The 72,089-nt window shown below is 33.5% G+C and overlaps 1 protein-coding gene and 2 long non-coding RNA genes across 3 annotated transcripts; 2 read left to right on the top strand and 1 right to left on the bottom strand.

The window, feature by feature from the left end:
* Positions 1-21,487: 21,487 nt before the first annotated feature.
* Positions 21,488-34,840, top strand: LOC131153996 (uncharacterized). The gene is made up of 4 exons (XR_009136298.1): positions 21,488-21,636; positions 33,315-33,764; positions 33,903-34,068; positions 34,258-34,840. It is a non-coding gene; the product is annotated as an uncharacterized LOC131153996 (long non-coding RNA).
* On the bottom strand, positions 32,819-36,251 carry LOC131153994 (tetraketide alpha-pyrone reductase 2). Its single transcript, XM_058106447.1, has 6 exons — positions 35,913-36,251; positions 34,410-34,582; positions 33,969-34,157; positions 33,674-33,836; positions 33,297-33,486; positions 32,819-33,158 (listed from the first exon to the last, which is right to left on the bottom strand). The coding sequence occupies exons 1-6, from the start codon at positions 36,016-36,018 to the stop codon at positions 33,017-33,019; spliced, it is 963 nt and encodes a 320-aa protein (XP_057962430.1). The 5' UTR covers positions 36,019-36,251; the 3' UTR covers positions 32,819-33,016.
* LOC131153995 (uncharacterized) lies at positions 35,234-47,510 on the top strand. Its single transcript, XR_009136297.1, has 2 exons — positions 35,234-35,970; positions 47,215-47,510. It is a non-coding gene; the product is annotated as an uncharacterized LOC131153995 (long non-coding RNA).
* Positions 47,511-72,089: the final 24,579 nt, after the last annotated feature.

The following is a 72,089-nucleotide window of genomic DNA, read 5'->3' as shown; positions in this document are numbered from 1 at the left end:
AACATTGCTTATTTTCATGTTTTTGGTTGCAAATGCTTTGTATTAGATGATAAAGATGATTTAGGTAAATTTGATGCAAAAGCCGATGAAGGTATATTCTTAGGGTATTCATTAAAGAGCAAAGCTTTTAGAATATACAATAAAAGAACTCTTACAATCTTGGAATCAATTCATGTAACATTTGATGAAGAAAATTCATTCAATAAACCAATAAAAGTTGAAGAAGTTCAAACTACTCAAAAACCAAAAGACATAGACATAGTAGAAGCAGAAGAAGAAGAAAATGAAGAAAAATCAAATAAAGATGCTATTGAAAATACTGAATTACCAAAAGAATGGAAATATGTAAGAAATCATCTGAAAGATCAAATAATAGGAGAACCATCACGTGGTATAACTACAAGATCCTCTTTGAAAAATCTATGCAATCACTATGCTTTCTTATCTCAAGATGAACCAAAGAATGTTGAAGAAGCTCTAAGTGATGACTCATGGATAATTGTTATGCAAGAAGAATTAAATCAATTTGAAAGAAGTAAAGTATGGAAATTAGTTCCCAAACCGGATAACCATTCAATCATTAGAACTAAATGGGTATTTAGAAATAAAAAGGATGAAAATGGAATAGTGGTAAGAAATAAAGCTAGACTTGTAGCTAAAGGATACAACCAAGAAAAAGGAATAGATTATGATGAAACATTTGCTCCCGTAACTAGAATGGAAGCAATTAGAATGCTTTTAGCTTACGCATCTCCTAAGGAATTTAAGTTGTATCAAATGGATGTAAAAAGTGCAATTTTAAATGATTTTATAAATAAAGAGGTATATGTAGCACAACCATCGGCTTTGAAGACATACAAAAACCTAAATATGTGTACAAGTTAACTAAGGCTTTATATGGTTTGAAACAAGCCCCTAGGGCTTGATATGAAAGACTTAGTAGATTCTTACTAGAAAAGGGGTTTTCTACAGGAAAGGTTGATAGTACTCTGTTTATCAAAACTAAGAAAAATTACAAGCTCATAATCCAAACTTATGTAGATAATATTATTTTTGGTGCAACTAATGATAATCTATGTAAAGAATTTTCCAAATGTATGCAAGAGGAATTTGAAATGAACATGATGGGAGAATTGAACTACTTCCTATGATTACAAATCAAACAAGCAAAGAATGGAATTTTTATAAGTCAATCCAAATATATAAAAGATATGCTTAAGAAATTTGATATGGAAAGTAGTAAGCCCATAGGTACCCCCATGAGTACTTTCATAAGCCTCGACAAAGATGAAAAAGGGAAACCGATAGATATGAAATACTATAGAGGTATGATAGGAAGTTTTCTATACCTAACAGCTAGTAGGTCAGATATAATGTTTAGGGTATGCATGTGTGTACGATTTCAATCATCACCTAAAGAATCAAATCAAATAGTCATTAAAAGAATCCTAAGGTACTTGATAGGTACAATTGATTTAGGACTTTGGTATCCTAAGGATACTGAATTCGAAATGATTAGTTATTCGGATGCCGATTATGTAGGGTATAAGATTGATAGAAAAATTACAAGTGGGACTTGTCATTTTCTAGGACTATCCCTAGTATCTTGATTTTCTAAGAAACAAAACTCCGTAACTTTATCTACAGCTGAAGCTGAGTATGTAGCAAGTAGGAGTTGTTGTGCACAAACCTTGTATATGAAACAACAATTAAAGGACTATAATCTAGAATATTCCACCATATCAATTAAGTGTGATAACACAAGTGCAATAAACATCTCTAAAATCCAATATCATACTCAAGAACTAAACACATTGACATAAAACACCACTTTCTAAGAGATCACATTCAAAAAGAAGATATCCTACTTGAATTTATAAATACAAATGACCAATGGGCGGATATCTTCACAAAACCTCTTTCCGAAGAAAGATTTATATCCATTAGAAGAGAACTTGGGTTGTTGCATAGTAGGGAAGTAATTTAGGAAGGTTCATATTAAGTATAAAGAGAAATTTAAAAAATTAAGGACTTCAGGCGATTGAGCTTGGAAGTTCAGGTGCCTACACAGGGTATTTTTTAGGCTCAGGGGCCTAAGCCATCAAACCTCAGGCGACTGAGGTGCTACTACCTACTGAAATTCAATTTCAGAAAATCTTCAGGCGACTAAGCTTAAACTTCAGTCATCTGAACTCACGAGATCTATATATTTTAAGTGCAAAAACCTTAACTTCGGGCTACCGAACCCTGCTTCATCACTCACCCGAAGTTCTAACTCTTGGTCTTCCTTAATTCCTTACTCAAAATCCCTCAAATCAAAGCTCCAAAATCCTTCTCCTACATCTTTTCCCTTGGATTCTAGGGTTTCTTTTGGCTAATTTCTTCCATCCTCCAAAAATCAAAGATGCCTCGCACCAAGACTACAGCAAATCGAGGATCTTCTTTCAGAATGGATGATAACAACATCGAATAATGGCTTGTCACCCCTCAATCGAAGCTTCGATATCATTCTCATCTCCGTTCTACGGACCCAATATTTGGTAAGGTGATTGACACCACCTTTTTCGATTCTGAATTACCTGAAATCCTACCTATGTTTAGGAATATTGGTTGGAAAAATTTTGTCATTATCAAGCCAAAGGAATGTTTCCCAACTTAGTTAAAATTTTTTATGCAAACATGATCCATGGTGAAAATGTCCTAACCACTGAGGTTAGAGGAAAGAGAATTGTTTTGACTCCACAAATTTTGGCTCCCATTTTGCATATCACCCCGGGTGAATTTGATTGTCCAGCCTTTGCTCAAACTTGGATTCTAGATCAAGGCTTCACACCCGAAGAATTTTTGCCACTGATTATGGTAAACGAACCCGTTTATTTTGGTGATCATCCACCTATGTATAAGCAGCTGAATCTCCAGGTCCAAATACTTCACAAAATCATCTCCAACAACATCCTACCAAAGGTTGGCTCATATGATCATCTTTCCCATGTCGATTGCTTTGTGTTATGGTGTTTACTAAAGGGGAAGAAACTTGATCTCTCTAGCCTAATTTTGAAATAGATGTGGGTCAAATTGGAAGCTACTCGTGTAACTTTTCCGTATGGTGGTGTATTGAACCTTATCTTTGCTCAACTTAATGTTACCACACCTACTGAATTGTTCATCAAACGTACAAGATATGAACTTTTCACCTCCACAGCCCTCAAGCAAATGGGCTATGAAAAGCATGATCAGGGTTGGTTTTTAAAAAGAGGATGACCTTAAAGGGCAGCAGTTGTACCTCCTCCTCCAGCACAGGATCAAGGACCTCCTATTGAGCCTTCTTGGTTTATTCCTTTTCATCATGAATTCTCTACTTTCAGCAGAGATATGCGATTAGGTCTTCAAACCCTTCAGGAAAATGTTTCTTCACTTGATCAGCGTCTCACTCGTATCGAGCAAAATCAGGCTAGCTCATCTCATGGTGTTGATCCTATGGATACTAGTTTTGCCCCTCGGAGTAATGCTTCATCTGATGAAGAATTTGAGGAAGGCAGTGAGGAAGGCGATGAAGAGGAAGCCAAAGATGATGATGCTGATGATGATGCTTGATTTGTTTTGTGTTGTATTTCTTATCTATGTATTGGCTTTTTCTTATGTTGCTTTGTTTGTTTTTGTTTTAGTTTGGCTTGTACTCCATTACTTATGACTTTGTGAAATATGCCTATGCTCTTTATGTGTTAAGACTCTTTGTGCCTATGCCCCTCATTTCTTTTTGATTGATGTCAAAGGGGGAGAGACATTGAGCAAACATAAGAAAGCTAACATGAGAAGAGAATATCTTAGAGAGTAACCATGAAAAATGAGAACATAGCAAAAATGTAAAACAGATACTCTTGACATAAGATAAAGCATGGGGAATTTAATACAAAAATAAGAACATAAAAAGAATAAGACTATATGCATATATGTTGACATGAGCCATAATGCAATATACTTGATTGTGACTTGTTTTTTGAACTTACTCATATTTGAAATCATCATTTTTCATATTTGTTAAAAAGGCATGCTTATTGTAAAGGGGGGCCTTATCAAGGTTCTCTCATCTTTGCTACTTATTTGTCATCATCAAAAAGGGGGAGATTGTTGGCCTAACATGACTTTCGAATATTTTTTTTGTTGATAACAAATAAAGGTTGATTTAACACATTGTGTTTGATGATATTTCAGGAAAGCTTGGATGACAAAGTTTAAAAGATCAAAAGAAAGGTAAGTTCAAGACCACATGTATCATAAAGTCATACTCCACCAACAATGTGATCAGAGAAAGCTCAAATGGACCAAAATGTTCAAAGCATGTGAAAACTTAAAGATGACTCAAGCTCAAGTCTAAGAGGATTCAAAGAAAAGACACATATGAAGACTACAAGATTAGAGTGTTTAAGGCTTTAAGATGAATTATGTAAGTACTTCATGCTAAATATCATGTTGAAATGTTTTGAAGCTTTTTAGGGGTTGTCATGGGCTTAAAGAACTTATTTTAAAACCTCGAAAAATGTTCTTTTAAAGTAACAAAGCAAGATGTTTAAGTGTTTTTGAAAACTAAATTGAAAAATAGAAATTTTTACTGTTCAGATGACTGAAGATTAAACTTCAAGCGCCTGAAAATTTTCCTGAAGTAATTCTGAAGAGGCAGCATAGCCTCAGGCGTCTAACCTTGGTAACCTTAGGTGCTTGACCTTGTTTCAGTGCAAAAATAACACAATTTTCTGAAACCTCAGGCGACTGACCCTGAGACCTTAAGCGCCTAAACACTGTTAACGGTTATATTTTTTAAAAGTTTTAAAATTCAAATTTATATTTCTTGTGCCCCAAATTTCGTATAAACTTGGGAAGTACTCCAAGTAACTTGAGCAACATGAATTAAACCTTTTTAAGCCTATAAATACATGATTTCTCTAATCAAATTCACACCAAGCATTGAAAATCTGCTCTTAAGCCAAAGTTGATCTTGCTCTCTCAAAGCTCTCTTGCTTACTCTTTCATACTGAGAATTGCTGAGTTATTCTGAGTTTCTGATCAATCTTCTATAAGCTCTAACATCTGATTTAATGTGTTGACCTTATAGGTCACGCCCGATTTTGATTATGACAAATACTCATTGTATCTAATGGGTGTTTGAGGTTTTGTGCTGGAACTAAGATTGTTAAGATCAAGATGGGCATAAAGCAAGTCAAGCCTAAAGACCAATTTATATTCAGTGTTGTAATATGTATTTCATTTACATAATTGGTCTGTAATAGTTAATTAGGGTCTTTGGTTTGTAATAAGCTCACACACATCCCATGCATGATAATACGTAAGCTCAAACCAACCATAATGCAAAATGACCTTAGAATGACCTTAGGGTCGGTCGACCGACACAGGACTTTTTCGGTGCCTTTATTTTGGACCCCAAGTGACCTTAGGACACACACCATTGCACCTATGATTGTTAGGCACTTGAATAGGGTTTGTATGTTTCAAGACTGGACCAAAATGCACACATTGTGCACTTTCGGTCGACCGGTCAAGGCAGTTCATTTTGCCATAGTTGATTGAAATAGGCCTGAGTCAATAGTTGATCAAGGTCCTGGTCGACCGAACCAGAGTAGTTCAAATCCCCTAGTCAACCGAAACCCCCTGAGGTCAACAAATTGACCATCTGGTTGACCGAACAAAAAATATACACCAACTACCTAGTCGACCGAGGGTCCTCGGGAGAAATTCTAACGGTCTGATCGACTGAACCAAGTAGTTCAAAATGGCCCGGTCGAACGAACCTCGGAGAAATGGGAAATCACCCACTTACGGTCGGTCGAGCCTTCAGTTCAAAAACCCCCTGGTCGATCGAACCATATGAACCCTGGTCGACCGAAACTATTCTGGTCGACCGGACCTCTCGGGTTACCTTGATTTTTACCACGGTTAAACATTTTTTAAACAGTGTTAAAATATTTGAAATGTCATTAAACTTTCCTAATAATACCCAATAGGTCCCTAACGGTAATATCTCTTCCCATGTCTATATATATGAGATCATTTGTGAAAATTAGAGACGGATTAGCTACTTTGATTAAGAGAAATTCTTTGAAATTTTCAAATCTTATAACACTCATATCTAAGCCCCAACCACTCATACTTACCTTCTCTTATTACTCAAAATCTCTGTAAGTTGATTGAGTGCTTAATTAGAAAGGTTTGCTCTCCCATTCTAATTAGATTGATTTGATTTTTACAAGAACTAAACCTAAGTGTTCTTAGGGGACTTTGTTAATAAGTCTCTCCTAAGAAGACTTATATAAAACTTCTGAGTATTGCATAGTCATTGCAATATCTTGAGAAGTTTGTATTTGTTTTCAAATTGTAAAAAATTTTTAAACATTTTCAAATATCTATTGTGCTTTCATCTTAAAGAATATTTGAAGAGATATTTGTTTATGTGATAGTGATCTTTGTTGCAATATTCACTCACTCATATATTATTTGTTGAATACAAAGATCACACATCTTTTACAAACCAAGCATATACATCATTTGATACTTACATGCTTGAGACATTCTGCTGATTGAAATACTTGAGACTCAACATCTTTGTGTGAACTTATTTGCTGAATATCTTGTGATACAAAGATTGCTTGATTGATACTCTCACACTTATTTACACTGATAGTAAATATATGTATTTTAGTATAATGTATTGTAATATTTTAATAAATGATATTATATTTCTTCATATTACAATCACGTTGTTATTATTGCTAGTAAATATGTCGTGTGCCGTGAATGTGATATATGTGAACACTATTGTGTAAATATTTTTATAATTTCTCATAAATTAAATTTATTGAAAAATAAATTCATAATAAATTTTCATAATTTAGTTTACAAATATTAAGTATAAATATTCAAAATACAAACATTGATATTATATATGACACCAAGTAAATAAATATAGGAAACTAATGATACAAATATTCTAATTAAAATTATGAGAACTATTTAATTTTAATACTTGCAAAACATTATGGATAAAAGGTTAATAGGTTGTTTTTTTTTTTTCATTATTTTAATTTTATAAAAATCTTAATATGTGACTTCTTTGCATGAAATTATTAATGACTTTATTACAATTTCTAAATTGTGATTTGCTACCTCAAATATGAATTATTCTTATTTTTTGTTTACTTAATGATCAATTAACGAGTTTTTAAAATTTTAAATATTTTAATTTTTTTGAAGGGTACTTCTAGGTTTATAGTTTAATTTTTAAAAATTATATTTTTAGAAATTATATTTTTTATATATCAAAATGATGTTAGACACTTCACATTAATAATTTTCAAAGACTTTAAAGGAATTTACTTATTTTATTTATGTCATTATTAGTTTCAAACTTTAACACATGTAAAATAAATCTTATGAAATAATAATGAAAATCAAAAAGGAAATATGGAAACCTAGCTTTGATACCAGTTGAGCTTTACGCATATTTTGATGCCACAGTGAAGTTCATCAAATTTTTCATGACTATGTTTAGAGAATAATTATTCTATTGTTTTCTTCCATGTCTACAAAGACTTCTTGAAGTTTTTTTTTTTTTTTTCATTTATTTGAAACTTTTTTAGTTTCACATCCTACTCAGATTGTAAATAGGTATTTTGGAGCTCATTCATAATCTAAAACTCGAGATTGTAAATAAGTAATCTTCTGTTATTTGAGTTGTTTTTATGGGTGGAACTCTTTGATAAATTGAGAAATTTTACATATCTAAAATAGATTTTTATAAATGTAATTTAATTTAATTTATTTGATTAAACAACTTAAATTAGTTCAATCAATCTTAAGTAGCTAATCCATTTTAAAATTTGATTTTCCTAACTGAATTTTATTGTGTGTGCGTGTGTGTACAGGTGCAAGCATGAAGAATTGAAGATCTTTCCCTTACATTAATTTTCCTTTTCTGTCAATTTTTTTTTTTCATTTTCAATCTGCATTATTTATTTATTTTTCCTGTATTTCCTTTTTTTGTATTTGTATTTCATGAAATAAAAATTCAATTTTGTTTTTTTTTGTCATATAAGGCCTCGGACAATTTGGGGTGTCTACAGTTTGCATTTTAATATCTTTAATGAAAGGAAGTTTAGGTGCAACGGTAAGGTTATTGTCATATGACTTGGATATCTCGATTCGAGACGTGAAAACGGCATTTTGCGAAAATTCAAGGTAAGTTTGCGTACTTACCTTACGTACTATAGACCCATTGTGGTCTGCCGCTCCCCCAACCATTTCCCCAAACCCCGCATATGCGGGAGCTCTGTGTATTGGGCTATCCTCTTTATTTTTTTAATATCTTCAACAGGTTAATAAAAAGGTATAATTTTGTGTGATATATTTTATCCAAATCTGCACATATGCCTCTCAACTACAAAGTGACATTATATTTAGTAGTAAGCATTTTTCGTTTTGGATATAAATACATGTGAAATTGAACAAAATTTAATATAATTTTGTGCTATATTTTGTCTAAAGTCATACAAATTTCAATTCAAAATTTCTTCCAAACACTGGATAAAAATTTGACTAAATTTTCCTCGAACTTCAAATTTTCATAGCTTCATCTTTGAAATTTTAATTTTAGATTTGATACGACCTGTCCAATGGGACTTGAATTAGCCTGCCCATGAAATTTTAATCACCAACTATTATAATTTAAAAATTAAATTATTACAATTTAAAATAGAGGGAGTGAAGTGCAATTAAATCAAAGTTTGGGGATTTATAGTGTAATTTACCTAAAGAAAAATCTGTGCTTTTAATTAATTAATTAATTCCACGGCTAACTGCATAGGCTTGGCTGTGATTTATTTTTTTATAAAGAAAAAAAGGACCAGTGTTCGTTGGTTGGACCATTGTCAGCTGGTATTTTTTTTAAGTGTGACGATGGTGACTTTCTCTATAAGAACAACATGTTATCTTTAATAGGAAGCATGTACTTAGCCCAAAAAATTTGGCCTAGTTTCCTTAAACAAAACAAATATCGTGTCTATTTCATAGGTCCAAGACCTTGTACAATGACCAAAATTTATAATAAATTCTTTTGGTTTTATCCGATCTAACTTTTTCTATGCTTCTTACTAGTGTTATTAAACTCGAGATTGGATCTGAAAATATGATGGTTTGGTGTAAAGTTTTCGTGAATCCATATATATATATATATATATATATATATATATATATATATATATAAAGATAAATTGCATAATGAATTATTAAAGTTTCTTCGATTTTAACTTATTAAAATTTGAGGAGTTATTTGGTATCATAATCAAAAATTATAAAAACGAAAATTAAAAATTAGACAGAGAAACTAAAAATTAGAAATCAGCAACCAGTTCGACTAATGTTTATAAAGCTAAAATAAATAAAAAACTAATTGAAAAAAATACTCATTTTTGTCTTTGAATCTAATAATATTATAAAAGTAGAATTAAAAAATAAAAATTATAAAAATATGATTAAAATAATAAAATTACTTATAATACACACAAAAAATTACTATAATAAAGTAAAATTTACTATAATTATTTTATTTAATTGTTCCACTTTCAAAATTTACATTACAATGAAATTTTATTAGACATGACAATTGAAAAATAGTAAAAGTATTTTGTAAATGTCTTTATTATTATCTTTTAAAATTTATGTATATTTTTCTTTTAATTATATTTAAATTTATATGATCATTTAATTTTGATTTTAATTTAAAAGATTTTAATTTAGTAGAAAACTGACAATAGAAATAACCCCATTTTTATAATCTATTTTTTCATTGTGGATAAACAAAAACAAAAATAGGATACAATGACGATACCAAATAGGCCCTTAGGCATTTGAGGGTAATCAGGAGTGCAACAACTATTCACCCGGAAAAAAAAAAATCCTATTTATATTGTCTATTATTTTATTCATATTGTCTGTAACATTAATTGACGTCATTTTTGAGAATCTTTATATTTACATTCAAAAACAAAAATTATTGTAACCCTAGCATTAACTCGATCAATTTGATAGTTTGAACAACCCGATTTATAAGGTCAATTTTTAATTTCTAAACAAAAACTAATTATGCTTATATTCTTCTATAATTCAATCTCCCCAATTTTAATACTTTAAAATTTTAACTTCTCCTTCTTCCAACACCAATAATTGAGTAATTGTGCTCACCTAGGGGCAGGCAGAGAAGGTTGGAAAGCTATTGTTCTTATAGTACTCCACGATCTTAGAAGCCATTGGTGGATACTGATCCCTTCTCCAATTTGAACTGTTGTTATTAGTGACATTGCCTACTTTTTTCAAACTACCAGCTTCAATTAGAACATGCCATTGATTTTATATAGTAGTTTATTGATGTGTTGGTTAAACCACTACCATCTTTCAAAGGGCTTTGTTTTCAAAGTGGTTTGTATTTTTTAAGTGTGACGAATGGATATTTAATGAGAAGTAGTGTTGATTATCCTTTTTCCAACCCCAAAACGTTAGGTCTATTTTTCTAAAAGAGAGAAGTAGGTTTATGTCTATTTATTAAATTTATGACTTATACCAATGAGGAACCCTACATGGTGAAGACAGCATGGTGTGAAAATAAGAAGATGGGCTTCAGGATAAAACCGTCGACGAAACTATCGACGGTTACAGTGAATATATCGACGGTTTGCTCTCTGTCTGAAATTATCGCAACAACTATCGACGGTTATCTCGGAATATTTGACGGCTTGCTCTCTGTCTAAAACCATCGCAACAACCGTCGATGGTTATCTTGGTTTTTATCGTCGATTTTGTTTTTATTTGAAACTGTTGACGGTGTCTGAAACAGTCAACAGTTTGCCCTGTAACCGTTGACGGTTTCCATTATATTTAGTTAGTTATCTATTTTTCAGTATTAATTTCTTGTTAGTTAGTAGTTAGTTGGTTTGTCATTTACAATTTGGATCAGTTTCTTTTGGAGGAAGTAATCCTTCTTGACGAAGAATTTCAAGGGCTCTTTCATAGAACCATAGGGGTTTAGGTTTAGGATCCGGATGTCGAATTCCTATCCATGAGCTATTTCGATCATTAGGCCTTCTGTGAGAGGAAAATGGTTTATATATATATAGATAGATAGATATAAGGTCTGTTGATATACATGTATGTATGCAAGAAATAATACTAGTTTGAGATCCATTTTTTCTCTCCGAGATTCTGTTTCTCCTTTTTTTGTTTCTTGCAGTATACTTCTTCCGTCATTATGATACTATTTAATAGTTTGGTAGTTCGGTTGAGGACATTGTAAGGACATTTCATTTATTTATTTAAAAATAGAAAGACAAATTTATAAGAAATATTTTAATTTGATTGCATTTGATCATCCTACATTTAAGAGTACATAATATGAATCTTAAATTTGGATTTGCATGAATTTTGATAAATATAATATAAAATTATATTAATTTTTTCTAAAATCACAAAAATCAAAATTCAAGTCCCAAAATGTATACTTTAAAACATTATAGTATATATCTGAAAGTTAGAAACATAAATTTGAACTTGACATGTTTTTTCTAAAATGCACGCTTTTTTTTTTTAATTCTTAAATTTAAAATACATGTGTTGCTACCAAAAATGTAGATCTGACCTCCGACGAGCTTTTCGGTCCCGATCACCTGAAAAAGACGAAAACAAACGTGGCTTGGAGGACTCGGGGTGTACTCCGGGGGATCTCTCTGATGCCTAAGTAAAGAGAGTGTTTTAGAGAGGTTGTAAGCAACATTGAAATAAGGTTAGAATGAGATACCTTAACCTCTCCATAGTACTCGTTTTATACTGACCAGGTTTGACCCTAGTAGATCTGTTATTTATAGCGGTTGGCGTGGATCATTTTGATCATTATAGTGCGAGCGTGGATCACTCCGGTCAATATATGGTTGGCGTTAATGGCTCTGGTCGAGCTATTGACTTGGTAGGTGATTTTCCCCATTAATGTTGGGCACATGCCTTCTCTTTTAGGGTAAGTGATATATTTGTGGTATATCAGTTGCCCCCTTTTAGTTTCAAAATTTTGAACCATGTTCCCAAAGTTCGAAAGTTGCTCTTGTCGGGTTTTTGTGGAGCCTAGTTGTGTGTTGATTCGGGTGATGACCTAATCCAAAGTAATGATGTGTGGTTTCTTAAGGGGAGATTTCTTACTTAGGCTTAGTCCATGGAGCAAACGAGTCTCTTGGGGGTCCGAAGGCAATGCCCCTAGGAAAATTTTTTTTAGTGACTGTCTTCTTATGCACGGCTTGTCGAGTCGAACTCTAGAATGTTGGCTAATCCGAACTGAAGTTGGGGCTAGCACGGCCTTGCCAAGCCCATCTTGCTATGCTCCTGGCTTTGCCGAGCCAAGGTTGAGGTGAGCATGGCTTTTCTGAGCCAATCTTGTTGCGCTCTTGGTTTTGCCGAACCGAACTCAAGGGAGGTCGACTGGGGGCCTTTTTACCGAACTGTCCCTCATGGGTAATTCTTGTCGAGCTGCTCTTCTGAGGACATTCTTGCTAAGCTACTCTTCTGGGGGCATTCTTGCTGAGTTGTCCCTGGTGGGGAATTCTTCCGAGCTACCGAGCTGCTCTTCTGATGGTATTTTTGCCGAGTTGCCAAGCTGCTTTTCTAGTGGCATTTTTTTCGAGCTGTCCCTCATGGGAAATTCTTCTGAGCTGTCAAGCTGCTATTCTAGTGGCATTTTTTTCGAGCTGTCCCTCATGGGGAATTCTTTCGAGCTGCCAAGCTGCTCTTTTGGTGGCATTTTTGCCAAGCTGCTTTTCTAGTGGCATTTTTTCCAAGTTGTCCCTCATGGGGGATTCTTTCGAGCTGCCAAGTTGCTCTTCCAGTGGCATTTTTGCCGAGCTGCCGAGCTGCTCTTTTAGTGGCATTTTTTTCGAGTTGTTCCTTGTGGGGAATTCTTCCGAGCTACTGAGCTGCTCTTCTGGTGGCATTTTTTTCGAGCTATCCCTCGTGAGGAATTCTTCCGAGCTGCTGAATTGCACTACTGGTGGCATTTTTGTTTAGCTGCCCTTAGTGGGGCATTCTTGCCGAACAACTCTTTTGACCTCACGAGTGTTGCTCGTCAGTTGGGCCGATTTTGCCTAATGAGCTATGCTCATTTGTTGGCAACCTTCTGGCCTCAGGAGCGTTGTTTGTCAGTTAAGCCAATTTTTCCTAATGAGTTGTGCTCATTTGTTGAGTAATCTTCTGGCCTCACGAGCGCTGCTCGTCAGTTGGACCAATTTTGTCTAATGAGTTATGCTCATTTGTTGGGAAGTCTTCTGGCCTCACGAGTATTGTTCGTCAGTTTGGCCGATTTTTCCTAATGAGTTATGCTCATTTGTTGGGCAGTCTTCTGGCCTCACGAGCGTTCTTCTTCAATTGAACCGATTTTGCCTAATAATCTGTGCTCAGTTGTTGGGCAGTCTTCTGGCCTCACAAGTGTTGCTTGTTAGTTGGGCCAATTTTCTTTTACCTAATGAGATGTGCTCATTTGTTGGGCAATCTTCTGGTCTTACGAGCGTTGCTCGTCGGTTGGGCCGATTTTTCCTAATGAGTTGTACTCATTTGTTGGGTAGTCTTCTGACCTTACGAGCGTTGCTCGTCAGTTGGGTCAATTTTCTTTTACCTAATGAGTTGTACTCATTTGTTAAGCAATCTTTTGACCTCACAAGCGTTGCTCGTCAGTTGGATCTTTTTTGGTTGTAAGGAAGGCTCCACACTAACTAGTACTAAGAGTGTCATTTGTCCACGGGCCTTCGTTCATGACCTTCCTCCAATTGATCAGATTATTAAATTTGAATAAAAAATTAATAAAATGACAACATGGTACAAAAAATTGGGAAGTTTTTCCCTACACTCAAACCAACTTCAAGAAAATGACTTTTTTATTTAGTATTTGGGGTCTAAAAATAATTGTGTTTGAATTTAGGGGAATCTCACGTAAATGCTATTCCTTTTGTCTTACAATTTATTAAGTTTCAAAAAACATATTTAAAAAAGCAAGTACTTAAAGTCCCATTAGTCAATGAATGAATCCCTATCCCAAACTAGAAAAAGATAAATTAAAAGGAACACATTATTTATTTATTATTTAATAATCAAAGTAAAAGCAAGATCGTGGCATAACAAGATCAATCGTACTTTGATCAATATACATTTTTACCATTTGATAAAAAAAAAGATCAATCTTACATCTATTTGAAGCTTCAGCCATAAGATTTTTCCTAATGAGTCAAAAATTAATATCTTTGGTTCATTTTGAAATGTCTACATTTGTTTTTCAGATAAAATTCAAAAATATTTTTGTACTTTTAGGAAGGAGATCAAATAAATGAATACTTTGATAAAGATGATGGTGGAGAGTTTTTGTTTGAAGAGTAAAATATTATATGAAAAAACTCCATGAAAAATAGTATCTCATGAGAGAATATGGTATGCTGAAGAAATTGACAAAGTAAAATAGATGATCTATAAAACAGATGATCTCTCAAATTTTATATCTTTATATAGTTAGAGAGCTTACTCTTTTTAGTTAATGGATAGATTTGAGCAAGCGCTATTAATTAAGGTAGGAAAAAATATATAATTGTATTGAATTTGATCTAAGGAGGGTATAATTGGAATTAGCTACCCTTATAAATCAAAAGCTAAATACCAAAGCTACAACTAAGTAAATTTAAGTGACGATCAATTCTCAAATGGTTTAACCAAAAAATGATGAGACACACTCTGATTCAATTATAATCATCAAATTACCTCAAGATTTTTTATATTAAAAAAATAATAATACGTAAAAATGCTATAATGACATATCAATTAATGAGAATAAATCGTGAGTAGGAACATTTATAATAAGCAGTAGCCATTAAAAAGTTTAAGACTTTCTATGACGTTTAACCCAAAAATAATTATGGGAGACCTTTACAAGTGTCACAAATAGGGGTAAGCATAATTTAGTTAAAATTGAATTATCCGAATTAACCGAGTAAATTTATTCGGTTTGGTTCGATTTTCATTTTTTCTAAATTTTAGTTTTCGATTTTTAGTTCGGTTTTTGAGTTCGGTTAATTTGGTTAACTAAATAATATAAATTAATAATAAATAAATATATATATTATATATTAAAATATTTTATATAGTATACATATACTAAAATTTTATTTATTTATTTTATATTTTTTATATATTAAAATTTTATATATATTACACATATTTATTATATATATATATATATATATATATATATATAAAACTATTAAATCGATTAAAATTGGTTAATCGATTTAACCGAAATTCGGTTTGGTTGGCCTTGAGTTCGGTTATATATAGAATTTCAATTGGTTTGGTTAATGAGATTTTTTAACTAAAATTTTTCCAGTCAATTCGGTTAAACGAATACTCATGACCCGTAGTCACAAATAATTAGGGTAAGTTGCAAATTATATGAATAATCTTTTGACCCATCCCTATGAGTAATTTTCCAATGGCAAACAATTTTCTTAAATGGTTAATTCTCCAAATATCTAAACTTATCAAATATCAACTTTTCCTTTATTTTTTATTTTAAAATTTGAGTGTTTATGACTCATCATACGTGGACCTACCAACATGATAAAGCTGGATATTCATAAATCCTCCCCGGCCAAAGAAAAATCAAACCTGTACAATTGTAGGTGGCTGGAGGGTTTGCAGGCATGAGTATAAATGGGTAAATTAATTTGCCATTTTTAAGTTATGCTTCAATCAATATTGATTTAATATTCTCATTTTCATTTTAATTAATTGCATGTTATGCTTAGTTAGAGGAGATTAGGTTGTCGGCGTGTGACTTTGAGGTCACAGGTTCGAGGTATGGAAACAATCTCTTGTAAAAATATAAGGTAAGACTACGTATTATAAACTCACTGTGATTTTTTTTTTTTTTATTACGCACCGGGTATCCACGTGTCCGTTTTACGGTCCACGTGACTAATCCAGCGCTCCTTGAAGTTAACCCCACAACTCCAAAGGGAGGGTAAATTCAAGAATCAAGGGGTAGAAACGATCCCGAGAAGGGTTTGAATACTTGACCTCGTAAAAGGCACCGCCACAGTCCGCACTACTACTTGAACCACACCCTAGGGGTTAAACCCACTGTGACTTGCCTCTTCGCCAATACGCGAGAGATTTATACCTCGGTCTTCCTCACATGTGATGCTTAGTTCACACTTTACATGTTTGATTTCACACAATCAAATGATATTGTAGTTTTTTATAATTTTAAAAATTATAGGAGAATTTAGTGATCTTAGCAAACATCATGGTGTGTAAGAGTGTTTGATTATTTTTCGGTTAAATAAAAAAGAAAATTTATATAATTTTTCCTTATTCTTTAGCAAAATATATTAGACCTTTATCGTAAAGTGGTAAAAATAGCACGATAGAATAGAGTGAAGTAATAAGTGTCAAAGGAAGGTTTATAATTGAAGATTCTATATTTATTTGGACCATCCACGAATATAGAAAAATTATAAAGAATTTAAAGTCATTTTCACTTGTGGAAAATAATTTTATTTTTTATTTTTTATTTTTAAAATAATTATAAAAATATAATCTTATTTTTAAAATTTTCAAATTTATATAGAAAAGTTTAAAACAAGTTTAATTATTTTAAAATTTTCTATATAGATATTGAAAACGTCATTTTTATAATTATTTAGAATTTTGGAAAAAAAAATTTATTTACAACTAGACATGTCCTAATATTTTCTAGATATTCTTACATCACTGCACATCATATTAGGAACATCTAAAACCTGCATAGTGGCAGACAATACTTTTATTTTTCATTTCCCATTTTTCATAAAATTACAAAAATGCCACTTTAAAAAATTTTTTTTTTTCAAATTTATATGAAAAAGTTAAAGCATATATATACATTGGTAGACACCTCATTTTGTCTAGGACTTATATAACATAATTGTGTAAATATTTATTAATTCAATAAAATGAGAAAATACAGAAGAAATTTGAATACAAGGAAAATGAAAAAAAAAATTGAATACATTAAAAATAAAAATAAAAATAAACAAGAAAAGAGAAAACCCGCTTTGCTAACATCTTTAAACTTACAAGCACAAAAGGAAAAAAAAAAAATTAGATATGCGGGATTGCACAGTTAACATGTGGGTAAAGTTAGAGTTTAATGTAGAGTCAACTGAGTTGTTCAGCTTAAATTTGATGGATTGGTTAAATTCTGATAAATCAAATCAGAATTGCTAGAATGGTTCTACCAGACTTATAAATAGTGAACTTCAGAAGGGTAACAGACACACGAACAAACAGAAAAAGAGAGGAATGACTCGTTAAAAATTTTTTTTGGAAAGAATTGGATACTAATGTTAGAAAAAAAAAAAACTAAGAGATTGAGATTTAAAAGAGGCTAGAGGGTTGACATTAGAGGTCTCCAAAGTTGAGGATTTCAATTGAGGAACAGGCAGGGCCGGCTTTTCACAATATGGGGACCTAGACGAATGATTTAATCAGGGACCCTTAATATTTTCTATTTCTTTCTTCATTTTTCATATCCGGATTCATATTTTCTCGTTGACATAATTAAATTTCAAAATTAACACTAACTATAAATTGACAAATTATGTAAACAAATAAAAATAAATTTAATAAATCTATAGAAATAATAGATTGAAACAATATAACCTGATTACTATTATTATTGCAAATCAATCAACGAGTAAGACTTTAGAGATATCGGATTCTTATCGGATACAACGCTCTAGTCTCAAAATTTCCAAAATGTAAGAAAAAATAGAAAAAAAAATTTAAAATAAAAATAATAGAAAAATAATGCACAAATATTGAAATCAAAATTAGGATTGATGAAAATTACAGAGAATCGGAGGCCCGAAGATGATGAACACAAGAGTCAGAGCAAAAATCATAGAGAGACTAAGAGATGAGAGTGAGAGAGTGAGAGATGAAAAGATTTTTTAGAGAGACTAAGAGAAAGAGATGAGAGTAATAGATAGTAAGAAAAATAATAAAGTTGTTAGTTGGGAAATCAATGAAATTTGAATAAAAATTAAATTAAATTAAATTTATTTTACATTTTAAAATACAATTTCATCTATTTGTTAGTTGGGAAGTCGAAGAGAGCATAATAAATAATGTAAATATTATTTAATTAAAAAAAATTAGAGCCCCAAAAATATATTATTATATTAAAAAAAAATTGGGGGGCCCGAAAATTTTTAGAGCCCTAGGCGAGTACTTCAACCACGAAGAGCCGGCCCTGGGAATAGGTGTACGAGTTGAGGCAAAATGTGGGGAAAACATATAAGAAAAGACATAGGCAGCAATAGAAAGAATAAAAGAAAAGAAGAAGGCATTGAATAGGTGTGTTGTGATTTATTAAATATATGATTTATTTTTCTTAAAATTGACAAAGTTCATGATTGGGTAATTTTGAAAAAATTTTGAGATGTAAGAGTTTAATTTTATAAGTTTATTAAACATTAAAGAACCAAAAAATTCTTCAAAAATCCCTCAAATAGGTCCGAAAATTTGACCCAGATTTGGAAAGGCGAGACCCAAAAACTCGAATACCCATATCCAGATCCAAGTCTAAAAGCCCAGATCCAAATATCCTGGATCCGTCCAAGGGATCTAGATCCAAGTCAAAAGACCCAAGACTCAGGACCTAGGTTAACCTTGACCTAAATCCATTGACTTGTTGACCCAAATCCATTAGACTTAGCCCTTCTCAAATTGAGCACCATTGGCTTCAGCCCAATTGGTCGAGCCTCATCTAATTAGGTCCAAGCCCATTAGCCCAATAGTCTAATAGAGTTAAATACAACCCAATTTAATTACCCAAACATTAAAGGACCACCTTACCTGAAGCCCAATTAATAAACTCAAGCCCATTCTAGTTGTGCCAAATACCTACTCATACAACCCAAGGCCCAAAGTTCAATTCGGAGCTAGGTCAACTACCCCAATCTGACTTAGCCTAAACCCTAACCCAATCTCAAGCCTGAAGTCACTTCTAACTTGGGTTAACCAAAAACCTAACCTTTTCTATTTGGATTCCAAGAAAATCCACAAGAATATTTAGCCAAATTTTCAAAACAAATCTTAGAAAAATGTTAAGGTAAAAACAAAGAAACTTATTAGCAAAAATTTGGATGGGAAAATTTTGGTAGAGAATTCAACACTCTGCCTTTATAGATTCGTTCTCCAATCTACAAAATAAAATGGCAAGATTAGAAAGAAGAACAAAATGCAAAGAGAAATAAATTGAAAAAAAGAAAATGAAAAGTAGAGATTGAGTGAGAGAGATCGAAGATAGAGAGAAGAAGAGAGAAAGAGTTGTCAGAAATCGAAAGAAAGAGATTAAGAGAGAGCGATCGGAAACAAGGAATAGAGAAGAAGATAGAGAGAGTTGTGAGAAGTCGAAAGAACGCAGAGAGAGAGAGAGAGAGAGAGAGAGAGAGAGAGAGAGAGAGATAGAGAGAGAGAGAGAGAGAGTATTCATAAAAAAATATTAATAATTAGTGGGACACGGATCACATATGGACTGTGACATATGGTATACCAGGACCATGCGTTCAAGGAGTTACGTGACACAATCTTGGTCGTCCAAGTTGTTTTTTCTTTGAACGCTCGGATTGCTTTCACGTTAGCAATCTGCGTCAAAAGTTTCGGGCTTTTCATGTCCCTCCACGTGGCAAGTGACGTCACGCTGACATCACTTTGCTGTAGTAAATTTTTTAAAAATATAAAATAAAATGAAAAATTATCGCCACTTGTCGCCATCATTGGCTGACACGTGACAATCCTCTTTCTCATTTGGGTCAACTTAGTTCAGACCAGTTGAACCAGTCCAAGCCATCTCGAACTATCAGTTTTGTTTTTAACTTTAAAAATTAATTTTTTAAGTAAATTTTAAAATTTAAAAAATTTAAAAATAGTAAAAAATCATAAATATATATTAAAAAAGAAAAAAAAAATAAAATTTATTTGAATCATTTTGAATCAGATAACAAAAAAATGAAAAAAAAAATACTAAAAATAAATAAAATGGAGAAAATGTCTTTAAAAAATACCATAGAATTGTAGAAAAATGTGGGAAAATTTTCAAAAAAACATTGGAAAACCTGGGAATATTTTAAAGACTCTTTTTGCTCAAATTTGATGAACTTATTTGATTATTATCTATATATATATATATATATATATATATATATTCTATTTTTGTGTGTTTCATTGATTAAACAAAAGGTAAATGGGTATTTCAAACCACACCTATATTAGTTTTGAGGGAAATTTATTTAATAAGATCATCTTTGGAGTTCTTATTAGACATTTCTAAATCACACTTTATTTCACATTTTTTTTTAAAGTTTTAATATTTATTTGATTTATTAAGAAGTTAATTAAAAATCATTAGGTTCAGCTAAGGGATAATTCATAGTTTATTAGATACTGTTCGTAGAACGGGCGTATAGGGGTTGCTAGTATCCTTCCCCTCGTATAACTGAATTTCAAATCCCAATTTTGGTAAATATAGGTTAAGACTATTGGTTCTTTAACTTAAGATTAATTTAAAGACCAATCAAAGAGTAGTTATTAGACGAACTAAACCAAACCTAGGTAAATAATAGGTTAGTGGTGACTCCATTGAATCTTTATTATTATTATTATTTGCCATTCCGGATCCTCCTCTGAGACGTTGCGACAACATTCTTTTCTAGATTTTTATACAAATTATGAAGTGTTTAAAAATAATGTGACATTTCTGTATTATTTGAAAGTTTAAAAACAAAAATAAAAGAGTAAAATCTAAGACCATATTTAGTTGCGAAAATAGTTTTTATTTTTTATTTTAGTTTTCTTAAAATTGTAATAGTAAGCTAATTTTTCATTTTTATAACATTTGCATGAAATAAATGCACACAACAAACAATTTTGACATGATTTAGTTTGGAAATGGTTTTATTTTAAATTTTTTAAATTTATATAAAAAATTGGAAAATATAGGTTGATCATTTTTTTTAAATTTTTAGTTCTTACTTTACAAATGAATACATGAAATTCAAATTTTGGATTTTAATTTGTATTGTTATGCATAAAGTTTCTTCTAAATACATATAAATTTAAATTCGAACCTCAAAATTCATGAATCCAAATATTATCTTATTTAAATTTTAAAAAATTAGAAAATAAGTTATTCTTTTTTGTAATTATTTTGAAATCTAAAAATATATATAATTTTTGCAGATATAAACAAACTCTCGATTCTTCCCTTTTTAATACAAATGTTGGAAAATTAAAAAATAATCTAGAATTTTTATTGACAAAAATAATAATTTTTTTTTTCTTGAACGGATATTTTTTTCCATTATACAGACCACGGGTTTTCACAGCTAACCAGCTTGTGGTTTGTACAGAGCCCTCTGCGCAATCGAGAAATGCTGTGCCGAAACCCCAACCAGTCGCTGCGTTTGTGTTCCATTCTTCTTGCTCCGGCGGCCACCGGGTCGCCGTGCAAACCCGGTAACTCTTCCTCTCCTCCTCCTCCTCCTCCTCCTCCTCTTCTTCTTCTTCTTCTTCTTCTTCCACTTTTGTTATTATATTTATCTGCGTTTTATGGGTTAGCATTTATCGACATTTTTGCTGCTCCATTTTTAATTTCTGGTAGAAATCTTCACACTGCTTCGTAATTTTTCGTTCTTGGCTGAAATTTTCATATTTGATGTTTGATTTTCCTTCATATTGCGGTTGGGAAGGAGGCATGATGCTTTGAGTTGACATTTTGGTATTTCCTGATGTTGGAGACGACAAAGTTTTGACGTTTACAAAGTGGATGGATGCATTGAATTTAACTTTCTTAAGTTCATTACTGAGCTGTTGAACTGTTTGTATCAAGGTCAAATTTGTTTACTGATATAGGGCTGTTCAAGCACCCAATTGAAATTCAATTGCTCTATGATTGGGTGTATATGAGTTTCAGGCATTAAAATTGAATTTGCATGGATTTGGACAAAATGTAGAATAAAATTGTATTGACTTTCTTTCAAATTTACTAAATTCAGCTTCAAAATATTTAATGGATGCTCCCAAACACCACCTTAGAGCCATGAAAATTAGGTGAAATCTAGAGAAAATTTATCCTGGTTCTTGGTTAGTTTTATTGGAATGCATTATTTAGTGCTTATAAATTTTAAATCTTGAAAGTCCAATGAGAACATATTTCATTGAAACATTATCAAGTTTGATTTTGTGGAAAAATGCTGTATTGTAATTTTATTTTCCTTTAGCCAGAAAAAGTGATGCAAATTTATTCATTAAAATGCTATTCACAACAAATGCATCCATTAAATTTCAGTGGGATGATCAACGCGTGCTCATTGCATGCATTTTTAATAATTGAAATCCAGAACCACATTTTTTTGAGCTTTCTGCATATGATTGTCAGTTGCTAAGTTATGAATATGAATGCAATAGGTAAGTATATTGTTTTATTTTAGTTTTTTCCTTGAATAAACAAAGCCATGCGTGTTTCTTTAGGTCAATCGACTGTTGATGACATAGTAAGCATGTAAAAGTTTTTAAGGTAAGAATGCTTTATGTTGTGGATAGAGTACCATTCTTTGTTTTATTGCCTGTGTAGATCTTGCAAACTTCAATTGTTTGGATCAAGCATTTTTTTTTAGGAAATGAAAGGAAAACAAGAAACAATTATATTTTTCATTATATTTTCTTTTTACATTAAATAATACCAAAAAATGAAAAGCTATTCTATGTTAATCATTTATAAAATCGAAAGTGTATCCATCGTTTGCTATATATTTTATTCCTTTTTACTTTTCTTGACGATCAAACATGAAAAAACAGTTTCCTTTATATTTTCTTTTCCTCTCCTTCATATTTTCCAACTTCCAAATAGGGGTTTAGGGAAAGGAAAGAAAAAAATAAACGAATCTATCTTTTTCATGTTTGATTATGTGGAAAGTGAGAAAAAATAGCAAATAGTAAATTGATGTACAAAAATTTTACTAACCTTCGATCTTTCTTAATTTTTAATTGCATTTGAACATATTTTCATTCTTAATAGTTTTTGATATCGAGAGAAAATAGTAAAATATAATGAAAAATTAATTTTATTTTCTTATCTTCTTTTCTTTTTATTTTCTCAAAAATGAAAAAAAAAAATATTGATCCAAGTGCAACCTTAATGAAATTTTTAATCTTTTGCTTTTTATTTGCTATTCTAACCTTCAATGATTTTATTTACCATGCATGAATGAAATGTTTATGAAATTCATATTAATTGATAAAGTGAAGGATATTGGATTTTTTTGGAATACCTAGTTTTATGTCAACTATGGGAATTATGTGATCTTGGCATTGGAGCATAATGAATGGCTGTGATGCCTTTTGTTTGTATTTTATTAACGACTATGCATCCTATTTATTTCACATAATGCAAATAAACTAGGCAATGGCTCCTTTTTATTATGTTTGATGCAGCAAGATTCAGTGTAGTTTTTGTAATTTTTATTTTATTTTTGTTTTCTTCATTTTTCTTAACTTAGGTAAATGTCCATAAGACTCTAGGATATTTTTCTTAATTTATTTTCCACTTGCCAGCCTCATGCCCCCATAAACTGTTGACCACAAATTGATCCGCAGCTTCTAGTTTAGTTTCCTGCGAGCAAACATCCCTAACCCACCATTCTTTAAAAAAAGACTTAAATATAGGTTTTTCAGATCTGTCATTAAGTCCCCTTATGGAATGAGATTTCTTAACGTATGTTCACCATAAGATCCGACTCACTAAAAACGTTAAACGTTTTAGTTCGTTGTTAGTGTCCATCTTCTTGCTACTGCCCATGGGTTTTTTGGTGGTAATTTTCCCTTCCTCCTTTCTCTTTGTTTCAATTTCTTTTTAATAGACTCAAAGCCCTATCTTCCAAGCCTCTAAAAAAGACACTCCAATGGTTTAACTTTATCTTGTGGAGAACCCAATGAGAAACTTGCTCCTTGAAGCAAGCACTAACCGTGTCTTCCCCTTTGAGCACCTTAAAATTAGGGGAGGGGTTGCTCAGCATAACTTCAATGCAAGTGTTGAGGGCTAAAATTAATGCCAAGTGTTACAGATGTGCAAAATTTCAAGGTCAAAAGGAACCGCCCTTGCTCATATCTGCCTAAAGTGTCAAGGAGTCATGCTCGTGTAGCGACAAGACTACACCAAGTCCTGCCCAACTGTACTAAATTTCATTTATATATACACTCAAATGTCTAACCAAGTAGTCAAATTTCATTATTTGGAAGCCCTTGGCCCAATTGACGTTGTCACTAAGGAACCAAGACTTGAATGACAAGGGAGTTGAACTCACATTCTACCAACACTAAGAGTAACTCTCATCCTCAAAGCACAAACCTTGTGTTCATGTACCCATTACTTACCATCCACTAGCTGAAACTAAGGGAAGTAACACCATACACTACTAGAGTAAGACACATGAAAGATTAACATCCCTCAATAGTCCAATCACGGTTTTAGATGACATTGCCCAACTGTAAAGCTAATCGCCAAGAAGGATGGACATCAAACCTTTGGGATGCGAGTACCATGCAACATCATTCTCAAATGGATTTTCCATGGGGCTCCCAATCCTACATGGAAACCTAAAACACCCTCGAGGAAGTCAAGAGCTTGCCTGTAAGTGCTCCTTAGGGTTGCTCACTTAGTACCCAATAGGATATTTTGGGAGGTAGGCCGCTTAGCCGTTATTCCTCCAAAAATAATGTCTTTGAAGCAATTTTGTTCAAGTACGAGTAACCACTAGGGATGTAATGATCATTCATCTTAAGTTCGAGAACACTTCCATAAGTATTATCTAGAATTTCAAATCAACCACAACGTTACATTGACATACTGAAACCAACCCTATGATATCTCCATAGTTGAAATCCACGTTAATCAAAGTTTCCGCCAAATCATAATTATACATCAAAATCATGTGTCATGGTCACACTACTCTCAAGATTGTGACATTTCTCTACTTAAACTTATCAATGTTCTCATTGATGAACAAGTACAATTTAGTTTCTAGTACACTTCCATGAACACAAAGTAGGACACTTCAAAACAGCCATATTCCAAAGACCTAGCTCTTTATAGCATCTAGACTTGTCTTTGATCCCATTGTAGGCCCGATCCAATTAGACTCAAAGACATTCGTAGAACACATCCTTGAAACACAAGGTCTTCATCCAAAATCATATCAAAACAAAATTCAAGATCCTTTAATAGCCACACTTTGATCCCTAATTTTGCTTAGAATTTCTCCCATCCAAGAGCACAGCTCAATTGTAAGCCAACAACCATCCAACATACCACCCGTTTTGAGATAGCAATACTCTTCCCAAAACTCAAACTCACTAATCTTTGATATGGGTTTATATATATTCCCTGTCTCTTGCAACTTAAACTCTTACTAGACTGAAGAAGATTCATCAATTGAACCTTTGAGCAAGATCCTTCCCAAAGTCAATCTCACTCTAGTGACCCAATTGAAACTCATCTCAATTCAGCACGAGTAACTAGCACAAAATCCCATTCTAGTCATGATTCCCTCTTCACACAATTCTAACACACTTTATTGATATCAGCTTCTGGAGGTCGATAAAACTTTCTTCTCGCAGCATGAGGGTCACATTCAGAAACCCTTATCTAACCACATTTCATACTGAATGACTTCTTTGTTTCTCAATACTTCTAAAGGAGGTTTCGACACCCAATACAAGCCCAAGGATCCATTCCAACCTTACACTTCAAGAATAATCTCCAGCTCGCTAGCTCTCCAAGTTTGAATGTAGTGCCATGGTGTTGGAATTGGTGTATTCCCAAGAGGGAGGGGGTGAATTGGAAATTTAAACTTTTTCCTAGGTCAATTCAGATTTCTCAAACAGTATTGCACAAACCTAGGGTCTTTCTATATAACCATAAATCCAATCAAATGTTTAAACAATTAAATGCAAACATTCAAGTGCTGCAATTTAAAATGCAGAAATTAAAAGTAGGCACAAGAATGTTATCACAGTTTGGCCAATACTACCTCCGTCCCCGTCTCAGCTCGCAAGCCCAAGGATTACCACTATTGCTCACTTAACGGGTGGAGCGGTACCGGTTACAACTAGGTCAAATTACCAGGGCTGACCTCAACCTTTACAACCTGATCCTTACGGGTTAGATCAACACCCCCTCAGACCACGCCTGGAATATACAAATCGATATAAATTTTTACGTACAATTCAAATGCTTCTACACAAGCATATATGTATCACCATATGCTCAATACACAATTACAAATTGCACTTCCGTATGATATGAAAATATAAGTGCAGTGAAGTCTAAATGTGACTACTCTCAAGATAATGTCAATATTATCAAGCAATATGTGAGAGTGGTGTGGGTATATCTTTGTGTTAAAAATGTGTATATCAATCACAAGCAATAATCACAAAGAATTCAAAAGAACAAATATTAAGTATAAAGTATACGAGATATTTGAAATCAAGCTTATTTGAAAAGTATTTCTCAAAGCACAAGAACAAGCCTTTGAATACTTGCAACGATAATGCAAGACTCACAAGCTCTAGAGAGTATTCTCACTGAAGATTTATGAATTAAATCACAAGGGAACTCTCAAGCTCACTTTCAATAAAATCAACTACAATGAAAGTGTGAGCTAATATGAATAATCTCAATAATACTCTTACCAAAAAATTTCAGCAAGTAGGATGAGTAAGAGATGAATCTTTGGCTTGTATATGAGAAAATAAGGGTTTTGAATTTCAGATAGTTTTGGCTAATGATATTTGCTAATCCATCATTAATCTTTCCAAATGAACTGGTATATATAGACATTCATAAAAATATAACCGTTGAGGGACATAGGAGTCTTTTTAGAAAAGATTAATGAAGGTTAAATAAAATTAACCTTGTTTTATTGCAGTTAAAAATGTTCAACCCGAGAGCTTTCGGTCGACTATATTTTAAGTTCAGTCGACCTAATTGCCAAGTTCGGTCGACTGAGACATTTTTGAACTGAAGATTCAGTCGACTGAAACAAGGTGATTTCCAAACCCTTCGAGGTTCGGTCGACTGTATCTGAATTCGATCTGCTATACTTTATGGTTCGATTGACTTAATAAAAAATGAACTGGAAGTTCGGTTGACTAAGTTGTTGGAAAGCAGACATGTGTGCGTTCGGTCGACGGAGAAAAATATGTTCAAAAAGATTCAGCCAACCGAGTGAAGTCAAAATGTTGACTTCCACCCAGTTCGGTCGACTGAGACATTTTACACTGCTAGGATTCGGTTGACCGAATTAGTCCACAACTTATTTTTGGCCCAAATAAAGACGTAAGTTAAATCCCTATTAAAGTGAGTTATGAGCCTATTTACTTGAGGGATTCCTATAGTCATTCTATGGTCTTTTTGAGCTTATGCAATCTATCATGCAAGCCATGCAATTTATTACAGACCAAATTGAAAAACTAAAAGCAATACAATGAGAATTTCTTCTTCTTTCTTTTGCTCTTCAGATTCCCATGGATTATACCAGGAGTATGTGCTCGTTGAGATCTTTCTGGCAACCACATCACTTTCATGTGTGTGTTCTAAATGTTTAACCTGTTCAAGTACTTCAGCACACACATTAGTAACATGAATTTGCCATTATCAAAACCATGGATCAGACTGAAAATGTCAACACATGGGCCAAGCTTATTTAAGGCATTATGCTTGCCTGTGACCACTTGTCTTGTGTGCATGGGATATGTTACTACTATCAAATGAATTCTAGTATTGTTATTTGCACTCAGTAAATGTAAATTGTAATGTAAAGTGGCAGTATGACTCCTCGAACAATTTGATGTTTCCTAGTGCCAGAGCTAAAATAGCCATATAAAGCTCTTTAGGGGAGGGTGAGTGTTCACTATTCTTATAAAACTCACTAGCTTTTGTAAATGTATTTAGCGTACTTAGTTCCTTTGCTAAACACATGTTGGTTATAGAGGTGTTGTTAATGAATTAGATTGTTTAAATGCTTATTGTTTTGCCATTTGCTTTCATGAATTGCTTACTACTGCTACTTGCTTTACATTCAACTACTATGATTGTGATTTTGTGGTAAACTATGGTATTTGATTGATTAGTTAAATAAGAGTGTTTTAGCTAGTGCCACATGATCCTAGGTATAAAATATTCGACCCATGACAATTAGTATTAGAGCTTGGTTAATTGCGATGTGAATTCAATTGCCTTTGTTTTATGGGGTTGTGTTAATCATCGGTAAGAGATCATGCCAACCAATATTGAGAGAATTGAAGCACTAGAGGTGCAGGATGATAACCAACAATGTGGCCATGGAGCTAGCCAAACTTGGTGAACTTGTTGATATTTTGGAGGGATAAAAAAATACACCGACAAGGTCCTCTCGTGGAGATGTCAAAGGACCTCCACAATATGGTAGAAACTTTATAGACTTAGATGGTGGATTTGATTGCAAAGATAAACTTGATGGTTCTTGCTATGGGAAACTTCAATGCTATGGAGTATAAAGAAACAAAGGTGTCAGGACCCATAAAATTGGGGGTTCCCGTGATGCTAAGGAGTTAGGAAACTTCTTATTTGACATAGAGCAATACTTTTGTGCGATGAGGATCGACTCAGAATAGGTGAATGTATCCATGGCAACTATGTACTTGGCTAGCGACGCTAAATGTGGTGGCATATTAAGTACAATGAAATTGAGAATGGATGTTGTATAGTTGATTGTTAGTCAGACATGAAGAGAGAGTTAAGGTCCAATTCTTTCATAAGAATGTTGAATACAATGTTTGACATAAGCTAAGAGACCTTAAGCATAATGGTTCAATTAGGAAGTATGTGAAACATTTTTTGGCTTTGATATTGGATATTAGGGACACGTAAGAGAAAGACAAGTTGTTCTATTTTCATGAGGGATTGAAACCATGGGTAAGGACAGAATTTCATAGAGAAAGAGTTCAAGACTTGCCTACCGCACAGAGACTGCTGTAAAACAATGGAAAGTCTTTCAAGAAAGGCAAGCGCAAAAGTGGAAGAGTCAACACCAAGGCATCAACTTCAAAAGAAGTTTCATCTTCTCAACCATTCAACACACCCAATGATAAGGATAAGATGACATGCTTCTTATGTTGAGACCCTTGCAAAGTTGCCGATTACCCTCACAATGCCTTACAAGCTTCCATTGCGGAGGGGCACTGCAAGGATAAGGCTGAGGAGGAAACCCTGAGGATGGGTGCAACATAGTTAGACAACATGTTGGAGAGGCAGGCAAAAGAGTTGACTATTACCAGTCTAAAGGTTTAAAAACGTACACGTACTTTTTGCGATCATAATAGGTAGTTGGAGGATGCAACCAATTTGATGGTTGTGATCTGTATGTTAACAGTATTAGTTTTCTCTGTAGAGGCCATCAAATCAACCCCAATATGCTACAATAAGTGCACCTAGTACTGGAAATGAACGACTCCGCAACAATGCAAAATCAGGCAGCATACACAAGCACTGAGCAGAACCAGAACTTCAAGAGGGTTGCTCTGACTGCGACAATAACTTACAATATCCTATGAGAAATTACTTGACCATGTAGAAGTGGGCAGTCCATAACAAACACTGCAAGCATTTGATAAGCAATCTGGCAGCACAGTAGCTACATGTATGATGGCTGGCAGCAACTAGGAATAAGTGTCGGAAAGTGCACGAAAAGTCTTTGAACACGAATAAAAAATACCAGCAACTGATACAAGATTGCAGCATGCAATCACGAACAGGCAGCATCATTGTGCCACAACCAACCAACAGATAGCAACATAGCAACAACAGATACTAGAACAGTGTCACATAGCAACAGCAAATACCAGAAACGGAGTGTAACTTCACATCAGCAAATCACCATGAACACATACAGTATTCCGCCAGGGATGCTGCACAGTGAAATCAAGATGAAAAGTGAGCTTAAATGACTCAAACCAAGCAGAAAATCAGATTTGAAGGATGATTAGGAGAAGATAAGAAAAAAAACAAAAAACAGTGTCAAGAAAAAGAACGCAGAAAGATCAGATTTGGAGGAGATAAATGCTCTGATAACATGTTGTAAAGTCAGAGAGGGAGGCGAGAAGAAGAAGAAAAGAGAAGAAAAGAAGAAGAAAGAAGAAGGTGGAGGCGGCAGTTTCCTGGAGAGTTATGCCCAGCTCCAAGTCTGCCCTTTTATATATCAATCATAAAAGAAGGTTGAAAGACAAAAGTATCCCCACTTACACAACATAATTACTGAAAAAGCCTTTCTCCTCTAACAAAACTCTTCTTTCAGTATTTAAATGATTTAAAAAACTCTCCCCTATGGAAGCAGCAAGACTGGCGTTAACAAAACTAGGACAATTGAGAAGGATATGCTAAGCTTTATCTAGCTCATATTGAACTTGATTGAGCCTGTAACCTATATCAGGGAAGAAATCCTAGTGAAAAGCTCTCAAGGGCTTCTTTAGAGCTTTTAACTTCAAGCAAAAATGAACATGGGATACCCTGATACATATGCAGCGTTCCTAACAGATCTAACAACTTCCAGGAAATTTGGTTGGAAGACCCAACAATTTAGGAACTTGAAGGGATAGTTGTGCGTACTCTTGGGAGAAAGAGAGGAAAAACTGAACACAGCTGGTGAATGGTCTGAAATGAAGGGGAATAAGAAATCTACCCTATGGTTAGAAAACTTTAGGTGCCGCTTGGTATGACTGTCAAATATTATGAAAATGGAAACTAGAAATGAAAATTAAAAATTAGAAACAGAAACTAAAAACTGACAACTAGCAATCTGCTTGGTTAATATTTCTAAAAGTAAGATAAATTAAAAACTTGATCAAATAAATGCTCATTTTTGTCCTTGAATCAAATAAGGATTGCAAACAAAAAGATTAAAATAGTACGAAGTAATATAAATTATAAATATTATAATAAAAATAAAAATTATTATAATTATTTTACTTAATTATTATATTTCAATTCACTTTACAAAAACAATCTTATTATATATGACGGTTGAAATACAATAAAATATTTTGTAATGACTTATTATTCTTTATTTTTTAAAAATTTTATCAGCATTTTTTATTTGAATTATGTTCTAAATTTATGATAATAATTAATTTAATTTTAATTAAAAATTATGGATAAAATGAATGATTTAATTCAAAAATGTTAATTCTAGATACTACAATATTCTGACAATAGGTTGCCAACACAATTGAAAATCATAAAATCTGGTTTTCAATTTTTTCACAAACAACTAAAAATTATCAACAAAAATCGAAAATCAGCAGCATAAACAAACATATTTTTATAATCTATTTCTTTACTATACAGAAATGAATACAGAAAATCGAAAACAACAATGATACCAAATGGGCCCTTACAGGGCAACATTGATTTGTCGAAACATGGTCCAACTTTCTTGCTATAAGATAATCCTCTCTTCTATTTGTCTATGTGAAGGTAGGGCCAGCATAAGGATAGTCATCAAAACCAGGTTTAAATGGAAAAAAGTTCTAAAATCTTCCAAGCCTGCATGGCTTGAGAGTTGAGAAAGAGATGGGAGTACTTCTTTCTGAAATATATTTGATTGGGTTGAAATCCTGCTATAAGATCCAGATAAGAGTTCCCAACATAGCTGGAAATCTATAAAAATATAATCATAACTATCTCCTTTCTGAGATAGTGTTATAAGCATACACAAAATAAATTCGAAGAAATTGAGAATCTGTAAGATCCAGATAAGAGTTCCCAACATAGCGGGAAATCTATGAAAATATAACTATAACTATCTCCTTTCTGAGATAGCATTATAGGCATTCACAAAATAAATTCAAAGAAATTGAGGATCTGTAAAAACAATTTCCAAAGAAATACATTGAGGATGAAGAATTACCACTTTAATGTCAAACAAAAAGGGGTCATAACATATCCATATTCTGTAGTTATGCAAAACAGCTCCTAGGAGTTTTAAGGGAAACAACATTAAAATTGACAGATTTGACCTTTCCAGAATGTCAAGCATACTAATATCATTACAATTAATGAGTTTGCCAACTTCCTTCTACTTTAGGGGAGAAGTCAAAGTCCTAATATTCCAACTTGCTATTTTTGGAGGCTTCATTTGACCACCATTGTTAACATATTAATAATAAATTGTCAAAACTATTATTTTGAAACAAGATTTCTTTGTTCAGTCATGTGCTAGTCCTCTTTTCTGGGTCTTTTGGTCTTTTTATTTGGCTCAGTTGTTTCCTTTTTTCCTTTTGTATTAGAAATTTAAATACGTATTGCTAGTGCTTTCAATCTTCTACCAAGACTTATTTAATGGATTTTGGAAACCCAATAATTGGAACTTCATTCTTCTTTCTTGTCAAATATATTGCTAGGATTGTTACCTAAGTAAAAGTCAGAACTCTATGTGAATCATGGAGATTCTACTTGATGAATGAGATTTTTCTTTTGTCTGGGTGCCATAAAGTTATAAGCTGTCATTCTTATTGTAGTTCAAGCCCATGACTTGAAACTTCATTCTTTTTTTCTTGTCAACGAAAAAATTACTAGCATTGTGAAGTAAGGTGAAGTCAGAACTCAATGTGAACCATGAAGTTTCTATTTGATAAATGAAAGTCCTCAATTGTCTGGGTGCCATAAAGATATAGCATTCTGAAATGCATAACTCTGCTGTCTTTACCTTGGTAAGGACATGCATTAGAGTGTGGCCATTGAACCAAAGGGCCTCTATGGAATTGAGCTGCTCTGCATGAGTAGCAATTGTGCGCAAAAATTTCAGAGCAGTCCCTTGGCCTGGAAACTTTGGATGCAATCATCAAACATCTGAGCAAGGTCTTTGAATGGGGCAAGCCCCAGCTCAAGAATCTTGCTGGTGTCCATGCTGTGTGGGTTGTCGTCTCCTTTCTGGTTGCCACACCTACAATTATGCAGAACTATGAAAGTTTATGGTCTGATCACACACCTTAGCTGCAAATTTGTTCTTAGAACTTGTGTGAAGATGCTTGAAATGAAAGAGAGGGAAGGATGAATTATCAAACTGCAATTTTTCACTCACTTGTCTTCATATGGATAGGCTGGGTATTTGGCCCGCAGCATATCAATGATTTGTGACCAGTGAGCCACCAAACCTGAACATATAAGCCTGCCAGATGCTTTGCTTTCCTCCATTGCCAACATATGTGCAGCAACAACATCCTCTATGTGCACAAACCCAATGGTTTGGTTTGGGTATTCGCCTCGCAAACCTAATACAGCAATTGTGTCTGATTAGCATAGTCACTTAGTACCACAAGAACCTGGCTTTTATCAAGTATCAATTCACCATCAGGTGTTGGCACACAGCATGCTTGACATTCAAAATGCCTAAAGAAGGCGACTTTTGTACATCTATGCAATTTTGTGTAATCATATTGGAGGGTTGAAAAATATGACCTTTAGTTATGGCCAATATCAAGAGCGGTGTACTGGTCAGTCGCGGTGCAAGCAGCGGTCCTACAACTAAAGAGGGGTTAACCACCACAAGGTCAATCCCGCTCTCTTTTGCTATTCTCCATGCTTCTTTCTCGGCTATAGTCTTTGCATATGCATACCATAGCTGGATATGAGCATGAATATGCTTTAGAATATTAGCAACTGATGAGATCCCATTTCAAATTTGCAGGCAGATATGATCTCTTGATGATGCATATTTCTAGAAAATCTATGAGTTTGCAGGAAGTGCCCTTACATTGTGGCGTTGGCAGTACTCTAGATCACTCCAATGTGACTCGTTAAGTGGAGAAACTTGCTGGACATCATCGCGATATCTTATTGCAGAGCATGAAGAGGTAAGCACAACTCGTTTCACACTGCTTGCTTTCAAGCAGGAGCTTAGGACATTCAAGGTGCCCTGTATGGTCGGATCAATCAAATTTTTCTGCACATTATCAAAGTTAGCGAAGAAAATATAAGTTGCTCTTCAGTGATTCCAGTGAGAAAAAGAACCCTATACTAATCAAGCTTCCTTCTCTTTTCAGCATTCAAAAACAGCAATTACCTGAAAAGAAAAGAAGCAGCTGTTTGGCAAAGGGGAAAATTTTCAAGCATTGGGCAATTTAATAGTTAGCCTATGCATCATATAAGCTTAATATTCATTTTCCAAGAATTTAGATTCTATAATCAGCTTTGCCTGAACATTGTTGTCGTGTGGCACAAGCACAGGTGATGCAGTATGGAAGATCCCATCTACACCGTCTATGGCCTCATCAAAACTTCCTTCAACCATCAGATCAGCTTTCAAAATTTTCAGTCTCTCCTTTGCTCCACTCAGCTCCCAAAGGAAGCCAACCTTTTCAACATCCCCTAGTGGTTAAGAGGGGAAAAGAAGGTATTCAAGGGTGAGAATATAAATTTACACAGAGACACACGTATGCGATGTATGTTATTTATTATTAAATTAATTAATTATATAGAAGTTCAAAATTTTTTTTTATTATATATAACGTAAGTAAATTGTTCTCCTATGTAACTTAGTTGCATCATAAATTGTTGTCAGGTTTTTGGCAAGTATGGTCAATTGATAGTAGATTCTTTCGAATAAATTTTAGAATTTGAATCATGATATATGATGTTATATGATACGACCAAAAAAAAGTTACGGGTAACTATGTGTTAGTTATGAGTAATTATGTGCTATAGAATATTTAATACCTCCTAGCCATGAGTTTACCATTCAAGCAATATTTATAGTAATGTAATTAAATTCTTTATTCATGCCTCTATTTCACTATTTTTTGGATGTGATAGTGGAAAAGTTGACATATAAGTCACCCTTACATGAGATTTTCAAACGTCTATTTGTTTGAGAAGTTTACATATGGCGGCAAAAAATGATCTTTATAATTTGTAATTTAACTTAATCAAATTTAGACACTATGAAACTTAAAAAATCAAATTTGTCAAACTTTTGGTATTCTAAACATTTAAAAAAAAAAAAATATTAAACTAGTATTTGAAAGTATGAATTTTGGATTTTAAATTTGAATTTAGATGAATTTAGATAAATTTTAATACCATTTCAAACTATATTTATTCAAATTCAATATAATTTCAAATCCAAATTCCCTCCAAAGTAAAATTTTAATAACATTGATACCAAGTACATATAAGCCCTGCAAGAAAAAAATACCCAAACCTAGCGAACTCCCAATTAGTCTCTAGTTAAACACAAGGCATACAAATTGAGATATCAAGCATTGTTCATATACCTATTAACTAAAGAAAAATATATAAATTTTAATAAATATTTTTCTCAGTATTCTTAAAAATTTCCTAATCTTACAAAATTTACATTGATAATAAAATTTTTATTTAAAAATTCTAAAATATTTCTGTAACCCCTTCATCTTCATTATTATCTACCCAACACCTAATCTTTCTGAAAATGGGAGATTGCGGAGCAAGAGAGAGACGGTAAACCACGCTCCTCAATTTCCCACCACTCAAGACTCTGAAACGAAAAAGACTGTAAATCATGAGATTTTAAGTTTTTCATCACTTGTTTCTTTTCCCCTATCGAAACTAGGGCATTTTCTTAGGAGAAACAGAGCAAAAGCAAAAAGTTAACGCTCCTGATGAGAAACAAGAGGGGCCGCTGCGGTCCGACGACGGCCGGAGCCGGAGCGGAGCGTACCTGGATCTCGCACCGTGGTCCGAACAAAGTGTCCCCTTTCCAGCAAGGCTTTCACCAGGTATGCCGCTATGAACCCTGTTCCTCCTGTAACACAGTACTCTGCCATCTCTCTCGCTCTCTATCTCTCTCTCTGGGTTACATTGCAGAAAGATAAAGTGATGAATTTGATGGTGTTTTTTTTTTTTCCTAAAAAATTAATTAATTAAAAATATTTTAAAGATAAGGGGTCATGTTCTGAGCATTGTGGGCAGGTGAATCATTCGTGTCATGTGTATCCATTTTTTATATTTAATTATTTCTGTTCTTATACGTTGATTCTTCCCACGAAGTAGCTGGCCGTATCCCTACCAAACAAATCCAACCCGAGAGAAACGCACAAGACAAAACAAAACATCTCTCCCTATCTCACGCGCGCACACCCTTTTTCACCCATGTCAAATAATATCACTTTGTTTGCACTTGTGTTAACACTTTACAATTGGCAAATGTCAATTCTTATAGTGAGAAACGTTCCTTTCAAGTGCATTTTCATTAAATACAAAAAAAAAAAAAAAAAAAAGATGTGTCTTATTTAAAAAATTTTATTGATCTTTTATAAGATTCAAAAATGTCATAAATCATAAATCTCTCAGAAGATTTGCTAATTAAAAACATATAAATCTCTATTTATCTTTTTATAAATTATAAAAAAAGATTTGTGTGGAGGTTCCTAAAATTCTTGAAATAATCTTATAAGAGGCCTTTATGATTTTTGAAATTTCAAGGAAGGTTCCTATATTTTTGTCAAACTTCAAAAGAGGTAGTGTCTTTTATCCAATATTAAATGAATATACATAATAAAATGTAAGCATAATGGTGGCTTAGTAGTTGCAACATAATGTTTTTTTTTTTTGGCCTTTTCATAATTGGTCATTAGTAGGTGGAAAGTCAATCCTTAAGACGTTGATGAGTGTAGCAACATAAAATGCTTCACTGTTAACATAAAGAAGAGTCTGAAATCTGTGCTAATATTTTGCAACTATTGATATTTTGGCCTTCACGATAACATTAACATGTTCCTTCTTAATCGCCTCATGTTTCTGGAGGGTTGGAGAAATTGTATATTATTGAGATGAGATTTTGACTTGTCGAAAAAGATCAACATTAATGATTTGCTAAAAAATAAAAAAAGGCCATAAGATTAGGAACTTTAAATTTAGAGAAATAGATATTGCAGTTCTTCTTGAGGTACCAAAGAATAATTGCATCGCTACATATAGTAGTGTCAAAATTAAAGCAAAGATTTAAGTGTTTGAGCATGCAGAGATCAAATACCAAGAGACAAAGTTCTTATGGATAAGGGAGGAAGCCCAGAGAGATAAGTTAGATGCAAACCAAACTAGCTGAACATATCCACAATGCCAAAACAAATGCTCAATGGCTCTCTCCTTTTGAAAATAGATTGGGCAACAAGCAGAATCAACCAAGTATTGTCTTTAATTTAGCTGAACTGATGTCAGTAAAATATTTGTCAAAATTTTCTAGACAAATATTTTGATTTTGGGTAGGATATGTTATTGCCACAAGTGTGACCAAATATAAAGTTGTATAAAAGAAAATAATCAAGGCGATTGGAGATAGAAAAATATATAATATTGATAACATTTTTGCAAAGTATAAACACCATCAAAATTGGGCGTCCAAGTGATCATCTATTGAAAAATTAATAAGAACTTCCAACAACAAGCCAATGTTTAGCTAATTATTTTGATAAGGAGGTCAAATAAGATCAATATTCTATGTATTCGTAGCATGATAAGCATAGGATACTTAATACTCAAACTTGTGATCTGTATCTAGTAAAGATACTCTTCATGAAGATACAAAGATACTAATGATACAAGTCTGATTATGCTTTATTAAGAGTTTGAGATTTTGTGTGTCATTAATATTTTTGTGAACAAGTGAATAGTTATTTGTCTTGAAAAGACTATCGGAAGTATATGAACTGGTGAAGACGAAAATGGGAGAGGAAGCTTAAGGTTTTCACGACGAGGAAAAAGGAAAAAAGGTTATGGACTCATGGAATTAGAAGGATGAATTGTCTGATTTGATTTTATAGAAGATGGGGAGGAGTCAATATCCTTTTTTGATCTTGAAGTTGATGAATTAATAATTGATAAATTGAGGAGAGAAGATGAAGAAAGAGATAGTGCTGAAGGCAAGAATATTTTGGAGGATGGAGGAGTCGATACAGGCTTAAGTTCAACGTCTCCTTCATTATTAGGTCTTTGCCTTGGTTTGGGTTCAAGAATTAAAGGTTTAGATGTTGCCAGAAATTCAAAAGGAATTAGCCTATCTATAGGAAGTAAAGATTTTCATTCCCTAAAAAAATCCGAACCTTCTACTCCCTTTATAAATGCCACTCCTTCGAACAAGGATTTGGGTAGCAATGATCTAGGAGCGAGCATGGAAACATTGCAACTACTGCAGGTAACCATTCTAATTTTGTGTTTTCCCACACTAACTCTAATTTACTGAAGTGTTATAAGGAGTTAAAACCTAAGGGAAACCAAAATATTGTTGATCTATTAGGGGATGAGAGAGAAACCAAGTTGCCCAAGAACTTCTTGATGATTTGGGTTTGTCCTTGACAGCTCCTTCTTAGGATTTGGTCAAGATTAAGAAGGAGGGGACAGGGGAGAGGAAAAAATCTAATAATTAGTTAGATTAGCAACCTTAGTAAGTTATGAGAAAAAGGGTAGATGCTTGGGGGTTGAAAGTGTAACGAAATGAAGATTTTATCTTGGAACATTAGAGGTTTAGGAGGGCAGGAAAAGAAAAGAGTTGTTGGAGACCTAGTGAATAAAGTGAACCCTGATATCTTGTTTTTACAAGAGTCTAAACTAGGTGAGGTTGATTCCTTTGTTTTTAGGACTTTGGGATCCAAGTTTTAAGGATTGGGTGTCTTCTCAAGGGCTTCAGGGGGGCAAATTGTGGCTTGGGATACTAGAGTTTTATTTTGTGAGGATTGTGTTTTAGGTTCCTTCTCTTTGTTTGTGCTACTTGAGATCAAGGGGGTTGGGGATTGGTGGTTTACTTCTGTTTACACTCCCAGAGGAGTGGTTTAACTTCTAGGGAGATGTTAGGGGGATCGAGGGTGACGGGTAGTATAAGATCTTTTGATTCTTTCATTAGGGGTAGTGGGTCGAGAGATGTCCCTTCGAATAATGGTAGTTTCATTTAGATGACTACTGGGGATAGATAAGTTTCAACTTGTATTGACATATATCTTTTTAGTGATGCTTGGGAAGATTTATTTCTGAATATTGTGTGAAAGGTGTTAGTTAAACCTACCTCTAATCATTGCCCAATGCTCTTGGATTCTATTTAGTGGGGCCAACACCTTTTAGGTTTGAGAATATGTGGCTTTCTCACCCTTCATTTTGGTGGGAAAAGTATTTTGTTTAGGGGTGGAAGGGTTTTAAGATTTTGATGAAGCTGGATTTTGTTATATGAAAGTTTAAGAGATGGAATAAAAGACGTGTTTGGGAATATCAAAGAGAGAAAAGACAATATTTTGGAGGAGATAAATAATTTGGATAGATTGGAGGAGTGTGGCCTTTTGGGGGAAGAAGACAGAAAGAAAAGAGTTTGCCTTAATAGCTATCTTGAGGGTCTTTTGTTGAGGGAAGAGAGAAGTTGGCAGCAAAATTCGAGGTTTAGTTGGGTTAGAGAGGGAGACTATAATACTAGGATTTTTGAAAAGGTGGCCAATAGGAGAAGGAGGAAAATTCTTATTAAAGAGTTTGAGGTAGAGGTGGGGAGGGTGGGGAGAGATCATAAGCAAATTGGGGAAGTGATCATTGAATTTTTTTAAAGGTTTGTATAACGATAAGTACAAGAATAGGTTAATGGTGGATGAGTTAAGCTGGAGTCTGAATGGGGTTGAGGAAACTAAGTGGTTAGAGAGACCTTTTAATTTGGAGGAAGTTAGAAAGGTAGTGTTTGATATGGATAAAGGTAAAGCACTCGGTTTTGATGTCTTTACAATGGCTTTCTTTCAAGATAAATAGGAAGTGGTGAAACAGGACATTATGAAGTTTTTCACAGACTTTCATAGGGGAGAAGTGTGTAAGAGCATCAACTCTACTTTCATCCCAAAAAAGGATAGGTCCAAGAGGTTGAAGGATTTTAGACCTATTTGTTTGGTTATTAGTATTTATAAGGTGCTTTCTAAGGTTCTTTTAAGGAGGTTGAGAGAGATGTTAGGGTATATGGTGTCTTTAGCCCAATTGCTTTTGTGAAAGGTAGACAAATCTTAGATGCAGTGCTGATAGCAAATGAGGTGGTAGAGGTTGTAAGGACGAGAGGCAAAAAAGGAGTGGTTTTTAAATTAGATATGAAAAAGCATATGACATGGTCAATTGCGGGTTTTTCAGAGAAAGTAATGTAAAAAAAGGGTTTTGGAATCTTTGGCACAAGTGGATAAGAGGGTGTCTTAGCTTTGTTAATATGTCGGTGATTACTAATGGCAGCCTAGGGATTAGTTTGGTGTTTCAAGAGGGTTAAGGCAAGGACCCTTTATCCCATTTCTTGTTTACTCTAGTTGTAGATGTTCTTAGCAGGATCATTTCTCGTGCCTAAGGCTTGGGGGTTATTAGTGGTCTGTCTATAGGAGGGGAGGGGGTGGAGGTCTCTTATCTTTAGTTTGCTAATGATACTATCTTGTTCATTCAAAATAATGTTGTGAAATTCTGGAAGGTTATTACTTAGAATTTTAAGAAAATCTCAGCTGAAGATAAATTTGTATAAGAGTGGTATAGCTATTACTAATTTGAGTAGCAGGGAGCTTGAGATTTTTATATCTTTAGCAAGTTGTGAATCTTTATCTTAGCATTTGTCTTATTTTGGTTTTCATTTAGGGAGTAACCCTTTATTGGATGTTTTTTGGGACCTTGTGATTGAGAGAGTGGGGAAAAGATTAGAGGGGGTGGAAGAGGGCTTGTCTTTTGCTAGGGGATAAAATCACTTCCATTAGTGCCTCTCTGGGAGGGAAGTTGGTGAAAATAAAAAGGACCATTTTGTTAGTTGGGATGTTGTTAAGAGGCCTAAGTTAGGAGGGGTTGGGGCTTGATAATGTGGTTTCTAAGAACATGTCCTTAATAGGGAAATGGTTATAGGGTTCCCTATGGCACAAGGTAATAAAGACTGAATATAAGTTACATAAGAATAGATGGAATTTCAAAGGGAGTGGTAATGCCACTTATGTGAGTCCTTGGAAGTTTGTTTAGGATGCTAGCCTTTTCTTTCCTCTCACTCATTTTAAAGCAAGTAATGGGGATAAAATTTAGTTATGGGATGATATTTGGGTTGGTGAGTCTTCGTTGGAGCTGTTAGTGCCATGTTCATTTAGGCTTTTAATTATTCATAATGCAACAATTTCAACTTTTTGGTTTTTTTTAATTTATTTTTATTTTTATTTTTTTTATTTTTTGTGGAGAAGTTCTTTTTCTTAAGATCTCAATTTCTTTAGAAGTCTTAATGAAAGAGAGGTTGGTGAGTTAACTCTTTTATTGAGTGTGCTAGATTCTTTCATGCCAAATTAATGGGGGATACAAGGCTTTGGATTTGGGATGCTTCATGGTCTTTCTATTCAAAGTCTTCCTTTTCCAACCACATAAAACCCATAAATCCTAGCCCTTTCCTTTTTCATAATGTTGTTTGGAAAGCAAAGAGTGCTTTTAAAGTTCAAGCCTTCATTTTGGAGGTTAATTCTTGACAAGATCAACACAAATGATACGGTACAAAAAGGGTGGCCTTACAAAGTCCTTAGTTCATATATTTGCATGCTGTGCAATAAGTGTGATAAGAATATTAGTCATTTGTTCCTTCATTGTAAGGTAGCAAGATGCATGTGGAACAATTTGTTTTCATACTCTCTTGAGTATTAGGTGGCTAAAGCTACAATTCAGGACTTTTTGCAAGTGAAGTTTTGGGATTTTGGGAAGAAAGGGAGAGAAAGGATATTTTAGAACTATGTGGTGATCGCTTTGACTGGAAAGGAATGCTAGACTTTTTAAAGATCAAAAGACTTCTCCAAAATGCAGCGGACATCCCGATGGTTAAATAAACTTGGTACTTACATGTTGGATATCTCTAGATCTAACTTTCGAAGGAGTGGGCAAAGGTGTAGAATGGGAGATGGGAAACCTCCTATTTGTGTAGCCTAGGCCCATGGTGTGCCTCCGATGGACCAAACAAAAAATTAGAAGGTTGGCATGCATATCATTGATTTGGACGTGGCCTCTTAGTGCCTTTAGAAATAAAAAATTGAACACAAGAAATTTTTTTTTGGAGTATGATTCACAAAATTTAATTTTGGGGTTTATAATAGTTAGAATAGGAAGAGAGGAAAACATAGCGAAGTTACACACCCTTGTAGAGATGAGACCTTTGAAGATGTTGAGAGTTGTTTATAGATTAATTAGTAGAAGGTAGTCTTAAGTCAATCTTGTCAACTTGTCTCTCATTCTTTGTTATCCTAAGAAATCTCCAATTTTCAATAGTTACCAAAAATGCCATCAGGATTTTGATAGCTTCAAGAAGCATGTAGGCTCTCCACCTCTTATAACCAAGCATGAGGTGAAAAATATGAGCATTTTTTCTTTATTTGTAGTTGCATATCACACAACTACCTTGTTTCTAATATGAGAGGAGAATAAAATGTGCAAAATTGGTCTAGTATGTTAGCAATATTGTAAGTGTGTTAGAGGAGAGAGATTCTAGGGTTAAAAATGTTGATTACGTGCCCTTGATTACAACTCCAAATCTATTACTTTCAATCAAACAATAACAATTCCAATAGAGTAGCCCCATAGTTTATCTTATGAAGGCCATATTCTTCATGAGAAGAGTGATAAAGGGATCCATTAAGTTCAGCCAATTTGATATCTAATACAAGCTCAAGTCAACCATAAAAAATCCACTACTATTTAACTTCTAAGTGTGCTACCCTTGAATAGGCATGAAAAATAGATAGAATGACTACAACATGTAAATGGATCTTCCACCAAAGAAGTCGGTGGTGCAAGTTTGATCATATCATCCCTTGGAAGTGATGTAATTAAATGCACTCTCAAATTTAGTTTCAATCCAATGAACAATAAAAAAGAAAATGCATGGAGTAGCAATTATCAAACTCAATTTAACTTAGACTTGGAGTGTATGAGCACCTTAGAGTTAACAGTGAGTCATGGTTGTTGGTTAGCCAAATCATTGAAAGCTATGAAGCCAAATATCTTACAAAGAGAAGTTATTTAAATAAAGTAGAAGATCTGATTATTTCCTTGCATTCCTTAAGCAAAATATTCAAAGGTAGATGCTCTTTCCTAATTAGGGGCCTTATCTTCAACTCTGCATAATAGGATGAGGGTGATCATATCAACCCCAATACCAATCTATTTGTGCAATGTTTGTGCAGCTCCTTGGAGCATGGTCATAATTGCCCAACAGAGATAGTCGCCTAAGGAATTACATGGATGAGAAAGAATCGAAGCAATTATCACCCTAAGCTAACCACCTAGTCGGCCATATAAGGTCGCAAAGAGATATATAGCCAAATCAAATATTTTTATTGAGTTTACTCAAGGCTACAAAATTCAATTACTGCTTGGGAATTAGCCACAAAATTAGACCCTCTCCCAATAGCTAGGTGAGAGTATACGGGTCTTGTAGCCATTGAACAAAGTCCTCGTGGTCAGCCATTGGTTTGTCATTGTCATATTCACCTTTAAAACCTCAAGATGCAAAGCTTTATAGAGATCGTTGTTCTTTTAATGCCTCGTATTTTTCTCCTATGTAGCTTCAAAGGACTAGCAATGAGCAAGGACAAAGAGTTCATCTTGTTGCAAGTAGCCTTAATCTTAGTCTTTAGCCTTACCAGTTCTTGAGAATCTCTACATCACTAATCGTTAAGCAGGAGATACTAGCTTAAAAAAGATTCCAGGTTAGACCTAAGAGACGCATCTTCAGCCAAACAACTCACTTTGCTAGTGAGGACCTCCAAACAGCTGTTGCGCTCCCCAAGAGCCTAATGGAGGAATATCAAGAGTTTGGTGATCCACTTACTGATCAATGGAAATGTCTTGGACGCCGCCTCAATCATACCAACCTTGGCAAGGAGGGATTCCACTTTATCCTCATAGTTAAAAGTGAAACAACATCAATGAGGATAGTTGCTAGAGTCGTTTTGCCAACGTCGAAGCAATTGATGTTGAAGGGATGGTCTCTCCCTCCGAAAGTCAAATAATACCTCCATTGAGCCTCCAACCTACATTTAGGTGATTGTGATTAGTTCCACGAAAAGGATAGGAAAAGAGAAAAATGTTTGCTTATGGGGGGGAAGCAAAGTTGGAGCCTAATGGAATGAATAGGAAAAAAACTAGAAGCGGATGGAGCTATGAAAAGAAAGAAGGAAAAGGGGCTTTAAATAAATCATGACGAAACAAAATACTAAAAATTTAACCCTCATAGTTCGAAGGATCTATCGAGTGATCATATAGGATAGCAAGTAGCTACAAGAGGCAAATGAAAGTCTCCATCCACCCTTGCCTGACTAGGAATACATTCGCTCAAATCCATACTCGCCTATTATTGAATAGAGATGGACATGACATGAGAAACTGAGGTGGGCCATAAGCTTATCCATGCAAACATATTCACCAAGGTGCCTAGTCATTTGGGAGGTCGCCTATCACTAGGTGACGGAGTAAACAAGCATCGGTGGCCACCTAGGTGAAGCCAGGGGGGAAGTCAACTTCAATAATTAGGATATTTGTCAACCTCTCCAAATTTAAAACTACAGTTACTATTTTGAATTTATTGAATTAATGTTTGTCATTAGGCAATTAAGGGTAGCAATGATTTGGGCATAATTTGGGTTCTAATTGTAACTCCATGTTTGGCCTAGAACAGAAATAAATAGGTGTACAACCTATCTAATAAAGGATCCTCAACCAGTTCAACATGTCAATACATATCATAGCTCTCTCTCTCTCTCTCTCTCTCTCTCTCTCTCACACACACACATACACACACACACACATAATTTCCTCAACTTATGATATAATCCCCTATACTCTTCCTCCCTCTCTCTCATCTAAATCCTTTCACCTCCCTTTGCTTCTCCTTTCTTCTATGATTTTTGCAACTTTTATGACTCCCATTATCCTAATCTTTAAACCTTTCACGGGGGCCGACATAACGATCCCATACCACATCCGCACTCTACAAATTCTTAATTCTTATTCTAGAAAATATTTATTACAAACAATAAATTGGCACACCAGGTGAGACCTATTCATCATCAATAATCCTTTTTGGCCATCTTTTTAAAAAGCTGCTTGATTTTTGGTCCAACACAATTGAATCCTATTTGAAGGGTAGGAGACTCTCGAGAACAAGACAACAAAATTTTTGGCCATCCTCACATTTTACTCTAATACATCCCTATTAACTTAAGTAGCAAAAGTTATTTTTGTTTTACAAGGCAAACCCTTTGGTCCACCTTATTTGACTAGAATATATAGCCATATAATAAATATCCTTGTCTAATAATTATTCTGGTCTAATACACACTAAGAGCTTGCACTATCACATTTAATTTCTCTCGTCATAAACTTACTTTCATACACCAACCTTGCACACCATGCACTTTAATTAAAAAGCAATAATAAAGGCATCAACCACTTGCAAGGGCAATGGCCAATCAAAACCAGTGTGATGAATCTCCTGGAAGATATCCAACCACTAGCCACGCCTGCAATTTGTGCACAGAAGTGGATAACACAATGAAGAGGAGTTTTCATGACTTAAATTGGTAATCGGAGAGTATGGGGTTGAGGTGGCTTAGGAGAAAGGGGGTTGGTCTCAACTCTCAACCACAATACTAAAGAGACTCAAGACATCTTAGCTAATCCCACAGCATATGAACTCGTGACAATGTAATTAAATTGGCAAACGACCCATGATTTTATTTTATTTTTTTGGTTCGTTTGAAATTTTATAAGATTGGAGCTATATAATAGGAGAAAATTAATACAATAAGAAGAAATATACGATTATATTTGACCCCTGAAATAGTTATTGTTTTAAAATATGATGGAATATAACGAGTAATTGGTGTAAGGTTATTGTTTAGAATAAGAGGTACATATTCCTTGATGAAATAAGAAAGCAATAGACTTTGTCATTGTGAGATTTGTGAATAATTATTCCTTATATATTTTTTTGTTATGGATTCATAACAAATTTCACTTTGTTATTTATTTTATGGTAGCATGATGTGACCTAAATGTGACTAAAGATAATAATTATTTTGTATATATTATTTATTATTAAATTATAATTATATTATCCAACATAAAATAAGAAAGGAATAGATGTTCGGATGGTAAAATTTGAGAATAGTTATTTCTTGTCTATTTCTTATTATGAATTCATAAAAAGTTTTACATTGTTATTTTTTTACGATAAGGACATAATTTTTCTTATATATACTAACAAATTCTTATAGGGGAATAGGCATTACACGAATCAAACCATCCATACATTCTTTTTTTTTTTTTTCCAAAATTTTTAGTATGAAAATTTCAAACTCTATTTGTTAGATAAAGAAAGGTTATTCGTGTCATAGTCACACTCTTTGGTAGAGAAGAAATTAAATATTATGATAAAAATATTGGTTTACTTTAAACTTTTTTCTGAAATTACCCAAAAATTATTCTAAAAACTTAAGAATTTTGTATAAGTTTGACGTGGTTTAACCATCTAACCTAATAATTCCTTGAATTTTAAAATATACAACAATAAATAACTTATCTTTTATTTCATATTGTTTTATCCCTTCCCAAAACTTGATTATATGAAAGCAATTAATCTGTGTAATATGTTTAAATTGTCTAAACTCTAATTAATTTTAGAAGTAGAATAAACCAAAACTTTAAATTTTGAAATAATATATTTAATTAGTTTGCATAAATTTAATAATTTTTAACTCAAAAATATCAAACATTAGGACTGTATTTTTAGCATTCTTATATTATGTATTTTCTTTACATTTTTACTTTTAATCCAAACAACCCATTATATATATATATATATATATATATACATACATATGCAATTATAAGGTGGTCCTAACATTTGTTTTCACGTTGGAGTTGCCTGAGTTTTTTAGGAAATCTAAAATAAATAGCTTTGGCATAAGGAATGGAACTTCAATTGATCAGGCCGCCCTGACTAGAATTGTTTTCTTTAACAGGAGTAGTGCAAAAGAGAGGACAGTGACTTGCAAGTTGGTAAGAGTGGTTCCATATGTCTTTACCTTTTTTCTTTTGTCACTTTTTCTTTATGTAAACTCCTATTATTATTATTATTATTATTATTATTATTATTATCTTTTTCTTTTTCTTTATGACCCCTTCTACTTCGAGTGATCAAACCTCTGTAGAAATTATTAGGTGGATTGGGTCTACACATCATGTATAGATTAATCCAATTAAATGTTAACAACTCTAAAGTAGACGCATAGCAAATCCTAGTCTGTGGTTCCTAAAAGTAACTTCTAATTTCCTTTCTTACTTAGGATATAAATGCATCTTTTATCTTTTTATGTACATGTTATATATGGGTTTGAAAAAATCTGCGTTTATATATATATAAAAATTCAAGTACTCGTAATCAACTTTTTCATCTATCAAATTTGGTCTAGTTGGGTTGGGTGTCATGATATTCATACATCAGCATTTAGTTCCATGGAGACATCTAACTTAATCCCTCGCATTAAAACAATTTTTTTGAGTTTGCACTATCACATTTAATTTCCCTCATGATAGACTTACATGCATAAACCACTTTGAAGTACACCATGCACTTTAATTAAAAAGCAATAACAAAGGCATCAACCACTTGCAAGGGCAATGGTGAATCAAAACCAGTGTGATGAAACCTATCCAACCACAAGCCATTTGTGCACAGAAGTTGGATGACACAGAATAATGAAGAGGAGTTTTCATGGCTTAAATTGGTGGTCGGAGAGTATGGGGTTGAGGTGGCTTATGAGAAAGGGGGTTGGTCCCTACTCTAACCACAATACTAAATAGCTAATACCACAGCCTATGAACTTGTGACAATGTAATTAAACTGGCAAACGACCAATTATTTTAATTTGGTTTTTTGGTTCGTTTGAAATTTTATAAGGCTGGAGCTATATGATAGAAGATAATTAATACATTAAAGAATAAATATACTATTATATTTGACTTGTGAAATAGTTATTGTTTTAAAATATGGTGGAATATAACTAGTAATTGGTGTAAGGTTATTGTTTAAAATAAGAGGTAACGGTTATTTTTAATTCATCATCTTCTAATCAGTTTTAGACAGCATATTTTAGTCCTCTAGGGAGGCAATATCTTGAGGGTTAAAACTTAAGACTTCTATGTTGGATGTTTCTATTGCTAACCTAACGAGGGGTGAGGAGGCGTAGTAAGAGATAGGTTATTTCTCATTCTGTAGGCCACGTAAAGATTAACAAAATGAAATAAAATAAAATACAAACATTTCATATATGAATTAGAATCACCATTTCACAATAGACAAAAAAAAAAAAAAAAAATCAACGTTAATCTACCTAAAATGTGATTTCATGTTCAATTACAAAAATAAAGCAATAAAAATAGGATCTAAATCTAAATTATGATTTCATTTTGCCTTGATTTTATGAATAAAATGCGTGCATGTATTCTATTTTTATTTTTATTTTCTAAAACGTTAGATGTACATTGACCATATAAGGGAAGAATGGATCACGATCAAGCCAAAGTAGAGCATGTCTAGTCTCCATGTCTCCTTCAATCAAAACCACTCCTTGTTACGACAAAGATCTCTCATGAAGTTTGGAAAAAGCTCAAAACCCTATATGCTAGCCGATCAAGAACTTGTGCTATGCAGTTAAAGGAGGAGCTCACGTTAATCCAGTGTGGCGATCGGTCGATCACAGATTATCTCCATGCTTTAAAGGCCTTGGCTGATGAAATAGCCATTATTGATCATTCAATTTTGAATGATGACCTAACCCTCACTACAAAAAATAAGGTTATTAGGGAAGGATCAAAACTGTCACTAATAATCACAAAATCATCAGTAATAGTATTAGTGATGGTTTTTATAAGTATTAGTGACGGTTTTGAATTAGTTGTCATAATTGTTATTATTAATAATTATTAGTAATGAATTTTAAAAGCGTCACTAATAATAGAGTAATAGTGACGAATTATAATTGTCACTTAAAGTCTAATACCGTCACTATAAATTTTACGTTAGTTCGGCTCAAAATCGTCACTAATAGTAGAGTAATAGTGATGAATTTCAAAACCGTCACTAATAGTGGAGTAATAGTGATGAATTTCAAAATCGTCATTAATAGTAGACTATTAGTGACGAATTTCAAAATCGTTACTAATAGTAGAGTATTAGTGACGAATTTCAAAACCGTCACTTATATTTGGACTTGAGTGACGATTTTGAAATTCGTCACTAATAGTGACTATTAGTGACAGTTTTAAAATTCGTCACTACTACTTAGAAAATGGACAATTTTTAGTGACGATTTTAAAATCGTCACTAATACTTTAAAATTAATAATTTTTTAATCATTAATTTATATAAAAATTTGTAATTACATTTTCGTATACATAACATTCAAACATAATTACTAAAAAATTCATAAATTATTTGAAATTCGAATTTGAATTCAAATACAAATATAAATATATTATACAAATTCAATTAAAATACATAAATTCCATCTGTTTAGATAACAAAAAAAAAAAAAATACAAATATATTATATAAATTCAAATTAAAATACAAAAATTCCATTTGTTTAGATAACAAAAAAAATACAAAAAAATAATCAAAAGCTGCATCCGACTGTAGTGCATGATATCATGCTGATGTTATGATAGTTGCAAACTCTACAAATTAAGAATTATAAAAAAAAAATTAGTATACGATTTTTGAACATATATGTATACGTACTTTAAGTATCAATAGTTTGATAGCAAAATAATCGAACATTTTGACATAGTTAAAAAAAATGATACAATTTTAAATAGTTAAGTATTATCAGTTTAGAAAAGTTTTGGCAGCATTTTATCTGTAAATAGGACATTTTCCATAGAGATATGTTCCAAACTTAAGTGTTTATAATAAATAGTTCACAATAATCCACCAGTAATGAATTTTATGAGTGCACAAGAGTTTCATATAATAAGTATTAAATAATGTAATGTATTCGTGTATCCCACAGACAATCTATATCAGAATATAGTTTTATGAAAAAATAGAATGTGATGTTCATGATTTACATGACTTCCTTAGGACTCAAAAACAATTATAATAATCAAATAATGCAAATGAGTCCATGATTGATAGAATTTTCACTTAGCATATGCAATAGTAAATTTAGAGATGAAGTTCAAAACTCAATTGAACTTCACTCATCCTTTCATTTGAACTTCACTCATCTTTTCAAAAATGTTTTGACATTCAGTACACTATAATCATTTTCACAAATATGATATATGACTTTGATTATTTTGGAAAAAATTTAACAAATTTTTGGCATCATGCCGTCTGTAAATAGAATAATTCCCAAACCTGCAAGTCATAAAAGAATGCAATTCACAAGATTTTTGCATCATACAGATACTCAATGTGCTCAAGACAACCTTAGGACTCAAAAATAAAGACAATGATATGTATGAAAGTCCATAAGATTACATTTTTCAAAATTATAGAAGTTTAGAAAATTTTGTCAGCATTTTGTTTGTAAATAGGACACTTTCTATAGAGATATGCTCCAAACCTGGTTATTTATAATAAACAGTTCACAATAATCCAACCAGTAATGAATTTTATGAGTGCACAAGAGCTTCATATTAGGAGATTATGAAAACACACAGCATACAACTAAGGATGCTGCATTAACCAAACTGAGAGGAAGAGTGGACCCTAAACAACTCTCAAACCAAACAGAAAACCAAATTTGAGAGCCAACGAAGGAAAGATAAAGGGAAAAAAGAAACATAAAACAAAGTGATAAAGGGGAAGAGGATAGCCATTGGGAGGTCAATGTGGTTCTCTTGAATTTGCCTAGATTGACGTTCGCCATTTAAAGGATGAAGAAAATTCAACAATATTGGTCTTGACTTTTAGGATGAAGTTTAATATTCATTTAACTTTCACTCATCGTTTTAAAAATATTTTAATATTCATTTTATCATAATTATCTTTGTACATGATTTTATTTTGAAAAAAAAATTTAACAAAATTTTGGTAGCATGTCGTCTGTAAATTGGACATTTTTCCATAAAATTTGTACCTGAAACTTGGTAGTTTTCAGCAAATAAATCATTTCAAACATGCAACAACGTAAATCCACTATCAGCATGTAATTCACAATATACTGCATCAGTCTTGCAGTTGGTGTTTAACACAAGCATGTTTTCTAGTAGTTTAATATACAATTCATATAACATAATACCATCAATAAAAAAGATTTAGTCATTCGGTGCATTATGTATAGTAATCTGCAATGTTGTTTACATAAATTAAAATTGTAAATCAATACAAACTATTGACTATTTAGGAGAAACTATTGAAATTATTAAGTTATTCATTTTTTTGAGCATTAATTATGATACTAGCATTAGATTTTTTGTAACCTTTTAACCAATTTAGTTTTCTCCTTATAGAGTTCTAATAAGGCTTACTTTCAAGGTCCATTTCCAAGAATCTACTTCTTCAACATGTCATTTTTTATTAGACTTTCTCTATTTTTATTTTATTTTATTACAATAGCAATTTTAGTATCTAATTGTTCAAATCTTGCCTCCATTTTATTAACTAGTAATTTCTAGCAGGTCTACATACTATATTTTGCCTATTTCACCTACTAAACTCCAACTTTAAAATGAGAACATCACACTCACTATCTATAAAGAAATTTAAAAACAATTCCAATATTATTACCCTGTTTCTTCATTATATAAAATATGTGAATAATCCTTATTATCTCCCTCACCAAAGTATGTGTTGATACATTTCAAATTGTTCATCCTTGTGAGACTCCACCAAGATCAAATCTACCAAAAATCATCCAAACACAACTCAAAATGTTTCAATAAGACAATATAGTGACCTAACACCCATGATCCAAACGAAATCTTAGTACTTGTGTAATTATCAAATATGAACCAAATCGAATAAAAAAATTAGTTAACCACAATTAACCAATACATACACCATTTTAACGTGAATGGAAAGTCCACCTTGAGTTGCATAGTAATAGCACATAAAAGTAAGGTTTTGAGTTCTTCCAAATTTGCAAGAGATCTTTTCCTAAAATTTATAGAGATGAAGTTCTAATGTACAAGTAATTTTAAAACATACTCCACACGTTAAATGCATGTCGACTAATTAAAAAACAGTGGCAAATAAATAGTACAAAATAGTCAAGAAATTCATAATTAAACTAGTTCATAGAATCAACATGTAGATCTAAAAAAGAAGAATAAACCTAAAGAAAACGTAAAAAACAAAAACTACACATGGATTTTTTCTTACTTCCGCCTCATTTCAAAAATATCAAAAATAGAAGGCATACCTTATATTATAAAGAACAAAGGATTAGGGCTTGAAGTACACTGCATACATTTAAAACCAAAAAAGAAAAAGAAAAAGAATATGATTAACCATATTGTTATGGGCAGACCATTTTGTTGGTATTATGGCTTGAAGGCATTAAGTTAACCTTTCCCACAAACTCAAACCAAAATAGATCAAAGTGATATGTTCAAATTAAATGCAAACAAATAAAATAAGAAAAAAAGGAACTTATCTCGAATCTCTAATTTAGGGCCATTGATACAAACAACTTTGACATGCTCCCAAATGCAACCAAACAAATCCAATACTTCCAGGATTGGGCAAGCACCAAACAATTCTGTCACCATATCATCTTCGTATTGGATTTGTTTGGTCACATTTGGGAGCATGTCAAAGTTGTTTGTATCAATGACCCTAGACTTAAACACCAAAGTATTTGGTTCTATTTTCACTTTTCCAAAAATATCAATATGCATGTGTATAGATAGACCAAAATAGACGGCATGCAAAATAAGATAGATATATTGCATATATGGTATCAAAAATAGAAATATTTTAAAAGATATTGTTGCATACCAACACCCATGGGTAACAGCAAAATCTTTATGATTGAATATGTAATGATCCAAGAATTTTTAACTATTTAAAATAATAAGAAAGATAATAAAAGGAAAAAGGGAAATAGAAGAAAGGAAAAGAAATTGTAAATGGTGACAAGAAGGTGCTCATAAATGAGCAGGATTTTCTCGTCAACGAGAGATCTAGTGAGCCTCGACGCCAAGTATGCAAGTCTCGTCGACGAGGATTAACCAAGAGGGTTTGAGATGTTCTGAAACTCGTTGACAAGCTCACGATCTTGTCGACGAGTGTTCTTCAGTGGTTCGTCAATGAGTCCTATCTTCTCGTCGACGAGTCCACGTGACAAAGACAAGTATAAGAAGGTTTGAGGTAGCTTCTCTGCGAAGGAAATCACTTTTCCTTCGTTTTTACTCTCTTTAAACTTGTCTCTCTCCCTTCTCTCTAAGAATCTGGCCCGGATTTAGCCCGAATTGATGATCGAAGGTTGCTACGGTGTTCTAGGGAAGATTCTTTACACATCTAGTGGATCAGTTTTTTAAACTGGATTTTTTAGGAAACACTCCTAAGTTGAGGTAAGGGTTTTGGATTCTCAATTTTAGGTTTTTAAAAGTCTATTTAAGGTTTATAAGTTGAGAAAATGTAGAAATAGTAGTTTATTTGGGGATTATTTAATTAAATTAGGGTTTTTGAACTAGGGTCCGAGTGAGCATCATAGACATCAGTTTGGGATACCTGTTGGTGTAGTTCAAGGAGTTAGGTAAGGGGGGAATATATATATTAAACCAAGTTTTCATGAATTAAACAAAAATGGATTATGTTATATATATATGTATGTATATATGTTTTCATGTGGGTATAAAATGCCAACCATGTAAACTATATTTTCTGAGCTTAGGGTTGCTTATTTAGCTACGTATATGTGAAAATGAACTGATGAAAGTAGAAGATATTTTTAGGATAATTGTGTAGGAAATGAAGGTATATTTTTAGTATATAAATGTTAAATGTTGGTTACCTTATTTTACATGTAATGTATGGATTTTATTGCGAAATTGTGTAGCATGAGTAGATGGTAATGCAGAGCAAACATATGTTATATGTATGAGATGCAGACTATGTAAGAAATGCATCGATAATGAAAAGTTATAAGGATTATATTGCTTGTGTTTGATAATGCAACCATGTATACAATGATAGCTAAAAGGAGTTGTAAACTAATTGATGACAATTAAAATGAGTTGTGTTAGCAGATTTTAGCACATATCTATGTGAACTAACTGATGTATAGTTAAAAAGAGTTGTAGTACGAATGAATGAAATAGAAATGTGAATAAAATGGATATGAAATATGAAATGTGAGCGATGTAAAATGTGAAAGGTTACGTAAAGTGAAATGTTATGAAATGTTAAAATTATGAACATGAACAGTTATGGACGATTGAATAACGACAGACAGAATAATGTATTATGGTATAATCAAGTATTTATATTAGTATAACATGTTACGTTAGAGCGGGGCAAACTCTTCGCCTGAGGGCTTGCTGAGAAAGGCGAGTGCACTAGTAGTATAAGATGTAGCAGTAAACTATGTTTTCTGAGCTTAGGGTTGCTTATTTAGCTACGTATATGTGAAATGAACTGATGAAAGTGAAAGATTAGAATAATTGTGTAAAAAATGAAGGTATATTTTCAGTATATAAATGTTAAATGTTGGTTGCCTTATTTTACATGTAATGTATGGATTTTACTGTGAAACTGTGTGGCATGAGTAGATGGTAATGCAGAGCAAACATATGCTATATGTATGAGATGCAGACTATGTAAGAAATGCATCGATAATGAAAAGTTATAAGGATTATGTTGGTTGTGTTTGATAATGCAACCATGTATACAATGATAGCTAAAAGAAGTTGTAAACTAATTGATGACAATTAAAATGAGCTGTGTTAGCAGATTTTAGCACATATCTATGTGAACTAATTGATGTATAGCTAAAAGGAGCTGTAGAACGAATGAATGAAATGAAATGGAAATGTGAATAAAATGGATATGAAATATGAAATGTGAACAATGTAAAATGTGAAAGGTTACGTAAAGTGAAATGTTATGAAATGTTAAAGTTATGAACATGAACAGTTATGGATGATTAAATAACGACAGACAGAATAATGTATTATGGTATAATCAAGTATTTATGTTAGTATAACATGTTACGTTAGAGCAGGGCAAACTCTTCGCCTGAGGGCTTGTTGAGAAAAGTGAGTACACTAGTAGTATCAGATGTAGCAGTAGACTGCATAACACACTAGGATAGAGGAAAACTATTTATATGAGCGGGTAGATTTCTCTATTCTCAAAGGCCTTCGCTGGTAAACTTTTGTATGAACTGTGTGAGTACGAGATTCTATCACTTGAGGGCTTACTAAGTAAGGTGAGTACCCTAGTATGCTTCAGTTGTGACCTTTGGGTTGCCTAATGTATCAGAGTAGAGGGGTGCTATTTGTATGAGCGGGTAATCACCCATATCCTTGGGTAGTCTCATGAGTAAATACTTTGCATATGTTTGAATAGGATCAGAAAATGGTTTTAAGAATTTATGTTAATGGTTTGCAAATGATAATAAAATATTGATTATAATCTCATGTTGACCACACACTGTTTTACTATATATTGTTTCTTCCCTTACTGAGATGTGTCTCACCCGAATACAAATTTATCTTTTTCAGAACCGCCACGAGATCGAGCTTAGAGAACTCGAGATTGATAGCATTTTTTTGATTTATATAAAGAGAAAAGGGTATAAACATTTTGATGATATTTTGGGATATATATAAGTTATGTTTTTATGTTTTAAGTCTTCTGAGATATGGATGATTGTAGAACATACTGGTGTTTGTGAATACTGAATGTTTTTAGAGATATGTGTATATATGAGAATACAAGCAATGAATGGTTATTATGGACTATGGATAGAAATAGTAAACTCTAGTATTTATTTTTATAATCGAGGATCATAGTTATGTTTTTCGCTGCGTACATGACATTTATTTATGGAATAACAGGATTTTCAGGAATAACGCACCGGATCGGGTTTAAGGGTTTGGTGCGTTACATAATAGACCTTAAGACCTTAATCCTTAGTTCTGGCAATGCACATTTCCTGAAATATTGAATCACAAGTCGCACCATTTTTGCAGCATGCGGCAATAGTTGACTGCAAAAGAAAATTAGGGGAAATGTGAAAATCCATGTTTGAAATTGTGAAACATGAGAACATCCATGTCTTTGATGGAACGACAAAAATAAATAAATAAATAAACAAATAGCAAATAAAACGTAAAAGGGAAACAGTATATTAGAAATTCACATGTCAACAAAACAAGAAACAAAAAAAAAAGAAAAAAAAAATAAAAAAAGGCATTTAGATAGATATGCTCATATTCTTTTAACAAAAATACAAATTCAACAAAAGTAAATATAAAAAACTAATAAGTTCCAAACTTGGAACAACTAATCATAAGTGAACACATTGTTTTGACTTCTACATCTGAAAATGCCTTTGAAGATCATATACAAAAATTTAACTAAATTGGAAATATGTTCTTGTTCAGCTTTTCCATTTTTGTTCTTATTTTATTTCTGCTTCTGTATGTTTGGTTTAAATGCACTGCAATGGTGATCCAAAAAAATAAGATTCGATTAGCAGATCTAATTCATCTCACCACAACATCAATTTGGGTTACCCTGGTTCATTTGATTCAGGGACCTTAGACCCAAACCTAGGCCAATCCCAATTCAGAGTACATGATTTAAATAAAAATAACATAAAATGTGAAAGGGAAACTTATCTTGATGGTGTTGAAAATATAAAAATCCCCTTCCCTTCGTGAGGATCATACCCTGTAAAAAATCAAAAGAAAATATAGATTAGGATAAAAAGAAAAAAGAAAAAAGCAGGAAATGGGAGCAGATTTGTACGAATTTGTAGAACCCTGAAATGAGGGAGAAGGAGATGAAGAAGGAGAAGAAGAAAAAGAAGAAAAAGGAGAAACGAACTTGCAAAATTCGAGAGAGCTAGCTGAAAGCAAGCAGGGAGTGAGGGAGCCACGACTATAAGGCCAAGAGCCGAGCGAGAGAGCAGAGAGGCCGAGGAAGGCCAGTCAAGAGACGTGAGGTTGAGAGGTCGAGAGCCAGGATAAGAGCCATGGTCGTCAGACGCGAGTAGGGAGCTAGCCAAGAGAGAGAAAAGAAGAGAGGGAAGAAAATGCTATGATATGAAGTGAAGGAGGGAAAGGAGGAAAGGAGGAAAGGAGGGACGATTGGAGGGAAATGAGGAAAATTGGAGGAACCGGTGCGAGTTTTACAATGTGAGATTATTAGTGACGAATTCAAAACCATCACTAATATTGTCCAAACCATCACTAATATTATTAACTAAATTATTTTCATATTTTTTTTTTAAATAAAAAGACTATTAGTAAAGAATTTAAACCGTCACTAATATCCTATTATTAGTGACAAATTTTACAAATTGTCACTAATATTGTTAACTAAATTATTTTCATATTTTTTAAAATTAAAAATACTATTAGCGATGAATCTAAACCGTCACTAATACCCTATTATTAGTGACGAATTTTACAAACGGTCACTAATATTGTTAACTAAATTATTTTCATATTTTTAAAAAAATTAAAAACACTATTAGTGACGAATCTAAATCGTCACAATACCTTATTATTAGTGACGAATTTTACAAACCGTTACTAATATTGTTAACTAAATTATTTTTATATTTTTTTAAATAAAAAACTATTAGTGGCGGTTTACAAAATCGTCACTAATATCCTATTAGTAGTGACAAATCTTTCAAACCATCACTAATACTGTTAACTAAATTATTTTTATATTTTTTTAAATAAAAAAACTATTAGTGACGGTTTACAAATTTGTCACTAATACCCTATTAGTAGTGACGAATCTTTCAAACCGTCACTAATACTGTTAACTAAATTATTTTTATATTTTTTTAAATAAAAAAACTATTTAGTGACGGTTTACAAAACCATCACTAATACCCTATTAGTAGTGACGAATCTTTCAAACCGTCACTAATACTGTTAACTAAATTATTTATATATTTTTTAAAATAAAAAAACTATTAGTGACGGTTTACAAATCCGTCACTAACCCTATTAGTAGTGACGAATCTCCCAAATTGTCGCTAATACTGTTAACTAAATTATTTTTATATTTGTTTAAACAAAAAACTATTAGTGACGGTTTACAAAACCGTCACTAATATCCTATTAGTAGTGACAAATCTTTCAAACTGTTACTAATACTGTTAACTAAATTATTTTTATATTTTTTTTAAATAAAAAAACTCTTAGTGGCGGTTTACAAAACCGTCACTAATATCCTATTAGTAGTGACGAATCTTTCAAACTGTCAGTGATACTGTTAACTAAATTATTTTTATATTTTTTTAAATAAAAAACTATTAGTGACGGTTTACAAAGCCGTCACTAATAACCTATTAGTAGTGACGAATTTCTCAAATCATCACTAATATTGTTAACTAAATTATTTTTATATTTTTAAAAATAAAAACACTATTAGTGACGGTTTAAAAAACCATCACTACTAATTGGCTATTAGTGACGAGTTCTCTGAACCGTCACTAGTAGTGTAAAATAAATTATTTTTATTTATTAATAAATACTAGTAGTGATGGTTAGTTCATCGTCACTAATAAGTGACTTTTAGTGACGAATTTAATCCATCACTAATACCCTAGAATTGTCGCTAATATTTTCCCAGAATAATTTCCGCGCTAAAAATTGTTTCCCACACGGTTTTTAGTGATAAAGTATTAGTGATGGTTTCAAAATTGTCACTAATTGTGTTGTATTAGTGACGGCTGCTAAAACCTTCACTAATGCTTACACTATTAGTGACGGTTCTTAAAAACCGTCACTAATATCAACTTTTGGTGATGAAATTGAATTCGTCACTAATACTTGCGTCACTAAATCAGTTTTTTTGTAGTGCCTTTATGTGTTGAATGGTTTAGGTCCACTCTTTCGGGAGATCGTAGCGCCAATTCGAGCTTGGGAGTCATCACTAGCCTTTGAGGAGCTACACGATCTTTTGGTTGGACATGAGGCGTATCTGAAGTGCCTGGAAGTTGCAACACAACACATGGTTGCCTCTACAAACTACATGAAAATGAAGCAGTCCACGCACGGTGGGAGTTGCCAGTGGTCTTCCAAGCGACATGGGCCAACTACTCAACGTGGGTCTCAAGGCTCCAGCCTAGGCCGCAACTCAAGGGAGCCCAACGTGATGGATGTTGTTTCAACAACTATGGCAGGACGAACAATTCAAATCGGCGTTATCAACCCAAATGCTGAATTTGTGACCAATTGGGTCACATTGCTAAGTCTTGTCCTCAATTCTATTCATAGAATGTCTCCATCAATTGTGTTATAACCTCTCTTGGACAAGACAAAAATTGGTACTTGATTCAGCCGCTTCTCATAATATCATGGGTGATCTTTTAAATTTATCCATTCATTTTGAATATGATGGAATTGACGAAGTAATTCTCGGTGATGGTTCAGGTTTGGCAATCTCACACATTGGTTCTTTGGCTTTGCACTCTTCTCACAGAACTTTTACATTGCGTGATACTCTTTGTGTTCCAAACCTTTGCAAAAATTTAATTTCAGTTCATCATCTCACCAAACAAAATAATGTGTTTGTTGAATTTCATTCTTTTCATTTTCTTGTGAAGGACAAGATCACAGGGGCGATCCTACTAAGAGGAGCATGTAACAATGGCATCTATACCTTCCTAGAATCAACGGTGGTGTCCTCATTCAATAAGGCTGCTAATGTGCATGAACAAACTTCAATTGATGGATGGCACAAGTGTCTTGGGCATCCTTCTCTTAAATAGTCCATCATCTTGTCAAGAATTTTTCTCTTCCTATTTCATCGAATAAAAATTTATCTTCACTATGTCGTTCATGTTTAATTAATAAAGCACATCAACAACCATTTCGTGTCACTAGTCTCCAAAGTCATGAGCCACTTGAACTTATTTACACTGATGTGTGGGGTCCCGCTAGTTATATTGGAATTGATGGATCACAATATTACCTTATTTTTGTTGATCATTATACAAAATATACATGGTTTTATCCAATGGTCACTAAATCCGATGTTTCTAGTATTTTCTCGCATTTCAAAAATTTTGTTGAAACCCGTTTTCAAAAAATCATCAAAACACTATACTTTGACAATGGTGGTGAGTTCATTGCTTTAAAATCATATCTATTGCTTCATGGCATAATTCACTATACCACTGCTCCACACATCCCACAACAAAATGGTGTTTTTGAAGTCGTCATCGTCATCTAGTTGAAATGGGCCTTACACTTATTCATGATGCAAATCTTGATTTCTCGTATTGGCCTTATGCTTTTCAAATAGCATCTTACCTCATAAACAGACGACCAATGCCTCTTCTCCAAGGAAAATCACCTTTTGAAGCTCTCTTTAGTCAAATACCAAATTATTTGAAATTCAAAAAATTTGGGTGTATTTGCTACCCTCTCACACAGCCATATAACTCTAATAACATGTAGCCCAAATCCAAAACATGCATTTTTCTTGGCTATTCCCCAACCCAAAACTCATACAAGTGTTATGAACCTCAAACTAAAAAATTCTTTATTTCACAACACGTGTTATTTGATGAAAATCAACACCACTTCAGCTTGTCCAAACCTATGCCTTCTGTGACAAACCATAAAACTCAAGACAATCACAAATGTCTTCCTCTCTTCTTTGATGCTCAGCTGCCTGCAATGCCTCCACCAATGTTGTCTGGCACGCGAACCTCACTGCTGCATCCGGAAGGTTCACCTGCCATCATCGCGTCCTCCTCAGGTAATTTCGAACACCCTCATGAAAATCTGAATGGTTTTTCTTCAAATTTTGCAATTATAGTCTCATGATTCAAACATAGTTCCAAATCATAATTTTCGAAACCCGAATTCTACAACCCTTTCCGAAACAAATAATCATCCCCAATGCACATATAACATGACCACAAGATCAATGAACCAAATTTTCAAACCCAAACAAATCCATACCATGTCCAAATATCCTATTCCCTAAACCATTGAACCAACGAGTGTGCGCCAAGCAATATCTCAACCTCACTCGTGTGAGGCAATGTCTAATGAGCTTACTGCTCTAATGAAACACGGGACTTGGGACCTCATTTTATCATCTTCAAATTGTAAACCAGTGGGCTATAAGTGGGTATTTTGAGTAAAATGGAAATCTGATGGGTTAGTGGATAGATTCAAAGCCCGTCTAGTTGCTAAGGGCTATAATCAACGTCCTAGTGTTTGATTACAAAGAAACCTTTAGCCCTGTGGTTAAACCCGCAACTATTCTAGTTGTCTTATCAATTGCAGTTCTGAATGGATGGGATTTGAGGCAAACGAATGTCAACAATGCCTTTCTAAATGGTGAATTAATTGAGACTGTGTTTATGGAGCAACTCCCAGGGTTCAAAGATTTGTCCAAACCTAACCATGTTTGCTGACTAAAAAAGGCAATCTATGGGCTTAAACAAGCCCCACAAGCTTGGTACACAACACTTAAAAATGCCATTATTCAGCTGGGTTTTTCCAACTCCAAAGCAAATTCCTCTCTCTTTATTTACAGAAAGGGATCAACTCTATGTTATTTCATGGTTTATTTTGATGATCTTATAATTACGGGAAATATTTCAACCTTTGTGGCCTTTATTATTAAGTAGCTGGGTGGCATGTTTTCTCTCAACGATATGGGTTCCCTTCATTTTTTCTTAGGGATTGAAGTGATCCCTACCTGGGACGGATTATTCCTATCACAACATAAATATGTTCGTGAACTTTTGGCCAACACAAGTATGAGTGGTGCAAAATATGTCTCAACACCTCTCTCTACAACTCAATCTCTTCAATTAGTTGATGGCACTTCTGCCGTGGACAGCTCAGAATTTCGAAGAATCATTGGTAGCCTTCAATACCTTTCCCTGACACGTCCAGATATCTCATTTGCAGTCAACAAACTCTCTCAATTCATGCACAAGCCGATGACAAATCACTAGATAGCAACAAAGAGGCTCCTCCACTTCTTAAAACAAACCATTTTTCATGGTATTCAGATCACCAAAGTTGGAACTCTGGTAGTAAGGACATACTCCGATGCTGATTGAACTGGAAATATTGATGACCGCACATCAACTTCTGCATATATAAGCTTTTTAGGATCTAATCCCATTTCTTGGAGCTCAAAAAAATAAAGAGTAGCTGCACAATCCACAACAGAGGATGAATACTGAGCACTAGCAAATGCGGCTTTCGAGACGATGTGGCTGTCCACTCTTTTCAAAGAACTAGCATTTCCATTCAAGGACTCCCCTTAGCTGTTATGTGATAATCTCGGAGCCACACATCTTAGTTATAACCCAGTCAATCATTTGTGCATGAAACACATTCAAATTGATATTCATTTTGTGCGCGACTTAGTGCAAAACGGAAGCTTCAAAGTCAGACATGTACATACTCAAAATCAACTAGTTGATTTGTCAACGCAATCCTTGTCAAAATAGTGCACGGAAATACTCTGCAACAAGATTGGTCTTGCTGATGGAAGCTCAATCTTGCAGGGGCGTATAAGGGAAGAATGCGTGGATCACAATCAAACCAAAATAGAGCATGTCTAGCCTAAAATCATGTCACATATTTTTTCATTAATTCTATATTTGTAACTGATTCTAAGTTTGAATTCTATAGTTGTACATTGTAACAATATTATAGATTTAGCTTCAACGTTTGTATAATTCCTAAATTAGCTCCTCAACTATTGTGTATATAAGATAGAATTGCTATCAATGAAATGTGGGGGAAATTATTCATTGAAACTACAACAGCATTTGTTTCTTTACACACCATTTGTATTTGCTGATAATTTATCCCATGTTATGGGGAAAAATTAGAGTAAGATATTAGCATACATTTAGTAATATATATTTCTTCGAATGAGATAAATTGTCAAGAAAGTTGTCCATGATTATGAAAATGGGTGGAAAAGGATTCATGTAACTAATCCCACCTAATGGTGTTTAAGGCAAACAAAGTCCAATGGGAGTTAATATAGTTGACATTAATTTTTACATTACACATATTTAGGTACAGGTATTGGGCGTGTGTGCACTTCTAATTGACATCTCTACTGTTCAAGGATTTTTCTACTATTTTGAAGGCTCCAACAAGAGTAACCAGGCTCTACACCCAATTTCACATGGTTTATTCAAGGCGAACTAGAGGATCCACATGCGAGTGATAAATTTAGGGTAGAGCAAGATATAATACTTTATGCCACAAGAAAAGTTTCTATGGGTTGTTTGCCATTGCTAATGTTAGTAATTGATGATTACATAATTCAAATAATTCTGAATTCACCTCAACCAAATAAAAAATGAATAAACCCTTCATTCAAGATCAACTTCCAACCAGTAAAATGCGTTAACATGAAAACATAGTGTGATTTCAAATATTACTCACATTTTCAAGCTCCAGAAATTAGGGAAAAAAGTCCTCTTGAACTCCACCCAAGATGCACATGGAACCAACCATCCCAAGGATTGTATAGAAATTAATTTGCATAAAATGATTTTAATAGAACAATTTCTTAAGCTGCCATCTAAAGTGAACACAATTGCTTAAGCTCACAATCCAAAGCTCCATTTTTTTCTTGATGATCATGAGAGATATAAAAGCAATAATGCTATGAGCACATCACTCTTCCCATCCTCTCCCTCACTTCCCAAAAACCTCAACAGAATTTCTTCAGTCCCATGTTATGTGAGTTACAAATCTCTACCAAGCACGACTCCACAAATCCTCCTTATAACATCAACAACGTTTTGTAATACAATGATACACACTTGCAACACAAACGTAAACATTGACCGAAATAAACTTATGTAATAACCCTTTGATGTTCACGCTAATAAAAATCAACAAGTCAATAAAGCAAAAGAGAACAAAGTCTTGTGTGCCTACTTTGGTGCCTTGTGCCTCTATTGTGTGTATATTTTCATCTTGAGATACATTTCAAAATTATTAGAATATAGGCAATATAAATGAATCAAAAACTAGTTAGGTTGGCTATCATGATCTTTTTTTTTTTTTTTGGATCATAAATGTAAATGTATTAACCAAAATGGATATGTACAGATAAACTAGGCATACCTAGGAAAAGGGGGAACTAAATCCCACAAGCGAAACACAAGAAAAAACACAGTACCTGGGCATTCCCAGGGCAAAGAAGGCTTTACAAAGCAAAGAACTCGATAAAACCTATCAACTAAACAAATGCAAGGCTCGGGGATCAAGTCTCCTAAAAAAAAACAAGAAATACACAAAAATTGGGCATACCCACTGTCAAGAAGGCTTTACAAAGCATTACCGAAGGGGAGGGGGGAACCAAAGGCCAATGCAAGCCATCTAACAAAATAGTTATTGAACTTCCATTCTAGGGTCCTTCCAAATTGAGAGGAATGGATATTTATTGTACATCATCCTATAGGTATGGGACTGAATTGTTTTGATGATTGCTTTGGTAGGAGTCGCTTTCTCTTAAAATTTGAGCTTATCTCTAAAATGCCAAATGAAATAGAGTGGAGACATCTAACTTATCCCTTGAATTAAATTTTTTTTTCTTGAGCTTGCATTGTCATGTTTAATTTCCCTTATGGTAAACCTATGTTCATACACAAACCATGCACTTTAATTAAAAAGCAATAATAAAGGCATCAATCACTTGCAAGGACAATGGTCAATCAAAACCAATGATGAATCCCCATGATGGAACATATCCAACCACATGCCATGCCTACAATTTGTGCAAGGGAGTAGATAACACAATGAATAATGAAGAGGACTTTTCATGACTTAAATTGGTGATCATGGAGTATGGGGTTGATGTGGCTTAGGAGAATGGGGGTTGGTCCCAACTCTAACTATGTTGTGATATGGATCGTATAATGAAATTGCACAGCGAAATAAACAACAAGAAATAAGTAACACAACCAATAAGAACAACAACCCAAAGATTTACGTGGTTCAGCAAAGCTTACATCCACAGAAGCAAGAGGCACACAAATTTCACTATAGAAATCATAATGTACACAATACACGTCAATAATGATCTCTCTCTCTCTCTCTCTCAAAATATGCCCAGATGACATATATAGAGTTTCCTCAGAGGTTTCCCCCTATTTTCCCAACCACCTAACGTTTAAAAATTCAAAATTTCAGAAAACTGCCGCAGCGTAAGGGCCCCTCGTCGACGAACACAAGGGCTTTGTCGACGAGACCAAGAAGAACCTTCGTCGGTGAATATAGGGCTCTCATTGACGATGTCAGAAGTCTAAAATTTCCTGCTCTCAGTAATTATTTGTCGACGAGCTTTAGAGCCTTCATCAAAGAACCTCTGTTGTACCCTCGTCGACGAATATAGGCCTTTCGTCGACGAGTCCTGCTGTGCTACCCCTTTCATGTTTTTCCTCCTTCCTTATTTTCTTATAAAAAAAAAAAAGTATAAGAGCCACAAATAACAATCTCCACCTTGGCGATTATACGCCCCTTAAGAGAATCTTAAAAAACATGAACTGCTTCACTTTGAACTTAAAAAAATGCTTGGTTGGGTATGTCTCCCTTCTATCACTTGGAGACATGGAGTAAGTCCAAGCAATGCTTGAACTTCTCTAAAGTAAATGATTTCATCAGAATATCTGCTGCTTTTTCATACGTGTAAACTTTCTCCAACACAAGTTCACCTAAAACAATCAACTCCCGAACCCTGTGGAACCTCACATCAATATGCTTGGTCCTAGCATGGTATATCTGATTCTTCGCCAAGTAAATGACACTCTGACTATCACAATACAGCACCACACCATCTTTCTATAACCCCAGCTCTCTAACTAAACCAGTAAGCCATAAGGCATCCTTTGCAGCTTTGATAACTACCATATATTCTGCCTCAGTTGCGGATAATGCAACCAGAGACTGTACCATGGATCTCCAACATACTGGTCCTCCTACAAGGGTAAACACATATCCCTTTGTAGACCTTCTGTTATCCATATCTTCAGCATAATCTGCATCAACAAACCCCATAACTGAATGACAACCCTATTGCTTTCCGAACATGATGCCATATCCTAATGTACCCCGCAAGTATCTAAGTATCCATTTTACAGCTTCCCAATGCTGCCTTCCTGGATTAGAGAGGAACTTGCTCACCACGCTCATTGCATGAGCTAAATTTGGTCTTGTACATACCATGACATACATTAAACTCTCCACAACACTAGCATAGGGAACATGTCCCGGATTTCCTCACCCGAACTTGGGCAATCTACAGTGGACAATTTGTAATGATTCGCTAGAAGTGTACACACTAGTCTTGCATTAGCCATGTTAAACCTCTCCAACACCTTCTGCACATAATCGCCTTGAGATAGCCATAATCTCCCTGCACTCCTGTCTTGACGAATCTCCATCCCAAGTATTTTCTTGGTTGAACCAAGATCCTTCATGTTAAATTCCTTATACAACAAGTCCTTTAACTGTTTCACCTTAATTAAATCTCTTGCAGCTATCAACATATCAGCGACATACAATAACAAGAAAAAAAGTGAACCATCATCAAGTTTATTTATATATACGCAACAGTCATACTCACATCGTTTGTAGCCAATTTTTATCATATAGAAATCAAATCGTTTATACCATTGCCTTGGAGACTGATCAGCCCATAAAGAGATTCCTTCAACCTACAAATAAAATTTTCTTTTCCTGGTTCAATGAATCCCTCCGGCTATACCATGTAAGTTTGTTCTTCCAAGTCACTGTGAAGAAACGTCTTCTTCACATCCATTTGTTCCAAATAAAGATCATAATGAGCTACTAACCCTAACATAATTCTAATAAAAGTATGTCGGACCACTGGAGAAAAGATCTCATCATAATCTATCCCTTTCTGTTGTGAGTATCCTTTCACCACCAACCGTGCCTTGAACTTCTCACCTTCCTTTTCTGATACTGTCTCATTCTTCCTATACACCAATTTGCACCCAATTGATCTCTTCCCATCTGGAAGCTCCACCAACTCCTAAGTTTGATTTTTACATAGTGACTCCATTTCCTCAATCATTGGTCCCATCCATCTATCTTTCTCCTAACCGTACACTGCGTTTTGAAATGTAGTTGGATCATTGCAATTAGTAAGAAAAGCATAAGACACTAACTCTTCAAACCCATACCTTGGCGAAGGCCGAATAGTGCGTCTAAATTTTCTTAATAGAATATCGTCGACTTGCTAGCTTTCCAAGTTAGAGCTCATTGCAACCACATGACCATGATCATTTCCATTGCCCTGAGCTTCCAACTCCACCTGCACGATATGTTCATCACTGCCCTAGTTTTCTGGCTCCTGTTTCTGTTCATCAAACTCTTGAGTACGCTTCACCATAACCTTCTCATCAAAGACTACATATCTACTGATCACCACCTTGTTTGCCACTGGGTCCCACAATTTATACTCCTTCAATCCCCCTAGATATTTCAAGAAGATGCAACGATGAGACTTTGGGTCAAACTTAGACCTCTCCTCACTAGACACGTAGACATAGGCTGGACACCCGAATACCTTTAATTCGAAGTAGTCTACTGTATTTCCTGTCCAAACATCTTCCGCCACTTTACCCGCTAGTGATGCCCTTAGTGATCGGTTAACTAGAAAACAAGCCATACTAACTGCCTTTGCCCAAAAGTTCGTCGGTAGCCCTACATTCAATCTGAGACACTGAACCCTATCAGCAAGAGTCTGGTTCATCCGTTTTGCCACACCATTTTGCTGAGGTATCCGGCGAACTGTAAAATGTCTCTTGATGCCCTGCTCCACACAAAACGTCACAAATCGAGAATCAATGTACTCGGTCCTATTATCTTACCTTAAGTATTTGATTCCCCTCCCTGTCAGGTTTTCCACTTCAGCCTTCCAAATCTTAAACTTGGCAAACGTACTAGATTTGTGACGTATGAAGTAAACCCAAACCTTTCGTGAGTAATCATCGATGAAACTCACATAGTATATATGTCCACCCTTTGATGCAACTCTTACTAGACCCCAAACATCTGAATGTATATATTCAAGAATTTCTTTCATCTTGTGAATAGCTGATCTGAATTTTTCCCTGTTCTATTTTTCAAGAACACAAAACCTACAAAATTTCAATTGACATGTTTTCAAACCTTTTAACAATTTTCTCTTGTGTAGTTCTTTCATGCTATGTTCTCCCATATGCCCAAGATGCATATGCCACAAGACGGTCTCATCTAATTTAGCATCCACAACTGCAACTCCACCAACAACAGTAGTTCCCTACAACATTTAAATATTTCCATCAAGTTTCTGCCCTTTCATTACAATCAGATTACCATTCCATACCGTTAAGATTCTACCTTTAAATTTTTAATTAAAGCCATTACAATCCAAAGTATCAAGAGATATTAAACTCTTTCTCAACTAAAGTATATGTCTTACATTGCACAATGTTTTTGTAGCACCATCAAATATTTTTATCTTTACATTTCCTATGCCAACGATCTTGCAAGAAGCATCATTATCCATAAGAACTGATCCAGAATTTACTAACCTGTAAGTGCTGAACTACTCCTTGTTTGGAGTCATGTGATAAGAACATGCCAAGTCAAGTATCCAAGAGTCCATTAGATTATTCGACTCCGTTGAAACTAATAGAAAATTCCCATCCGCTGAATCCTCTTCTTGAACAACATTCACAAATTTAGAAATCCCCTCATGCTTATTAGCATTTCCCTTCTTCCAATCCAGACACTCCGATTTCATATGCCCCTTTTTACCGCATTTATAACACTAGATTTCCTTATTCTTCTTGGATTGATTTCGGGATTTCTGATTCGACCCATTTTTAAATTTTCATTTGTCTCGCTCATTACAACCCTTTACCACAAGTCCTTCTCTTTCATCACATATTTTCAACCTTTGATGAAAATTTAACAAAGCACTTGTTACCTCTTCCAAATCAAGTGTTTCTTTTCCCCACGTAAGAGTGGTCACAAGATTTTTCGTCGGTATGAGTTGAGGGCAAAGAATTTAATAGCATCAAAGTCTTATCATCCTCATCAAACTTCACATCAACTCTCATAAGATCACTTATGATTTGATTAAACGCATTGACGTGTTAATCTAGACTAGATCCTTCTACCATCTTAAGCCAATATAAATGCTACTTAAGAAAAAGTTTGTCATTAAGGGATTTAGAAATGTATCTACTTTCTAACTTTCTCCAGATAGCCGCTGAAGAATCCTCCTCCATCACCCGATAGATAACTTCGTCGGCCAAACACAAGCGTATTGTCGACACTGCCTTTGCTTTCAAATCTAACCATGTTGCCTCATCCATTCCTTCCAGTTGAGTATCAAGAAGAGCCTTAGCCATTCCTTATTGCACAAGAATGTCTTTCACTCTCCTCTACCATAAAACCGAAGTTTCCGATTCCATTAAATTTGACAATGTCAAATCTTGCAGAAGACGATCCCGATGCCATAACAACAATTGCTCTGATACCAATTTGTTGTGATATGGATCATATAATGAAATTGCACAGCGGAATAAACAATAAGAAATAAATAATACAACCAATAAGAACAACAACACAAAGATTTACGTGGTTCGAAAAAACCTACATCTACGGAAGCAAAAGGCACACAAATTTTACTATAGAAATCACAATGTACACAATACACTTCAATAATGATCACTCTATCTCTCTCAAAATATGCCTAGATGACATATATAGAGTTTCTTTGGAGGTTTCCCCCCGTTTGCCCAACCACCCAGCGTTCAAAAATTCAAAATTTCAGAAAACTACAGCAGCCCAGGTGCCCCTCGTCGACAAACACAGGGGCTTTGTTGACGAGACCAAGAAGAACCTTCGTCGACGAATGCAAGGCTCTCATCGACGATGCTAGAAGTATGAAATTTCTTACTCTCGGTAATTATTCGCCGACGAGCTTTAGAGCCTTCGTTGATGAACCTCAATTGTACCCTCATCGACTAACATAGGCCCTTCATCGACGAGTCCTACTGTGCTGCCTCTTTCATGTTTTTCCTCCTTCCTTCTTTACTTATCAAAATAGAAGTATAAGAGCCACAAATAACAAATCACAATACTAAATAGCTAATCCCACAACCTATGAACTTGTGACAATGTAATTAAATTTGCAAATGACACATTATTTTATTTTAGTTTTTTGGTTCTTTTGAAATTTTATAAGATTGGAGCCATATAATAGGAGAAAATTAATACATTAAAAATAAATATACAATTATATTTTACTCGTGAAATAGTTATTGTTTTAAAATAAGAGGTAATTGGTATTTTTACATATTCTTTGATAAAATGTTATTGTGAGATTTGTGAATAACTATTCCTTATATATATATTTTTATGGATTCATAAAAAATTTCACTTTGTTATTTGTTTTGTGGTAACATTATAGTTTTTTTGTATAACTATTATTGGGAATTGGCTTTATGTAAACTGAATGATACAAAAAATAATAGTTATTCTTATATATTTCTTATTATTTTATTCAACATACGTGAAATACGCGAACCAAAAGTGGCTAAAGATAATAATTATTTCATATATATTTCTTATTATATTATCCAATATAAAATAAGAAAGGAATAGATATTCCGATGGAAAAATTTGAGAATAGTTATTTCTTATCTATTTTTTTTATTATGAATTCATAAAAAGTTTCACACTGTTATTTTTTACACTAACGACATAATTTTTCTTATATATACTATCAAATTCTTATAGTGGAATAGGCATTACACGAATCAAAGCATCCATACATCTTTTTATTTCTTTTTATTATTGTAGCCCAAAAATTTTAGTATGAAAATTTCAAACTCTATTTGTTAAATATTTTCTAATAAATAATTTCTTGTTTGCTAGTTATAAAGAAAGGTTATTCGAGTCATAGTTACACTCTTTGGTAGATTCGAGAAGAGAAGAAACTAAATATTATGTATACATTTAGTAATATATATACATGTATATATATATATATATATCAAATTTTTTTTAAAATTTATTGGAAGTTAGGATTTCAAGAGAAATTATTAGGTTAGACAATCTAACCACATCACATTTTATACTTAAATTTTTGAGTAAAAATATTAGTTTAATTTAAACTTTTCTCTAAAATTACTCATAAATTATTTAAAAAATTTAAGAATTTTTGATCAATTTGACGTGGTTTAACAATATGACCTAATAATTCCTTGAATTTTAAAATATACAACAATAAATAACTTATCTTTTATTTCGTAATGTTTTATCTCTTCCCAAAACTTGATTATATGCAAGCAATTAATCCATGTAATATGTTTAAAATGTCTAAACTCTTACTATAGGTTAAAGAATTCATAATTTTAGAAGTAGAATAAGCCAAATCTTTAAATTTTGAAATAACATATTTAATTAGTCTGCATAAATTTAATAATTTTTAGCTCAAAAATATCAAGACTATTTTTTGAGCATTCTTACATTATCTATTTTCTTTATGCCTTTATTTTTAATTCATCATTTTCTAACCAGTTTTAGATAACCTACTTTAGTCCTTTAGGGAAGCAGTATCTCGAGGATTAAAACTTAAAGACTTCTATGTTGGACGTTTCAATTTC

The sequence above is a fragment of the Malania oleifera genome, chromosome 4 (genome assembly GCF_029873635.1).
Source record: "Malania oleifera isolate guangnan ecotype guangnan chromosome 4, ASM2987363v1, whole genome shotgun sequence".
NCBI classification, from domain to species: Eukaryota; Viridiplantae; Streptophyta; class Magnoliopsida; order Santalales; family Ximeniaceae; genus Malania; species Malania oleifera.
The sequence above is the reverse complement of the archived record's forward strand: the minus strand, read 5'-3'. Positions and strand labels throughout refer to the sequence as shown.

What these genes read in the sequence shown, in the direction of transcription:
- LOC131153994 (XM_058106447.1), bottom strand. Translation starts at nt 36,018, where the DNA reads ATGGCAGAGTACTGTGTTACAGGAGGAACAGGGTTCATAGCGGCATAC. An exon ending in AGTACTGCCAACGCCACAAT is followed by an intron (nt 33,837 to 33,968) that starts GTAAGGGCACTT and finishes GCTCATATCCAG; the next exon opens with CTATGGTATGCATATGCAAA. An exon ending in GCCTATCCATATGAAGACAA is followed by an intron (nt 33,159 to 33,296) that starts GTGAGTGAAAAA and finishes GCATAATTGTAG; the next exon opens with GTGTGGCAACCAGAAAGGAG.